The sequence below is a fragment of the Chenopodium album genome, chromosome 1 (assembly GCF_948465745.1).
Source record: "Chenopodium album chromosome 1, dcCheAlbu1.1, whole genome shotgun sequence".
Classification (NCBI taxonomy): domain Eukaryota; kingdom Viridiplantae; phylum Streptophyta; class Magnoliopsida; order Caryophyllales; family Amaranthaceae; genus Chenopodium; species Chenopodium album.
This window is the reverse complement of record NC_137834.1, coordinates 6,239,274-6,311,362: the sequence shown is the minus strand read 5'-3', so window position 1 is coordinate 6,311,362 and position 72,089 is coordinate 6,239,274. Positions and strand designations below refer to the sequence as shown.

At 40.4% G+C, this 72,089-nt stretch overlaps 1 protein-coding gene and 1 non-coding gene across 2 annotated transcripts; both read right to left on the bottom strand.

Moving 5' to 3' along the window:
* Positions 1-19,506: 19,506 nt before the first annotated feature.
* On the bottom strand, positions 19,507-19,613 carry LOC145565237 (small nucleolar RNA R71). The gene has a single exon (XR_014094995.1). It is a non-coding gene; the product is annotated as a small nucleolar RNA R71 (small nucleolar RNA).
* Positions 19,614-30,138: 10,525 nt separating this feature from the next.
* LOC145627414 (uncharacterized) lies at positions 30,139-30,450 on the bottom strand. The gene has a single exon (XM_081679811.1). It carries the CDS (start codon positions 30,448-30,450, stop codon positions 30,139-30,141), a length of 312 nt encoding a protein of 103 aa, XP_081535937.1.
* Positions 30,451-72,089: the final 41,639 nt, after the last annotated feature.

The following is a 72,089-nucleotide window of genomic DNA, read 5'->3' as shown; positions in this document are numbered from 1 at the left end:
CTTTGTGGCTTTATTTACCCTCATCTATTCATACCGAGTTAAGTATAACATAAGGGTCTAAATTTTTGTATCTTTTAACTTTGGAACCTCTAGGTTTTTTTCACCATTTGGTTCATGCGGTTAACAATCCGGTCAATTTACTAAATATTAACCCACCGAAGCAAGACTTAGGTCCTTCAATTAATGCAAAAAATTAAACATCACTCCAAGTTACTCCCTCCGTCCTCTTTTGATAGTCCCTTATGGTCAATTTTCTCGGGAATTAATAAACACAAATAAGAATAGATAAAGTACATTGAAAAAGTAAATTGATATTGGGTATGCAAAAAAGTAGAGAGAGAAAGTAATAAAAGTACATGAGAAAACAAAATTTACATGGGAAATTTAAATTTGCACAAGTATTGTTGCAAATTGGAGGGAATTTTGGTAAAAAAATTAATATTAATGGTAAATAGGGTAAACATTTTGGACTAAAATTTGTCCATAAAGGACTATCAAAAGGGGGACAGAGGGAGTATTATTTATTTATTTATTTATTGAAAGTACATAACTCCTTCAATTAATAACATGTTAATTCCCAAAAACATAGGTCCCAAATCTGATAAAGTCAATAAATGATATTCTTTTCTTTTTCATTTTTTAACTATCCTTTTATTAAGGATCTTGCTAACGAATGCCCTCTAGGTGTTAGATAATGCTATACATAGCCCTTAATTCCAATTTATTATTTATTTATTTATTTATTGAAAGTACATAGCTCCTTCAATTAATAACATGTTAATTCCCAAAAACATAGGTCCCAAATCTGATAAAGTCAATAAATGATATTCTTTTCCTTTTCATTTAAAGTTAGTAATCTTAGTATGTTGCAAATTACAACCATTTTTAAAAAAATTGTAAATTGCAACTCAAAAGCTCTTATAAATTGTAAATTGTAGCTCAATTCAAAATTTTCATCGGTCTACGAGTTGAAAAATATTCAGTTAAGGTTTTAAGGGTCATTTTAGTCCTAAAGGGTCCAAATTGAGCTCAGTATTAGCAAAAAAAATAACGTAAGTGCCTCGTTTTTACAGCAAAAAATAGTTGCCCACAAATTGATATATAATTTTTACGCAAAACGAGGCACTTACGTTATTTTTATGGCTAATTCCGAGCTCAATTGGGACTCTTAAGGGCTAAAATGGCCTCTAAAACACTAACCGAATATTTTTCGACACGTGAACCAATGAAAAAGTTGAATCGGCTGCAATTTTTACAATTTATAAAAACTTTTGGGCTGTAATTTGCAATTTTTTTTAAATGACTGCAATTTATAATATATTAACTTTAAATGGCTGTAATTGACAAATTTTTCATACTCTAAACACAATTTTTCATTGTTAAATTAATTGTTACTACTACATTAATTAGGACTATATAACAGTAATATTCCATGCGCCTTTGAATAAAGTAATGTACACCGTGATTGTTCTAAATTGGTGTAGCTCAGTTGGCTTATACACGTAACTTTATTTTTTGTTACTCATGAGTCATGATTCAATTTTAGAGGATAATTAAATGAGGGCAGTCAAGTAGGGTCCTGCAAGGCAATTCATTAATTAACACGCATGTTGAGTTATTAATGTTGAATCTCTCAAGTATTTTGAAATAACTACGGAGTATAACAATAACAATAACTAGCTTTGTGCTATACGACTATACGTATAGTAGGAGATAAGAACAAAGGGGCCGAGTGTGAACATATATTTAGCTGCTACTCTGCTAGGGAGATTGTTGGGCAAATTTTTGGCTGCGCTAGTCTGTATATTTAATCTAAAGATAATGAGCATTTTAAGATTGAACATTTTTTAAAAGGAACATTGAAACTAGAAATGAACATTTCATTAAATAACAACGAACATTTTTTAAATGAAAAAAAAAAAAAAAAAAAAGCCCTTAGAAGTAGAAGAAATAATTATTAAAAAGGTGAAATTAACATTACAATAAATGAAAATGATTTAAAAAACCCTAGCCTTCTTTTCTCTCTTCTCTCTCCTAAACCTAGTCTTCATTGTCAATTTTAAAGGGGCTTCTATCGGATTTCACCGGTGGAAAGCCCCAACCTTTATTTACTTTTAAGTCTTTGTTTTAGGTTACAATAATGTCTCCCTCGAAAGATTGGGTTTCTCTCGTTCGAAAGACAAGGTTTTTTCAATCTCCTTCAAAAGACAAGGTTTTTCGTACTCCTTCGAAAGATAAGGTTTATTTGTGCTTAATTGGGTCTCCGGTTGTGCGGGGCTACTATTGATTGTGGCTCGGATTCGGGTTACGAAATCAGCACAAAAATTTACTTTCTCACAAAATTGCAAAGCGACAACGGATCCACTCAAAAAGTTGTATGAGACAACAAATCGAGAATATGCCGAATTATTATATTTATGTATTTGGATTCTTAGCCCTTCCCCGATTAATTCTTGTTTGATTTTGTTAAATTCGTTTTCATTATCGTTCATTGTCAATTGTAGATGCCGTATAGCTTATATTAATGAAATTTAGTGTCCTTTAGGACTTTTTTCAAAAAAAAAAAAATTCTAACCTCTTAAAATAAATAAATTAAATAATCGAAGCTATGGAAGTCATAAATATTATGAGTATAGGTTAAACGAAATTTCATAATTGATGCAAAGCTTAATAAAACCAAAAAAGCTACACATATATTCAATGTATGTGGCTCCCACATACATTACATGGTAGCATTTTATTGGTTTTTTTAACGGGGCCCAAAATCCACTACTTTCAATTTTCATTCAAATTTGAATAAAAATTCAAAGGTTTGAATTTCAAATTAATTGTCATTTCCAATGTAAGTAATTTAATATTTTTTTTGCAAAAAAAAAAAATTAAAAATTAAAAATTAAAAAAAAATTAAAATTTTAAAAAAAAATTTAAAATCATTTCTGCCCGATCATACCTACTGTAACCCAGGGATGTCAATAGTTAGATTAAGATATGCTATTTTGTTAATACTGCAAGAATGCCAAGAACTAACATCAAACTATAAGAAAGAGAGAAATCAGAAGTTTAGCTAAAATTTCAATGTCATGATATCTCCTTATTGAGGTTTTGCGGTTTAATTGACTTATTCTTCCTCCATTAATCGTCTACAATTCGTAAAAGGGTATGCTTGCAGAATATACCCATTATCAATTGAAGTTGTAAAATGGGTCTTCTCTTCCTATCGATTTCAAATTGATTTAATTTGGATTTTTTGTTGAAATACTATAATTGTTAAAGGCACACAAGTAATTGAGGGCATATTGATTAATACGGAGTAAATAAGTAGGAGATTTGAAGGCCTACAGCAGCAGTGGTTGAAAATGGTCTTAGGTCGTCGACAATGGCGAGAAACCCCCAAATTATTCGAACAATGTTATTAGAAATTTTTTTAGTAACTCAGGAAACTAAATTGGTACGCACAAAATTGATAACCACACAACAATTCATACAATGAATTATAGTAACATAAGAACGTATATATATGGTAGGCACATATCGATTCCGAGTTACGTGATTATTTAAAAGCGATGTTTCTCCCTTTTATTTTATTTTTTTTGTTGTTACCTTTTACAATGATCTTGTGTAATTATATTTTAGGAATTTTAACTACCAAAGGTTACAAAAAAGGTATTTATAATTTTAAAGTGGCGTTGATCATGTATAATTGTACTTGTTTAAAATAAATTCATGTTTTTAGGAAAAATATACCGCCCTATCAAGTAAAGAATATGGATAATTTAGCAATGATGATTTTTTAGCAATTGAAATAATCATTTAGTGTGAAAATTGTCACACATAATCAAAATAATAAAGTAAATACTATAAATTTGTTGATGGATCACTTTCAAACAATTAAAAACTGCATACTTGTCAAAGGAACTTTCTATGTTACGGAGTATAAAATTGTAATAAATGTATTATTTTTTCTCAAATTCTTAATAGTGTAGCATCACGATTTGATAAGGTCCCCTAAAAAATTAATCATTGGCTTGTATTTCATTCTATATAATTTTTTTTAAAAGAGTCTTCATTTGTAAAAAGTCCTGATTAATATACAACATATCTTATATAAATACTAAAAGTCGATAAAGAGGTTATCAGTACTATAATCTCTTTCTCTTGGAAATACGCGAGGTATGACTTCAATAAAAAGTTGTACACCAATTTGGAACGAAAAATAAACATTTTAAATTGGATTTGAAAAATAAACGAATACATAGTATGAAACAATCTTTGTACAAAAATTATCTCCTGCGTTTTTATTTTATTCCATCATAAAATACAGAATAAATAAATTTTTGTATCAAAATGTTAAGTTTAATTGTTTTTATAGTAACAGTAAAGGTATATTTGGTAACCACGGTAAAATTGACTACAATACAAATAACAATTGGAACGACGTTTTTTATTTGTTTGGTAACATGTTTTGTTTAACTGGTATCCCAAAATAATTAATTATTAGTTGAACAATGTCTAAAGATAGAGTTTGAAACAAGTCCTCTAAATATTAGTCAATACTTAGTATTTTTAATTTAGTTGTTATAAGGAAATTATTAATGATATACAATTTCGTCCTAAATAGAATAATGTCCTAATTTAGACAAAATGTACATATGTGGTAGATAATACAAGTTCAAAACAAAAATTATATATAGTATTCGAAACTATATATTTTATTCTTATATGACACTTTTTTTAGTAACAACCTTTTTTTTAACAAACAAACACTACAAGAAAATAACCTTTTTGTAGCGATTATTTTAACCTTTAGTATCGATTGTAATTGCAACAAAAAGCTTTCCCAACGAATGGTCATTCGATACAATATCCCCCGTTGCCTTAGCCTTTAGTAGTGGTTTTCAATATCGCTGGGGTTGGCCTCAATAATCGATACGAAAAACTACATCCAATCGTGGTGATTATTGTAGCGATTACAATCGCTATAAATGTTTAACTCATTTTCTTCAAAAAAAAAAAAAAAAAAAAAAACATGTGTATGATCTTTACAAGATTCGAACATGCAACCTCATACTCTTATATTAAATGTTTTACCAATAAGCTATGACATATTTTATGTATTCTTTGTCAAACAATATTTATATATCTAGTGTTGAAAAGACTTTTCGTATCGATTTTTAGGATTTAGTGGCGATTGTAAAAGATACAATTTCTCAAAATTATATAAATGTGTAAAAATAGTGTGGATATGTATTATTATGCTTTCCGTATCGATTTTATATGGGAAAACCATGGCGATTGTAAAAATAATACGATATCCTTAATTATTTCACAAACATACTTGCATATTGTAGCGATTGAACAATCGCTACGAAATAATCGCTACGAAAAGTGATTTTTCTTGTAGTGAAAAAGTAATAAATTATTATTAAAAAAATATGTCGTAAACACATGAGCTGAACTGAACTGAACGAAACAGAACAAAATAGAGATGAAATGAATATTTTATGGGAGAAGAAAATTAAGAGATGAAGAACTGAATTGAATTGAACTTAACTTAATTGAAATTAAGCTGAAGTCATGAACATGCCCTTAAACTCTTAATTATTTTATTTAAATCTATAAAGTAAATCTACTATGCTTAGATTGTAACTCTCAAAGGCCTCAATGATGTTTCAATTTTGATGTTTACAAGCATATAATTCATTCTTTTTTAAAAAAAAGCATTTTTTTTTTAATAACACTTTGTATTTATTTTATTAAGACTTTGTATTTAACACTACTTGTTTTTATTAACACTTTGTATTTGCTAGATGAAGCCCATGCAAAGCATGGTTTGTTTGAATTTTTTAAAATATATATATATTTTTAATTTATGTGCTAAATTGAATATATATAGATAAAATTCCTAACATCAAAAGATAATATTTTATATTTAATTTAATTAATTTAATTTTAAAATTAATTCGCCAATTTTGCTTACGTGACATTTGAACTATTTAATTATAAAAGATTTTAATAATCTCTTATTTAATTGGCTACTATATATTTACTAACACTACTTTAAAAAATTTAACAAATATAGTAAGGTTAAAATTGTTTAACTTAATAACTTTTTTGAAATTATATCGATATGGATGTCTATAAAAAGATCTTTAAAAAATAATTTCATTGGTTCTTTTATTATAAATTTTTGATAGACAGTTTGCAAATATATTGTCAAATGAAGTATTATTCGATTTTTATAATAAACATCTCTCTTCATTAATGACATTGACTAGGATGTTATTTTATCAGTAACAAAGTTGTGTATTTTAGTAACCTAAAATATTTTTTTAGTAACAAGAAAAGTTATTTGGCGCCAATGAAATTTGTCCCGCCTTCTTATGGTAAATGGCGACAAAAACCCAAAAAATTTCCCTCTCAATTTTCCCTCTCATTTTTTTAGCTAATGATGAGTTGTCAATTTTTAATTGATAATGTATGTTGGGACCACGTACATTCAATGTATAAAATACTCTTAACTTTTGATTATGATGTCCATATATATAATCAATCACTTCAATGTAAACGAATTTAATGGATTAATAGATAACATGCTTTTTGGAAATGATCAAGATAGAAACAACAAGAGGGAGATTTATTAAGAACTAATTAGCGACCCGGGCGATGCCCCGGATTTTTAGTGTGTGACTATTTTATTTAATTCCACGCACTATGTTGTCTTGCTAGAATTTTGTACCTATAATTTGCAAGTTCTTCATTTTTAAATAACATATATATCGAAAATTAAATAGCAATAATAGAATCCCGTAAATGCATAAGTAATAGTTAGAGTAATTAATAATACCGTACTTGCCTTGTTTTTACATTTAGTAGGATATATTATTTATTAAGTAGATCATTTATCGACTCTATCTCTGTCTCATTTTTTTAATTTTGTGATGCATCTTGATTATTTGCGAGGAGTTGTTTTTCTTCTGCATCTTCTCCTTGCATAAGGTGCTTTCCAGAGTTGAGAAGCTTCGTTTGTTCAGTTTCCCTGTACAAATTCATATGATGATATCAGTGCTTTGGGTTATTTTTTGTTGGGAAAAAGAGGGTTTGGGGGTAGGGGTATCAATATATGCTTACTGTTTTGCATAATAAGAAGAAAGTACCTTAGGCTATTGGAATGAAGTGTCAAGTGTCGATCACTGAAATTAGCCTCAAACGACCCTGTAAATTCCAACATTAAAAAATGAAATCAATGAAAATAACAAAACAAAGTTTAACATGCAGTAATTTGACTACTTATCAAATCAATAATTTGACTATTATGCCCATTAAGTACAGCTCTAAAAATTCCTCATACAAAGTTTAACATGCAATAATTCTGAAACTACTTATCACATCAATAATTTGACTATTATGTAAGTCATCAAGAGTAATAACAATAGAGTAATATAGCTCTTATTAGACTTGTTGACTTCTTCAACAACCAGCTGCGGGTAGTCAATTTCTGGACACTTGAAAACACAATACTAACTTGACTAATCAAATGCCCTGAGAAAGGTCATGTGGCTATGAAAGATGGCGCTTCTCAGGTGCTAAATTCTATTAGGTGGTTTTTTAATCACTCCACGACAATAGATACTACCACAAATCAATAAAATGAGGATACTTTCAAAGCAAAACACCTTTGTTTGATCACTCGACCGCAATAAGTACAAACAAAATTCAATGAAATATGAGTATGTAAACCTTTAGAACATTGTGACAACTTTGCGACATAACATGGTTAGTTTTATACTTTTATAGTGAAAGGTTGGGTGGTAGTACTAATGTCACTCATTAATTCAGCCATTAATTCCACAAATTTAGCCAGAAAAAATTTAATTGTAAACTGTTATAGTATGAGGCAATTCAATAGTTTAGTCTAATTTTTTTTTTTTCGGCAATTCTAATTACTACTCTTTAAATGATTGAATACTTTTGTGAGTCAAAAATTGATAATATTGTACTCAATTATTCTATTTAATAAAATTGATTATACAATCAAGACAATTAAATCATTTTATTTCATAATCAAGACAATTAAAACCCAAATTTCACTTAGGATACTTCTTAAAATCATAGATCAGTTACCTCTTTTTGAGGGGTTGCAAACCGTCAATTGAAAACATTGACGGTGTCGGCAGCCGACGACCCATCCTCCACCATGGTGGACATGGCCTTCCCGTCCTTTAGTATGCCGACCACCATTGTCCGAAACCTTGGTTCCTGATATTTGTTGGAGCTTTTTTGAGTAGAGCCATGATGATTCCATATTGTTTTGATACCAAAATTAAAGATTTGGGACTTTATTTGGATTGTTTGTGTTTCATGGAAAACTATGAGTATTCACCATCACAAGAATGATAGAGGAAGAAGACAACATTGATTTTTATTTAATTTTTAATATTTTTTAAGAAAGAAATTGCTATCAACATTATTAACAACTGTGGCACGCTTACTCACTTAATACTCAGCTCGTATAGTATTATTATTCTAAAAGAATTGTTTGTTGTTTGTTGTTTTTTTTTATTTTTATTTATTTTTTTTTAAGAAAACAAAAAGAATTGTATTTGATCTCACAATATTATACTGTACTTCTAAAAGTTTGTTTTTTTTTTTTTTTTTTTTTTTTTGAGGAAACTAAAAGAATTGTATTTGATCTCACAATATTATACTGTAGTTCCTATGTGTCACATATTTGGGATTTATCAATTGCTACTCCGTATTTTAATAGGGTGAATTAATATAAATATTGCTATTTTAATAGTAAAGGGTGAATAAGGTGATAGGGTATGATGATGTGGTAATTTCGCTGACTTGGCTTAATTTGGGGAAAAAACTGACACGTGGCAGATTATAACTCCTTGCACTTGAGTTTTAATAATAATATTGATTATCGATTCACAAAAGTCATTGACTTTAAAGTCATAATTATATTATATGAAGCCTTTCATGTTTCGTCATTTAAGAAAGCTCTGTCATTGACTATAGGTTATATTATTGATATATTTATTGAAAGGGATGATTTACTCATTATTAATACTTCGTATATTGAACGGTTAGGATTGTATATATGTATGTAGTTTGTGGAAAATCTAGCTTCGATCTCATGGACAGACGATGTTAAGAGTTTGCTGAGTCATTTCACCGGCCAAGATTTCTTCTTGCTAAAACTATAAGGAAACTAACGTACTTCACAATAAATTATATTGCAGGGTTAGGTCATGTTCATTAGACCGGTCAAAATATAGAGAGTATATAGAACAATTTTTTTTTTAAAAAAAATCTCTCCATAAGATAGGGTTTAGTTTTGACTTTTGAAAGAAGATGCTCCTCTTAGGTTGTGTTATTATATTCACTTGATTTTAACTTAACCGAATTTATAAACTTATCTGAACTTAATTATCAGAACTTATTTTAGTTCATTATAATTTAAATTTTGGGGTATAATTTGATAGTGTTTCTGGAAACAGAATGCTCCTGGGAGTCTTAGGGTAGTAAGGGTAATCAAGATGTCCTAGAGCTATGTCCAATGAATGTCCGAATTTCCCTCAGCTATGCCTTGCTGTCCGAGAACTAGGCCTGCAAAAGAGAAAGAAGGTTAACTGCCCTGGGGGTGTGACCCGGGAAAGCCCCTCCGATGCTCAAGTCAGCGAACGTACTTTCTAGTGAGAGAAAGAGTACTTTAGAGAGAGAAAGTAGAGAGAGAAGATTAGAGAGTTAGGAAAAAGTTACCATCATCAATGATTGGAGAGCTATTTGTAGATGTACTTTCAGGTGGTAGAAGTTGTACTTAATTGGACAGATTAGGGGTAAATCCGTACTTTGCTCTGACTAATGATGGGCTGGTTCATGGAGGGGTATTTTCGTAATTCTAGGTCACTGGGCTTAGGACAATGGACTAGGCCCAAACATTTAGCCCCACGCGTGATGTGGGAACGAGATCGCATAAAGTTCGGATATCACGCGGAATAGAGATGAGAGAAGTTGTCACATATGCTGAAGTAAATCCCGAGGCGTACCTGAGGGCTAAAACAAGCCCCAAGGGTACCTGAGGGCTAAAAAGTCGCTTCCCCAAGCAATGCATAGAAGGTACTTTAATTCAGATGATTGAGCAGTTTTGAGAGCTAAGCCTGATGAAATTTCCATTTTCAGAATATTCTCTTTGGGCCGAGCCCCATGTATTTGCTGAAGGCATGTCTTTGCTCCAATTTTGACTAAGCTTGGGAATTCCAGAGATAATCTGATGATGAATCCTTGCTAATTAAGCTGGTAATTAAGCTTAATCCTTCAATGGTGTCTTTCTGGGCTCAAGCATCACTTAGGCCCATTTGAACCAGGGTTTTGAGGAGTTGCCATCTCCTTAGCTTGAACATATGAACTCCTACTGTACTTGCATTTGCTTCTCACTCTTCTCATTTGCCTTAGAGAAATTCTCAAAAAATTCTCCCAATTTTCTCCCAAGTTCTTGAGAGTTTGAGTGTTCAAGTCACATCATTTGAGTTCACATCACCAAGTTCATCCAAGTTCATCAAGATCTTCAAGAGGTAAGTGAAAATTTTCACTTTTTGATTTATTTTCATAGATCCGAAAGCATGTCTAGGTGTTTTTGTACTTGAATTTCGAATTTGTTGCATTGAATTTCAGCTAGGCCTAGGAGGGAATTTCGGGTGAGGGAGTGATGTGACTGAATCTTGAATTTTCGGATTTTGTTTGCCAATTTTTCCGAATCTTTGAAATTTGCGAATTTGCTCTTAGGGGTAGGCATAACTGAGCATCTATAATTGATTTGACCTGTATAGCCGAGGGTTTGAATGTGAATTTATGCGTTTGAATTTCAAATTTCTTGACTGAATTAGCATAGGATTTTTTTTTTTTTTTTTTTTTTTTTTTTTTTTTTTTTTTTATATTCGTCTATGTTGGCTGAGGGAGTATTGTGCTCAGGCCGAGAGGGGGTCATAGGTTTGCAACGCATAAGTTGAGGGGAGATGTGCGTGTAAGGGAGAGTGATAGATGGAGCCTCGGTCTGGCTGAGGGGGTGCCTGGCCGAGGGATGTGCCATGAGAGGGAGCTGAAAGGAGCGAAAGAAAAAGAAAAAAAAAAGCTGAGGGGTGTGAGGGACTACCCCGAGGTGAGGTAAGAGTTGTGAGTGAGATGACGGCCGAAGGGGTATGCCTAGGCCGAGGGGGTAGCTGGTCGGATTAGGCGCATAGGCAGAGAGAGAGATGCGTGATGCGAGAGAGGGAGTTGGGAAATGGTGACCGGGCCGAGGGACTCCTCGACCTTGCCGAGAGGGTGCTCGCGTGGCCGACGGGGTGAGGCGCAGGCCGAGGGAGGTGTCGGCGCTCTGAGGGCCTTTTCTTTGAGACAATCCGGGGTAAGAGAGGTATGAGAGATGAGATACGGGCCTAATGAGAGGCGCGAGTGGCCGAGGGATTTAACTTGGGAATTTTAGGCTTATAATTTTATTTTTGTGTGAGTAATCAAGGGAAAGCCGAAGGGGTTACCCCTCAGGCCGAGGGGGTTACACTCAGGCCGAGGGAGGGATAGGCGAGCCGAGGGCGTGATTTGAATCACCCCGAGCTGAGAGAGAGTCGAGGCGGAGCGGAGGGAGAGAGACGCGGGAGAGAGTTGGGATTTCGCACATACCCCGAGGGATTTGCCTTGCCGAGGGGTTTCACTTGGAGTAGAGCCGAAAGGGTGCTAGGCTGCGAGGAGACATGGGTACCCCTAGCTCTCGGCACTTTTGATTTTTTGATTTTTGAAAATTTTGGCTTTGGGTGTTTCGAATCTTTGTGCTAAGGGAGAAAATGGGAGATAAGGATCCTTGCCCTCGGACCTGAGTGTTCGACCCCCTCCCTTTTTTTTTGAAATAATTTCGGGCATGCTGGGGTCAGGAGAGATGAGAGGGCCGAGGGATTTGGAGCAGGCCGAGGGGGGTTCTTTCCCAGCCGAGGGAGGAGAGAAGGGCCGAGGGGGTAGCTGGCCCTGCCAAGAGGGTCATCTAGCGGGTAAGGTGTCTGAGAGCCTCTCCTCGCGTATCGAGGCCGAGAGGTGTGCTAGCTGAGAGTTTTTGGGACTTTGCGAGAAAGGGTCTATTACCCCTAGGCGAGGGTGAGCTATGCATAGCTGAATTTTATGTTTAAGGGAATAAGGCATTTACTTAGAAAAATTTTGAATCTCACCTAGGGGTGAGTTTTTTTTACTCTTTTAACCATTGCTCCTCAGCTAGGCTTGTTTTATGAATACTTTTCTAACACTTGAAATTTTTGTTGACATTGCAGGAGTATTTCTCCCCGGGGTGCACTTGATTTTGCTTTAAGGAATCCTTCTGGCCTCTCTGACTAGTAGGTGAGTCTCCAATACTTAGTTTTTATTCTCTAAGTATCATATCTCCATGCTTAGTAATTATTTGATACTTTTTCCTTGTATGCTTGCTTGTTCCTCGGCTGCGCTTTTGATGATGTTAGGCTTAGAGGTACGCTTGTTGTATTTTTGTATGTACATTGAGAATTCCTCGGGGTAGTCTTGAGTTGAGCTATGCATGTATCATGAACGACCAAGCGACTCAAGATTACCTTGACTCTCTCCCCGGCCCTTCATCTTATGATTTGTCTAAGGGAATCTGGGCGGGGGGAGTACTTGTAACAAATGTAATTGGTAGTAGTGTTGATACTTCTGTTCCTTTGGGTGTGCCTTTTCCATGTGTGCCGTCCCCGCCCCCCGAGCATGATTTAGGCTTTGATTATTTTTTGCCTCCTTCCCCTTGGGAAGTTTCTCTTGCACGTGAACCGACATCTAGAGGTTCTTTGAACAGATTGCTTGTTGATGGAGTGGTGACAATGTCAAGTGAGGATGATACTTCTACTTCTCTTGGGGCGTCGGTGACTTTTAAACCTCCAGTTAGGAGAGTTAGCCCTTCTATGTGTCACCCTTCCACTACTTGGCTCAGATCTTTATCTGAGGGTACTAGACATTTGCAGATTAAGTACCATATTAGGGAACCTTTTCTCATTTCCCCTCCTGGGGGTGATAGCACCGTAGATAACCCTCCCCCCGGGTGTATAGCTGTATATAGGCAATGCTTGGACAACGGGTTGAGATTTCCGCTACACCCTTTTGTTGAGGAGTTGTTGATCGAGTATAACCTTAGTATAACTCAGCTTGTTCCTAACTCTTGGTTGATAATAAATGCGTACATAGCCACTTGGAGCCCCTTGCACCATAACCGCCTTTAGGAACACACATAGGCTTCAGGAGGTCCCAGGTAATGTGGATAGCCATGGGTGGTATGCTTTTCATGATAGGGAGTTCTATCTTACTATAAACACTAAACCCACGAGTCAAAAGGGCTTTCGCCATACCTTTCTCTTCATTTACCATGCTGGGGGTTGGAGGGTTCCCCGAGATCATAGCGGTGTACCTAGGGTTGGCTTGAACTACAATGTTCCTGCCATGGAGGTTTATGAGGCCGTGACGGCTGTTTGGTTGCAATCCTATAAGGAAAGAGGGTCCAAAGAGAAGCTTCCAACCATGTGGATTTTGAAGGATAGACACTTTCAGAAAGAGAGGGTTTTTAGTGTGGTGGTCTTGAGCCACACCTATGATAGTGGTAGGATTTTTTTTGTTTACTTATGTTTTTCATTTCTATGCTTTCTCCTGAGCCCTGTTGTTCACTAACGAACTTGTGAAAATGATGATTTCAGGTGTTGCTTTCCAGCAGTTGACAAAGAGATTTCAGAAGACGATGTCGAAGGTGAACTTTCGAGCTGCAAAGGTCAAGGTCTCCATGAGGAAAGGGAACATGAGCATTCCTCCCCCTCCCCAGGTATGCCCACTTCTTTGAAGTTGGTTTTATGAAATGTCGCTTTTTTTACTAACTTCACTTGTGATTTGTTCTTTCAGAACCCGAAGAATTCAAAGTTGAGGAGGAAAACGGCTGAGAGGGGAGAAGGATCCTCCCAAGCCACCTCCAACATGGAGATAGATGATCTGGGGTCTCAGCTTGTCCCCCCGACCGGCTCCACTCACATCGAGCTCCTGGAGGCCGAGGGCTTTGGAGATCGAGGAAAGCAGCCTCGAGAAGGGGAGAGCGAGGAGGGAGGAGGGAGATTACGAGGACATGACCCCTTACTTTCCTGACTCTCTCCTCGGCATCACAAAGAGGGGTCGGAAAAAGACGGTAAGGCAAACCATGGTCCGATTCCCTTCGGCGAAGGATATCGAGGTGGTGAAGAAGGATCCCAACAAGGCTATCTCCTCAGCCTTTGATGGCGTCTTGAAGGTATATTTTGCTATATAACATCAAATTTCTCTATCTTTAGTTCGGTTGCATCTAACCATCATCTTCTTGTCTTTTTGAAAATGTAGGCCGACATGACTTTGAGTGTGCTCGCCGAGGAGTACCGGAGGGGAGCCATGCAGGATGTTGAGGGTCTCCGTGCCGAGCTTTCAAAGGCTAGGACCGAGATCCATGGCCTCAAGGAGGAGCTTAACTCGGCTCGAAAGACGGTGAAGACGGCCAAGAAGGAGCTTGCTGATGCCTAGGAGGCCGGGACATCCCGTATTCAAGCCCTTGAGACTCAGCTCAAGGAGGCTAAGGAAGGGAAGGAGCTAATTGCCAAGGAGCTGAAGGAGAGGAAGGACGAGCTGGCCCAGATGAATTGTGATCTTGCTGAGGCTCGGAGGAAGGTGGAGCAAAGCCAGGAGGAGGTAATTGCTGAATGGAAGAAGTCTCCGGCTTGTGCTGATTTTCAGTCTGAGATTGGATATGTGGCCTTTGAGGCGGGGATTGAGGATGCCCTGACTCATATGCAGGTTTCCTTTACCTCTTTCGGTCTCCAGGATTCGTACCCTAAGGTACGAGGCAAGAACAAGGACCTTGTTCGCGAGGCCGATGAGGAGGAGCAAAGGAAGGTGCTCGCTGAGGAGGGTATGACCGAGGAGTAGCTTCTCTAGACCTTGGTTTTGTCTTCACCTATTTCTTTAGGATGTCTTCTTTTTCATGAGACTTGTGATATTTGTGTTGGAACTTTGGATTTCTAACTTGGCTTGTATATTTGCACATTTAACTTTTACCTTGGCTTTTCTTATTGATGTAGATTTCATGTGCTCTTACTCCAGCTTTGCTTATTGTTTAACTTTTTTCTTTTTGCTTGCTCATCCACCCCTAGGGGCCAAAAAGAAGCCCCTAGGCTTTTCAAGTAACTTAGGCATAAACGAGGGCTAAACGAGCCTTATGTTATTTTTGTAAGGACGTGATTTGTGTGAACATCCGGGGGCTAAATGAGCCCCAAGTTATAATTTAACTAAGTAAATGGACTAGGGGCTAGACGAGCCCCAATTTACGAGTGATAGAAGAGCTAAGCTATCCCTGCTTGTTATAACAAAGTGAAAACGATTTTGGGGCTAACATAAGCCCCAAGTTATAAGAGTTATGTTTTTCCAACCTTTTAAATTAGGCTGGGGGCTAAACGAGCCCCAAGTTATGAGTGATCTTTCGGCCAGGACACTATCTCAAATGCTTGAGTATAGGCTAGCATCTTGCCCCAAACATTGGAACAAACTTTAGTGTTAGCGAACCAAAATGCCTTATGCCCGGCATGCGGTGCTATTAAATGAACGTTGGCTATGCTAATGAGCGATATAAAAGTTTCAAAAATAAACTAAGTAAATAACAAATGCAAAATAAATGGGGAAAACATCCCAACCGGGGGTTTTTCATTAACAAAAATATGAAAGTCATTACAATGATGCGCTATATTGAAGTTGATCTCCTAGCATCGGCTCTTATTGCCCCTAAGGCATCATTGTGATGAAGATGCTTTAAACATAAAACCTCCGGAGGTTGTCTGCATTCCATGGCCGAGGGAGGACCTTGCCATCAGGGGTTTGTAAGCGAAAGGTTCCCGGGCGGACTACCTCTGTAATCTTGTAAGGCCCTTCCCAATTAGGGCTTAGCTTGCCCAATGCCGGGGGCTTGCCCGCAGCCTCACACTTTCGGAGCACCCAATCACCTTCAACCAAGGGCCTTGCCTTGACTTTTTTGTTGAAATAACGAGTAATCCTTTGCTTGTATGCTATAGAGCGAATCAAAGCATCTCCCTTATCTCTGGGAGTAAGTCTAAGGCCAAGGGCTTTAGCTGATCATTTTGGTCGGGATCATAGAAAGTAACCCTGGGGGATGGGATCCCAACTTCCACGGAGAGTACTGCATCACTCCCATATACTAAGGCAAAAGGAGTTTGCCCCGTAGCTTCCTTGACTGTGGTACGAATGGACCATAAGATCCCAGGCAAGTCATCCACCCAAGACCCCTTCGTGCCTTCCAGCATTGTGTTCAACCCTTTCAATATTGTTTTATTTACCGCCTCTGCTTGGCCATTTGTTTGGGGTCGACACACAGCCGAAAACCTTGTTTTGATTCCAAAACGCCCATAATACTCTATGGTTGGCCCACTGTTGAATTGCCGACCATTGTCTGAGATTAAGATACGGGGTACCCCGAAGCGGGTGATGATATTCCTACAGATGAACTTCTGGACTTGCTTATTAGTTATAGTTGCCACCGACTCAGCCTCAACCCATTTGGTGAAATAATCCACCGCTACTATCAGAAATTTCCTTTGCCCTGAGGCTACGGGGAATGGCCCTAAGATGTCCATGCCCCAACGATCAAAGGGTAAGACTGATTGAATACTTATGAGGGCGTTGGCCAAAACATGGGGAATGTCGGCGAACCTTTGGCATTTTTCACACTTCTTGAAAATTCTGGCAGCATCATCCCTCAGGGTTGGCCAATAGAATCCGGCCCTTAGCGCCTTTCCAGCTATAGTCCTTCCACCCTGATGGCTACAGCATGCCCCCTCATGAATTTCTCTAAGTACATAATTTCCCTCCTCCGGGGTTATGCACTTCAGCAACGGATGAGTGAAAGATTTTTTGTAGAGGATCCCATCATGAAGCAGGAACCATTGACTCCGTTTTTTTATCATTTTGAAGTCGGGGGTGTCCTCGGGCGGCTCTCCCTTTAAGCATTAATTGATTTGATCCATCCAAGTTTCCCCTCTATCAATGTCCATGATAGTAGGCTTTTGGGTACTTGGCTTCTCTAACACTTCCCACATGATGTTTCGGGGGGTTATCCCCTCAGCTGAGCTTGCTAATCGGGCAAGAGCATCAGCTTGCTGGTTCTCTGAGCGGGGAATGTGCCTGATTTCAAAGTTGTCAAACGATCTTGCCAAGCTTTCAGCCTTTTCAAAATAGGCTTTCATGTTCTCCTCCTTCACCTCGAATTCCTTTGTCATTTGCCCCACTATGAGCTGTGAGTCTGAGCATACTTGAACGGATCTTATCTTCATGAATTGGCACAAGTTTAGCCCCAAGATAAGAGCCTCATACTGATATGTCCATTTTATATAGTGTTTTACCCCCGTCCCTTGGTCGTTATTAGTAGTGTTTTTGGCTCTTTCGGGCCACTTTTATTACTAATTTGTGTGTTCTAGTGTTTTCGTAGTTTTAGTTGTATTTTACAGGAAATTGCACTCTTGGAGCATTTTCCCGGGCTTTATGGATCAACTACGGAAGCTAGAAGGACGCGACCACTTTTGGAGCCCAAGATCGGTGAGAGCCGGTGATTAAGGGCTCGGTAATTGGGATCCCGAGGCATTTGGACCAAGTATTCAAGACCCGAGAGGAAATCCGGATTGGGCCGAGAAATCTAGCCCAATCGAAGTCCAAGCCTCAAGGGGAGCAAAGACCCGATCGGGCAACCTCTAGCCCGATCGGGCGCGGCAAACCATAGTGTTGTGCATGCTAAGGCGCGCCCGATCGTGCGAGCATCCAGCACGATCGGGCGATGTTGCTTGGGAAGAACGCGAAGAAAAAGGTGCGCCCGATCGGGCGCGCGTTTTTAGAAGACCTGATTAAGTTAGTTTTAATTCTTGTTTTAGAAAACGTTTAAATACGTTTTTGTACGGAATTTTTAGAGGACCTTCTTTCTTAGACTTTCTCTCTCTACTTAGGATCTTTTCTCTCTCTTAACTCTTCTCTCAACTCTTGTTCTGGATTATTTCCATTAATACAGATTAGTTTGGTAACGATTTCTCTTCTCTTAATCTTATTTTCCTTCATCATGACTTATTTTATTGCTTTGATTTGTTTAGTTTTTAATATGTGTGAGTAGTTTTATTTCTAGGGTTTATGGGGATCCATAAATAATATGAAGGGGTAATTTATTGTTGTTGATTATCAATGCTAGACTAATTTCCTATTGATTGATTTAATGCTCTGTGACTAGATTTGCGCAGATCTTTTATGCATGAGTTTAACAATATTGATTCGAGATTCGACAGATGAGAATTGATGTTTAGGTCTAGTTTCAATAGGCAGGTTAATTTATAAATGGTTAAGTCGAGATTCGAAAGATGAGATTTAATACCGGTAAATTAATTGTGTGATTATAATACGTAGCGAAAGCCCTTTATAATCTGATTGATGTAAGCATTGATGAATGATTATTATATTCTACCCTGGAATATTATTTATTGGTGAACCTATGCCCTAGATCCTTTTATATATTATTTTCTCCCTACTCTTAATCTTTGTAGTTTAGTTTCCTTTGATTACAATATATTGGTTACTTTATAATCTGGATTATATTAATTAATTAGAAATAGAAAGACTCGTTTATCTGTGGATTCGACCCTACTTCCCTATCTACGTTAGTTAGAGGATTTAGGTATTTACTTTTGATTAGGGGATACGACTTTACCTTGTCAAAATTTTGGCGCCGTTGCCGGGGAAACGGTTTTATTTTTATTTCTGATTATTTTTGTAGTCTAGATTATTTCCCTTTTGTCTCAGAGAGCGTTAGTTCTCTGAGACAAATCTCATATTTTCTTCTAGTTTTTGTTTATGCCCAGGTGTTCCAGATCAGGTTACATCCCATTCGATCCTGAGATCGAACGTTCCTTCCATAGACAAAAAAATCTCTACAAGCAAATCCTGGCGGATTCTGGTGATAATAACAATAATCACCGAAATCCTCCAACTGGTTCTAGCGATTCAGAGACATCATCAGACGTAGAATCAGAGATGACGGCTCCAAAGAAGCTTAGTGATTATTCACAACCAAAGCTTACGGATTTTCCACATCTCACCCCTACTCCGGCTCTTGATAGGGTTCAATTTGAAATTAAACCTCAATTTATAACGATGATAGAGAGGAAGCAATTCAGTGGAGCCAAGGGTGAAGACCCGAATCTTCACATTGCCGACTATTGTCAATATTGCAACACCATCAGGCAAGCCGGGGTCACTCAAGACCAAATCAGGGAGATTCTCTTTCCCTTCTCTTTAATTGGAAAAGCTAAATTGTGGTTTAATGGCTTAAATAGAACTAAACTTGGTATAACTGACTGGGAAACTCTTGTTTTGAATTTCTATAACAAGTATTATCCTACAGAGAGAACATCAGTACTACGGAGTGCGATCCAAAACTTTGCCCAAGAAGCCGATGAATCTTTATATGAGGCTTGGGAGAGGTTCAAGGACTTACAAAGAGAATTCCCTCACCATAATTTAGTGCAATGGCAGTTAATCCAAGCCTTTTATAACGGCATTGGAAATTCCTCTAGAATAATTTTAGACTCTGCAGCTAGTGGGAGATTTATGAATCTTAATGTTGATGATGTAGGTCAGGTTATTGAAGATATGGCGATACACAATTCCCAATATGGGAACCCTAGAGGATTTGCTAACAAGGGGAAGCATAGTGTCGACTCTGTATCCTTTTTGCAAGCTCAACTAACCTCTATTTGCCAAAAATTAGATAATCTGAGCACTGCTAATGTAGCTGATGTTTCTGCAATTAATAATAATTCTAATGAGGTTTTCTGTGAAAATTGTGGAGCAAGTTAACACCTTCCAAGCTTATAGGCAGAATAACCCATACTCCAACACTTACAATCCTGGGTATCGGAATCATCTGTACCTTTCCTACCGGAGCACTAATGTTCAAAATCCACCACCACAAGAACCACAGGCGCCACAGCAGCAGAAATATTATCATCCCAATGCTAGCCAGAAGAACCAACCACAACAAACCCCCTCATCCTCCGACCCTTCTCTGGCAGAAATTAGAGCAATGTTGGTTAATATGCAAAAGCACATGGAGAGTAGAGATGCGACAATTGATCAAATTCTAGCGCACAATAAAATTGTAGATAATCAAATTGCGCAACTCTCCGCTACTCTACAAGCCCGCCAACAGGGAGCTCTGTCGGCGCAGCCAACCCGACCTACGGATCAAGCATTTGCAATTACTCTAAGGAGTGGTTCAAACTATGAAGGGCCCTCTATGCCCAGAGTTGATGAACCTGATTTATTAAATAATGCTAATCTTAATTCCATTAAAACAAACAATGTAGTTGATAGCCCTGCAGGGCTAAAAGATAATACTAACATATCTAACTCTACATTGCAGGGTACAACTCTAGAGAAGGTGGCTACTCCAGAAAAGAATATTAATGCTCCAAAGCCAATTATCAAACTTCCTTTCCCCAATCGTCAATTGAAGACAAACTTGGATAAGCAGTTTGGTAAGTTCCTGGAGGTGGTAAAAGATTTGAAGGTAACAGTTCCCTTTACTTAATTGATCACACAAATCCCCTCGTATGCAAAATTTATGAAAGAAATATTGACGAGAAAAAGGTCTATTAGTGAGGTAGAGACAGTAGCTTTCACTGCAGAGTGTAGTGCTGTACTTCAAAATATGTCTCCACCTAAATTAAAAGATCCGGGTAGTTTTTCTATCCCTTGTCATATTGGCAATCTCTTGATTGATAATGCATTATGTGATTTGGGTGCTAGTGTTAGCGTCATGCCATTATCTGTGTGTTCTAAGTTGAATATGGGTAAATTAAAAGCTAGCAATATAACTCTACAAATGGCCGACCGTTCTTTCAAATACCCCTTAGGTGTTTTAGAGGATGTCCCCGTTAGAGTAGGTAAATTTTATCTACCTGTAGATTTTGTTGTTCTTGATATGGCTGAGGATATGCAAACCCCAATTATTTTGGGTAGACCATTCCTTAACAGTGCAGGAGCAGTCATAGATGTAAGAAGTGGTAAGTTAACACTATCAGTAGGGGATGATAAAGTTGTTTTTAATATGAAAAATGCCCCTAAAAGCTCCATGACTGAGGAGAAATGTTTCAGTGTTAATGTGGTTGAAAATTATTCTAACAAGCCCTAAGCTCTTGAAAAAGATCCCTTGGAGGCGGTATCTTGTATTGCGTCCTTTTCAGATGAGATAGACAAATGGCAGAAGGAAGTCGATGCAATAGAAAGAGCGTTTTACACCGTTGGTCTTGGTTTCGAGGATGAACAGGTGGAACCGATCGAGCAAGTTGTGCGAATCGAGCCCACGGTAAGTGTTCCGCCGGATCGAGTTGAAAGTGTTGAACGCAATGACAATTTGAAGCAACCTTCGATCGAAGAAGGATTTTTAGTGCGTAGCATTGAAGATCCCCCAATCCAAGTCAAGGAGGATCCACCGGATAAGATGATTTGGCGTCCTACAGGGTATGTCAGGAAGCCGCATCGCAACTTGAACACCGCTAGACCGGGCGAGAAACCACCCGATCAAGCGTTAGGCCAAGGGTCCTAGACATTGTACTTGGTAAGAGGGTCGTGCGGGACCTAGATAAACCAGCGCTTTGCGGGAGGAAACCCGTATTTCTTGCTTTCTAAACTAGTTTTCCTTTTTATTTATTTTTAATTTTTTTTTAGAGAGGCGAGGAGAGTGAAATTTTACCGTTTATAAGTGTTTTTGTACAGGTATAGGTTTAAGAGGTCGAAAGACTTAGAAGAAATTTGAAGACAAAGAAGAAAGAAATAGCTAAGGCATTCAGACCGGCCATGGGCCCGATCGGGCGCGCAAGCATGCTATATTTCCACCTAAAAATCGCCCGATCGGGCGTGGCTGCCCTATCGGGCGCGAAAGGAGAACTGGGAATCGAGAAAAAATTCGCCCGATCGGGCGAAGGTGCCCGATCGGGCGCGCAAGTGCCGTCAGAAACTCGAGCAAATTTCGCCCGATCAGGCGAGGTTGCCCGATCGGGCGCAAATCGAGTGAAGGAAAAGATATATCGGGCGAAGCTCGCTCGATCGGGCGAGTATGAGGGCGAAAAATCGTTCGTGTTCGCGCCCGATCGGGCGGAGCTCGCCCGATCGGGCGCGCAACTAAGTTCTGGGACTTCGGCATGATCCGCCCGATCGGGCGAGGCTCGCCCGATCGAGCGCGCCTATTTTTGGCCGTCCATATACTTTTCCTCCTCTTTCTTTCCTCACTTTCTTCTTATTTCATCTTCTTCTCCATTACTTTCTCTCTCTAAAACCTCCATTTTTACACCTTCAATCTCACTTCTTTTTCAAGATCTCCTCATATTCATCTATCAAAACCTCAAAATTCTTACATATTATTAATCCTCACATCTCCCTCTACATTTCCCACCTATTTTATCCCACTTTCTCTCATACTTCCTTCAAACATCTAGAGAGAGAAAGCTCCAAGCATCAAGTTTTTCCTAATATAATGGCCTCAAAACGTTCAAGGACACAAAGGGGTGAGAGTTCGAGGGCACCACAACCAACGGTCAACCCGGATCTTCAAATTCCGGGATGGGAGGAGGTTGTCATTACCTCGGAGGAGCAACGGGCTAGGATGCTAAACCTTATCGATCGCCAGGTAATATCTACCCGTTTTATTCATCATCCCACACTAGTTAGGTTAGTCCTAGATAACTATTTGGAAAAATTGTTCAAAGGTATAGACATGAATGGTTTCTTTCAAATGTGCCATGATACGTATGACTACTTAACATTAGAATTTATTTCAAGTTTTAATGTTATTAAAATGAATGCACTAATTACTCATGTACAATTCCGATTATTAAACAACGATGTGAGACTAACTCTTAAAGAATTCGGAAAGTTGTTTGATTTAAAATCGGATAAATCGATTGAACCCTCTCAAGACCACACCGACGTGGTCTATAAGAGGCTAACAGGGGAGGATTTAGTTAACCTCCAGCATGCCAAAGGGACGTGGATTCAACATCCCGTCCCAAAACTTTGGCAAAGATTTGTCGGCCTCACTATTTTTGGGAGGCATGAACCGGAAAATGTTAGGAGAGATGAATTGGAACTTTTGGCATCCTATGTAATTCCTACCGCCGAAAAATTGAACATACCCCATAGGATAGCTAATCACTTCCAAAGGGCGGCCAATGCGGCCGAGGCTAGTAGGTCTAGGACACCTATTTATTTTGGGGGGTTAGTGACCCACATTGCTAGGAAACACCTAGGTTGGAACCCGGATGGGCATAGGAAAGTTGTAGGATCAAACCTCATGGACCTACCCTATTTAGGGAGTTTGAACTGGGTGCAACCCGTGGGGAGTGATACTTGGTGGATAGTCCACCGACAATCGGGTAGGAGGGACCAAGCCTTTACCTTACCCAACCCCGCCTTGACCAAATTTGAGAAGGGGAAGCCTTCTTATACTTTCGAGATTAATGGTCAAGGTGAGGTTCTACCACCTCACCCTTCACCACAACCCCAACAATCCCCCCTAGACCATTCCCCCACTCACCATCCACCACACTACCAACCACCTCCACCCTTCACCTATGGCATGCCCACTTCCTCGGTCGACTACAACGTCGACCCCAATGCCCCTTATGACTTTTCGGCTTTTAGGAGCCAATTAGACCGCATCGAGACGGGTCAAGGGAGAGTTGAGGGTATGATGCAAAACCTAGATTCTAAGTTAAGCTCCTTAGATGGGCGGGTTGGTTACATAGAGAGGAACCTCAGGAGGGGACTATACCCCATGTATGACGATTATGCCCGTCGGGGGGCTATTCCTCCCGATTCACTTACTCCCGATTGGTTCCAATACCCCCAAGGAGGGTATTCTCACCCCAGTGCGTATGGTACTTATGTGGACTACTCTTCAGTCCACGGATATGGGGGTGATGCTCCTTTTGGGGGTATGGGTGGGAATGTGGACCCTAACTACTTTGCAGGTGGTTCGGGTTATGGTGGTGCTGGACCAAGCCAGAGTGGTGCCGGTTCGAGTCATGGAGGAGGATATGAGAGGATGGATGATGATGAGGACTAGCTATGCTGGGCTAGTTTCCGAGCCAATGAGGACATTGTCTGATTCTGGCTTGGGGGAGATTTTGGTTTGGTATATTTCTTTTTCTCTTTTCTTTTATTTTTGGTGTGTTTTCTTAGGTTAGATTTCTTGCTTTCTAGGTTAGTTTTATTGCTTTCTTATATATATATAAAAATACAAAAAAATTGAAAAATAAAAAAAAATTCAAAAATACGTTCCAATGAATTGTAAATTATGCTTCCCTGTGCCCCTTACTTGAGAAAATTGTTTTGCTTCTTGGTATTTGATGATAGGCATTGTGGATTAGTTGATCATGGTTTGATGTTTGATTGCCTTGAAACCTTTACATGCGTCAATTTTGTCCAACTGCTTGTGAATATAGTGCTTGACTAGTTGATTTGGTAAGGAATGTGTGATAGTTCCATAATTCCTGGTATGTCAATGAATTTGAGTATTGGTTTGCAACTATTAGTAATATTTATATGATTCATTATTATGCACATTGTGGAGGACGAAGGCATTTGTTCTTTTAGGTAGCCTCCAGACATTGTAGATACATTTGTTCCCTTCTTACTACCCATGTTGTTGCCTTGACCTTTTTGTTGTTTATTAGCCACATTACTAGCCTATTTTGCCCCATTGGTTACTAGTCCCAAGCTTGGCTTGGGGGAGCTATTAGTGAGTAAGGTGAGGAAGTTTGTAGTGTGCTTATTATTAGCACAATTTGGGTGGGGTTTGAGAAGTTGTTTTGTTTTTTATCATGTTTATTTTTGATGAGTTTGAGAGTTATATTTTCTTGAAAAAATAAAGCATGATGTTATGAAAAAAATAAAGAGAAGTTCAGAGAAAAAAAGTGGAAAAAATAAGTGAACTTCAAAAGAAAAAAAATGTTCAAATGTTCTAGTTGGAGGTTGATCAAAAGAAAAAAATAAGAGCCTCAATGAAAAAATTTCAAGTTTGGAAATAAAGTTTGTTTATTCACTCTATTTCTTCATTATTATATTTTTCTGAGTGAAATTATAAGAGTTGGGTTTATTTATTATGATCGGAGTTTATTTGGTTGATGTCAGAGTTGGTTATGTAGGAGATGTATGATCACTATTTATTTTGATCATGGGTTTTATTAGGATATGGCTCCTTTAAGCATAGCTTTTCTCTCACTTATTCCCAAATTTATCCTACCCTTTACCCTAGCCTTACGTTACAAGCTTTAAAGACCTTCCGACCTTTGTGCATAGAATTGTATGAATGTGAAAGTGTTGTTTATCAATGCAAGTTATGATTTGACATATTTCGAGTCGACTAGTAGGATTGAGCGTTCATTTTTTTATACAAACGAGAGTGTGAGTTGGGAGGGCATTGTTCACAAAAAGGGGTTGGATGGAGAGCGATCGAGTACATCTTTTACTCGCCACAAAAATGAGAGTTGAGTGCGTGAGAACTAGTCTTGAATTCTATATGCTCTTGTGGTTTTCTATGTTTGACAATTGTTAGGGAAGATTGGTAATTAGATGGATTTGATTAGTTGACTTTGAAGCATGTTTATTTGATTTACCCTGAATCGTTTGTGCTTGATTTTTATGGATTGGGGTGAAGCATATTTATTGATTCATTGATGAGATCTTTGCATAGGGACAAGCAAAGGTTTGGCTTGGGGGAGTTTGATATGTCCATTTTATATAGTGTTTTACCCCCGTCCCTTGGTCGTTATTAGTAGTGTTTTTGGCTCTTTCGGGCCACTTTTATTACTAATTTGTGTGTTATAGTGTTTTCGTAGTTTTAGTTGTATTTTACAGAAAATTGCACTCTTAGAGCATTTTCCCGGGCTTTATGGATCAACTACGGAAGCTAGAAGGATGCGACCACTTTTGGAGCCCAGGATCGGTGAGAGCCGGTGATTAAGGGCTCGGTAATTGGGATCCCGAGGCATTTGGACCAAGTATTCGAGACCCGAGAGGAAATCCGGAATGGGCCGAGAAATCTAGCCCAATCGAAGTCCAAGCCTCAAGGGGAGCAAAGACCCGATCGGGCAACCTCTAGCCCGATCGGGCGCGGCAAACCATAGTGCTGTGCATGCTAAGGCGCGCCCAATCGTGCGATCATCCAGCACGATCGGGCGTTGCTGCTTGGGAAGAACGCGAAGAAAAAGGCGCGCCCGATCGGGCGGCCCTTCGCCTGATCGGGCGCGCGTTTTTAGAAGACCTGATTAAGTTAGTTTTAATTCTTGTTTTAGAAAACGTTTAAATACGTTTTTGTACGGAATTTTTATAGGACCTTCTTTCTTAGACTTTCTTTCTCTACTTAGGATCTTTTCTCTCTCTTAACTCTTCTCTCAACTCTTGTTCTGGATTATTTCCATTAATACAGATTAGTTTGGTAACGATTTCTCTTCTCTTAATCTTATTTTCCTTCATCATGACTTATTTTATTGCTTTGATTTGTTTAGTTTTTAATATGTGTGAGTAGTTTTATTTCTAGGGTTTATGGGGATCCATAAATAATATGAAGAGGTAATTTATTGTTGTTGATTATCAATGCTAGATTAATTTCCTATTGATTGATTTAATGCTCTGTGACTAGATTTGCGCAGATCTTTTATGCATGAGTTTAACAATATTGATTCGAGATTCGACAGATGAGAATTGATGTTTAGGTCTAGTTTCAATAGGCAGGTTAATTTATAAATGGTTAAGTCGAGATTCGAAAGATGAGATTTAATACCGGTAAATTAATTGTGTGGTTATAATACGTAGCGAAAGCCCTTTATAAATTGATTGATGTATGCATTGATGAATGATTATTATATTCTACCCTGGAATATTATTTATTGGTGAACCTATGCCCTAGATCCTTTTATATATTATTTTCTCCCTACTCTTAATCTTCGTAGTTTAGTTTCCTTTGATTACAATATATTGTCTACTTTATAATCTGGATTATATTAATTAATTAGGAATAGAAAGACTCGTTTCTCTGTGGATTCGACCCTACTTCCCTATGTACGTTAGTTAGAGGATTTAGGTATTTACTTTTGATTAGGGGATACAACTCTACCCTGTCACATACTCAGCTTCATTATTTGATGCATGAAAGGCAAACTTGACCGCATATTCAAACTTCTCTCCCTCCGGGGAGATGATGACTAGCCCAGCTCCACTCCCGGCCTTACTAGACGACCCATCCACATAAAGAGCCCAAGGGGCGGAGGTGTCAATTGGAGTAGGCCTGTGAGCGCATTCAGCAATGAAGTCGGCTAAGGCTTGGGCCTTGATGGCCTTCCGGGGTTCAAACTCGATTCCGAAATCAGCTAACTGATCAGACCAATCTATCATTCGGGATGAGTGATTTTTGCTCTCTATCACTTTCTTGATTGGTTGGCTGGTGAGGACTTTGATCGGGTGTGCTTGAAAGTATGGCTTCAACTTCCTACTTACCATCACTAAAGCATACACCACCTTCTCTATGAGAGTATATCGGGTCTCAGCCCCTCTTAGGGAATGGCTAACAAAATAGACAGGTACTTGGCCTTCATCTCTTTCCGCAACAAGAACCGCACTCAAGGCATAATATGATATGGCCAAGTACACGAACAATGTCTCCCCGGGGAGGGGGCTAACAAGCTTCGGAGTGTTCATCAAATGTTCCTTCAACTGCTGGAAAGCTTTCTCAGCTTCTTCATCCCATAAGAACTTAGGCCTCTTGAGGGCCTTAAAGAAAGACAAACTTTTATCCGCTGATCGGGATAGGAACCTCCCCAATGCGGCTAGGCAGCCTGTAAGGCGTTGCACTTCCTTCACATTTCGAGGGGATTCCATGTCAAGAATAGCTTGAATCTTATCGGGGTTGGCATCAATACCCCGCTGATCAACCATGAAGCCCAGACATTTTCCACCTTGCACCCCGAAGACACACTTGCTGGGGTTAAGCTTCATTTTATATTTTCTAAGGGTTGTGAAGGTTTCCCTTAGATCAGCTATGTGGTCCGGGCTTTCCTTGCTTTTCACTATCATATCATCATCAACATAGGCCTCAACATTCCGACCTAGTTGCCCTTCAAAGATTTTGTTCATCAGACGCTGGTAGGTAGCCCCGGCGTTTTTCAGGCCGAAGGGCATCACATTATAGCAATACACCCCTTATCTAGTGACAAAGGCTGTGTGGGCTTGATCCTTCTCTGACATGGGGATCTAATGATACCCTGCATTGGCATCCATGAAGCTTAGGAGGGCGTGACCAGCGGTCGAATCCACCAACCTATCAATCTTAGGTAGAGGGTGATCATCCTTCTGGCATGCCTTGTTTAAATCTGTAAAATCTACACACATACGCCAAGAACCGTTGGGCTTCCTAACCAGCACTACATTGGATAACCACTCGGTGTATTGGCATTCTCGAATGAAACCTGCTTCAAGAAGCTTTTTAACCTCAGCGGCTGCAGCTTTGTTTCTCTCCGGCCCAGCATGTCGGAGTTTTTGCTTGACGGGCTTGTAGCCCTCCTTGATGTTTAGCTCATGAGTCATTACCCCGGGGTCTATGCCCGGCATTTCATCTGCTGTAAAATCGAAGATGTCTTTGTACTCTCTAAGTACTTGAATGATTTCTTCCCTGAGCTGGGGGTCCAAGTTCTTTCCCACCCTTACGGTCCGAGCGGGATCATCCCCTAAGGGTATGCTCTCATCTTCTTCAATAGGCCTAGGCCTACCGTATTGCTTTGGATTCTCAGCCATGTAAATGCTCATGACCAGGTGCTGAGGTTCATCTATTTCCATGGCCTTCCTCTTGGCCCCCTTGTCTTCCTGATTGACGGAGCTCTCAGGTGACTTCAAGCTATCTACATAGCATTTCCTTCCCTCAAACTGATCTCCAAATATCTTGCCCACCGATACGTCATCGGTCTCAAATTGGAGGAGTAAGTGATAGGTCGAGATGACAGCCTTAACCCTATTGAGAAGTGGTCGGCCGAGGATCATGTTGTATGGCAGAGGGGTATCCACAACTAAGAACGTGTGAACCAAGCTTCTCCCCTTGTTCTTTTCCCCCAAACGAATAGGAAGCTTGATCGTTCCTAAGGGGTACACATGATGCCCCCCAAATCCCACTAAGGGTTTCTCTAGGGGTGTAAGGTCATCTCTTCCAAAACGCATCTGCTCGATGCATTTCCATGTGATGGTATCCGTTGAACTTCCACTATCTACTAAGATCTTCTTCACCTTAGCATTAGCCACCTTCATATGAATCACTAAGGGATCATCATGAGGCCTTTCGATCTTCTTTCCTTTGTCATCCCCGAATACCATGAGGGGGTCCTTTGGGGCAGATGAGGGAGTGTCGATATCATAGATGGGCTCTTTGAGCGATCGCAAGTGACTTTTGCGTGCCCTGTTAGACAAACCCCCGGAGGCAAAACCTCCAGTTATGACATTGATGCTCAAGTTAGTGTCAGCTGAGCTATGGGCTTCTTGCACTTCTTTGGCGGCCTTGCTTTGCTTATCCTTCGGGGGGGACTTGAGATATCTGTTAAGCTTTCCCTCTTCAGCTAGCTTGTCAAGGGCTCTCTTAAGCTCTCTGCAGTTCCGGGTGGTATGACCACACTCCTTGTGGTATTCACACCAAAGCTTCTTGTTCCTCTGCTCTATCGGCGTGTTCATGGGGTTAGGATTAGGAAGAATAGCCTTGTGCTTTATGTCCAAATAGATCTCACGCCTATCAGCATTGTACTTGAGTCCTTCATCATCACTCTCAGCCCTCCTCGGTCTTCTATTCCTGTTGTCATGGTAATTATCTTCTTGCTTCCTCTTCCCTTTGTTGTTTGCTACGGGTGCCTTGCACACCTCACTAGCTTCAATGATCCTTTCAGCTCTCTCCATGGCTTCAGAGAAGGTGCTCACCTTGTCATGGACAAGTTCAAACTTCAGCTTGTTACACTAGAGCCCGAAGAGAAGGGCTGTGAAAGCAACATTGTCTTGGAGGTCGGGGATGAGCTGAGACTCGGTGTTAAAGCTCTTGATGTAGTCCTTAAGACTTTCATTCTCCCCTTGCTTCACCGTCATCAAATGAACGCTAGTCTTTGTTTGCCTACTCCTAGCGATGAAGTGCTTTTTGAACTGAGTGGCTAACATGTCAAACGTCCTTATGCTCCCGGGGGTAAGGTTGTTGAACCATGTCTGAGCTATGCCCTTGAGAGTAGTAGGGAAGAACCTACACCATGAGGCCTCACACCCGGTTTGGACTCCCATCTGTGCTTTGTAAGCGTTCAGATGGTCAGTCGGGTCTGTCTTTCCATCATAAGGGTCCAATGTAGGGATCTTGACCTTGGGAGGAATAAGGGTATTAATTATCTCCTGGCTGAAGGGGTGATGTTCTTGACAATCCCGAGCCTCCGTAGCTTGGGGGAGGAAGGATGCTCGGGGCTTTTGCTTACTGAACGAGTGGGCTGATTAGTTCTACTTCTTGGTCTGGAGGTAGCTGAGTGAATCATGCTATCTCGGTACCTTGTTGACCCATGCCGAGAGTGAACTCTAGTTCGACCTCTCTGGGGGGGTTGTTATCTTCCTTGGAGTTCTCCCTCTTGGAGTTGATTATCTCTCGGGCATCTAGAGTGCCATCCTTCAGCCTTCGGTCATTGATAATCTCTCTAGCATCTCTTGGCCTGCTTGGCTGCCTTGTCTCCCGCTGGGGGTCATGGGACTGATCGGGCTGAGAGCGGCAAGATGTCTGATGCTGAGGCCGAGAGGAGGCTTGATGGATATGGGACACGTGAGGCGGAGGATTAGGCTGCGGAGCACTCCCCTGCCTGCCTTGCCCCACCCCTTGGTTGATAAGTGCCCTGAGGCTGTCCTCCAAGTTTCTATTGATTTGGACTGCCAGCTGGTCCAAGTCTTGGCGAGTAACCACCTGGGGGTTGTTCACTTCTCTCTCAGGTTCACTACGAGCCCTAGGTACAATCTCCTCGACTACGTGAGGGTTCCTAGCGGAGAGAATTGGAGCTAGCCTAATAGCATCTTGATGAGTGTTGCGGGGACGCCTAGTGTTCACCGTGACTTTTTGTTAGTTATCCCCACAGACGGCGCCACTTGTTTCTGGAAACAGAATGCTCCTAGGAGTCTTAGGGTAGTAAGGGTAATCAAGATGTCCTAGAGCTATGTCCAATGAATGTCCGAATTTCCCTCAACTATGCCTTGCTGTCCGAGAGCTAGGCCTGCAAAAGAGAAAGAAGGTTAACTGCCCCGGGGGTGTGACCCGGGAAAGCCCCTCCGATGCTCAAGTCAGCGAACGTACTTTCTAGTGAGAGAAAGAGTACTTTAGAGAGAGAAAGTAGAAAGAGAAGATTAGAGAGTTAGGAAAAAGTTACCATCATCAATGATTGGAGAGCTATTTATAGATGTACTTTCAGGTGGCAGAAGTTGTACTTAATTGGACAGATTAGGGGTAAATCCTTACTTTGCTCTGACTAATGATGGGCTGGTTCATGGAGGGGTATTTTCGTAATTCCAGGTCACTGGGCTTAGGACAATGGACTAGGCCCAAACAGATAGATATAAAATATTTTAAGTTGCAACTAAAAAAAATTGAAGGTAATATAAAATAATGTAGGTTTTCTAGTTTAGCTTTTTTTTAAGGAATGAAGAGATTCGAATGTATTACAAATTGCTTTTTAGTTTACATTTTCGTGTTTGAACTTTTAGAGGTATTTGAGATTTTGAGAACAAAGTTTTTCTTTCAAGCGTTTGATTAGTGAACATGAATATATTCGTTAACTTACATTATAATTTGATGAAATTAATCTTCAGAATTTGGAGGTATTGTTGTGCCATATTGTAGACACCTAAAAATGTCTCCCCGAAACCAAACCCGATGATAAATAACCTTTCACCGCCACTGTTGGTCGGGTTTAGTATTTAATCCCGAGAGTGCTTAAAAAATCGTATTTTATTAAATTCATATTTTTGAAAGGTCTATGATCAGTCTTGGTGTTTGGTAAAAGCATAGTTTTAATTTTAGCCCAAACTTGTTAATTAATTTTAAGCCCAAACCTTTTTATTTTATTATTTTATTTATTATTTATTTTTGGCCCAAATATTTTATTTTATTTTATTATTTTAGTCCGAATAATAAAGTCAGAAAAATGCCCGAAATTATCAATCGGCACTTAAAAAGCCGAAAGAAATTAGGGTTAAAAATGAATTTAGACGGAAAAATGGACTGAAACTGACCGTGTCACGGTACAGCCTGATCGTGTCACGGGAACCCCTCCCGTCTGACGGTGGGACTTCCCGTGACACGGGAGGTCTGCCGTGACACGGAGAGTTCCGTGTCCTTTCCGCGTAAACCCTTAACGCGTTTTCCGTTCCGTTTTCTGAAAATTTCCCGCGTCACTTCAAAACTGACCGTGTCACAGGAACTTATACCGTCTGACGGTACAGTTTGTCCGTGTCACGGTACAGTTTGACCGTGTCACGGTACAGTCTGACCGTGTCACAGGATACTTTTTTAGGGTTTTTATCATTTTAGGGTTCCGTGTGCTCCCTCAGCACATTTCCCTATAAATACCCCCTCATTTCTGATGTACGAAAAAGGAGAATTCTATTATTCTTATTTTCTCTCTTCTATGCTCTTAACCTAAACGCTAGCCTACCCTTTTCACTTCAAAATTCCTTCTTCAAGCACTCAAAGGAGTCCATATTTTACTCGAGGTTCTGTCCTTAAACCAAGGCGTGAAAGGTAGAATTGTTTGAGGGTTTGGCCCCAAGATCAACCTTATTTTATTTAATTTAATTTAGTTATTGTTTTATTATTTCCTTGAAGTTACTAACTCGTTTATTATTTTGTAGTTGCAAACAAACAGATTCAAAGTAAGGATCATGCTCTTTTTATCATTGTTATTTTTTCTAACGATTTTTATGTTGTTAGAATTATAATTAAATTGGTTTTTATATTAATATTGATTCTATTATTTATTATGATCACCATATTGCATGTTTAAAGGGAATATGTAATTGAAAATCACGCCTAATAAGATAATTTGGACAACCGGTTTAGGATCCTTTTTAATCTTGTTATTTAATCAAGTGATCACAAATATTTTAGAATTATATGTTGCATTAATATTCAACCAATTTAGCCTAATAATAGTTTGGAGCAAATTGAATATTATATTGTATGCCTTTGAGATCGCAGGAATCACTTTTCACTATAAGAATCGAGAAGAGGCCAATACGGGCGAATGTGACTCCATGACTCACTTCGTACCATCATCCCCGATCCTCCTTTCGTGGTTCCGAACCATATGGAGTTAGTAATCTCATGGATTATGAATGGGGTGTAACCTTCACGGGTCAATCGTTATTGCCTTCGTTGTCCCTTATTCGTGGTTGCCTTTTATGATCCGTGAACGGTTTACAAGTTCCTAAAAAACTTGTTGGCGGCTCCCTACTTTATTTGTCCCTAATCGTTGTCCCTAATCGAATGTCAATTCCCACTTCCTATGAGTGCCAAGCATATTCACAACATGCTTTTAACGTAGGCGCACTTCGAACGACGCCTACAATTTGGCGACTCCACTGGGGAGGATTCTTGATTATTTATCGATTTGAGTGATCGGTATTTAATTAAGATGAGTGGATGAGACTTGAAAGATTCTTGAAAAAATATTCCTGTGATTAATTTGGCATTTTTGCATCTGCATAGACGTTTTAACGTCGCATTCAGGTCTGTCCCGTAGGAAAAATTGGATAACTTGGTTGCGCGCAAAAGCAAACAGGGCACCAGTCAGATTTTCTGACTGCCGTGTCACGGTACAGTGTACCGTCTGACGGCACACTGTACCGTGACACGGGAATTTCTGCCGTGTCACGGCAGTCCTAAAATCAGTCCGGTGACCTATTTTCTTTTCTCACAGTCGACTTCCTTCGATTTTTCTGAAAAAACGTATGTGTTCTACATGCGTCTTAGCCCCGGGGGATTTAAGCTCTATCAACCCAAAAACGCTCATGGCAATAAGGGTTCATCCGAGTTATTAAATCCACCCAAACCATGGAGTCGAGTTCGATTTCATCACGAACTCGCAGAACCGCCCGTTGGCATACACCCTCAAGGGAGGCAGCCTTGCTAACGCGTCCAAACTCTTAACCATGGTACCCTTTTTGACACCCAAAACTTGACCAATAGTTGAACATAGATCTTGACTTTAGGTTGCGAACTTTTTTTTTACATCATCGTGCCTAAATGCTATGTGTTTGTTCGGTGCTAACCCTAATGTGTTTGCTCTTTTTGTTTGACCCATGACCGAGGGTTTTTATTCTCACATAGTTGTAGGGAATAGTTTCAAGCCTTTAAAATCCCACTAGCTTGAACCCCACTGTGATCATACACTAAAGTACGGTGGCGTCCAAAAGGGAAGAATATAGAGCAAAAGAGTCGCCAACAAGATTTTTAGGAACTTGTAAACCGTTCACGAGGTGAAGGTTACACCCCTTAACGATCCAAGAGATCGTCAACTCCATAAGGTCATGAACCAAATAAGGGTCCGGGGATGATGGTACAAATCCAACCTAAAAGAGATTGAACCTGCCCTAATAATAGGCCTCTACTTTATTCTGCTCGTATTCATGTGCGCTTTCTGATTAACATGCAATCAATAGGTTTAACCCTAAACCTGTTTAATCTATGTTGGTTGAACATTAATGCACAAATAAACTATTATTGGCGATCACTTGAATTATAATCACATTAACCCTAAACAAAATTATTAATTATCTTATTAAGCGTGATTGCAAATACCAATTCCCTTTAACCTGCAATAAAAGGTGAACAAGCAATAACAATATAAAATAATATGCATATCAAGCAACACAATAAATAATCATAAATATTAGAAAGAACATAGGAAGCATCATACTTTTAAATCATACTTGATATTAAAAACACCCTAGACATGATACTAGGAACCATAAATAACAATCTAAGCGTGATATCTACATCATAAATCAATTAAACCAATAAAATACTTACTTGGATGCCTCGTACCTCTTTCTAATTACAAAATACACGCGTTAGTAACTTCAAGGAAAAATAATAATCAAAACAACTAAATTAAATAATTGAAATAGAGATTTGGGACCAAACCCTCAGAAATTAAACCTTTCACGTCTAGGGCGAAGGCAACTTCGAATATGGCTAGGTGTATCAAGATCTTGTGAATGGGTAATTTTGTATTAAAGAGCAAAGTTTAGAAATAATGCTGAAAGATCAATGATTCATAAAGTAATTGTTGACGATTAATGATTGTAGATGATGAATGAAAACGGAGTTTATTAAAACATCAGAATAAAAGAAGAATTGGTGAATAATAGATGTAGATGATTGAATGGTGAATGAATATTGATAATCCGTCCATCAAAACGGATTTTTTGATACGATATTTATAGAGAAAAACATCCAAAAAAGATAATTTATCAAAACAGAGTCTGAAGATCGAAAAACCAACTTGGCGCCAGCCCTGGCTCATTGGCGCCAGGACCAGTGGCTAGCGCCAGGCGCCAATGGCTGGCGTCTGGCGCCAATCCTGGTTCCAGGCGCCAAGGCCTGGGGTTGGACGCCAAACCGGATTTTAACGCGTTTTCGAAAATCTGATAATTTTATTGTACTGGAAGATAAAATAATATAATTTCAGTCGAAAATGCTATTTGATCTAATTAAAACTCTGAAGAGTCCTAATTGAATTAGAAATGATAAAACCTTCTAGAATGTTCTAGAAGACCAAAACCATTCCTAATTGCATTAGGAATGATAAATCATATTAGGCCCTCCCCTAGATCATTGGGCCGTACTTAAAACTCAAACCGGGCCCAGTTTAGTAAATCGGCCATAAATTCCTCAATATTCATCGGAATTGGGCTTATAATATATCATTGGAAAGGTCTTTGCAAGCCCCATCTAACTACACCACTATTGGACCCATATCATGGACCAACCAAACTGGATTGGCTGTTTTCTTAAAATAAAGTTTTCAAAAACAGAGAGAAGAGAAAAGAAAAGAAAAGAAATAAAACTTTCCGCAACACTAGACCTTTCCACACTTTCGTTTCATTCGATTATGATTCGACGTGAAAGGTACTCATCACTGGGTTTGGTTTTGGGGAGACACAAATGGGTGTCTACAGAAGCCCCCACTTTGACTGAGTTTGGAGAAACGCAAGTTTCGAAAACGAAAGTCAAAGTAACGATAGGGACGGAGAATGATTCAGAACGTTCTGCGATCCTAAATCAATCTTATAACGCCGATACCTGCAAAACTAGCATTAGTTAAACAGATAGAAGAGTTAAGAAACGCGTATCTTGCACCGTCGAGCACACGTCTCTGAAAGTAACTGATATGTTGATGTACTGTTGTTTTGACGACCTTCTGCAAGCTAGAGAATGCCATCCCGCTTGAAAACCGCTACGCCTCGTAACTGCTTCCAAATTAGAAGATTGCTTTGCCTGAAACTACCTTCTCCGCAATAATAATATTCCACGTCCAAGGGAATATCATCGAAAATTATTTCTCTTGAAATAATTCTCATCCGCATTATGATCATCTTCCATGCCTCAGGAACTATGATCGAAGACAATTTCGCCCGAAATTACCTTCAGTTGTTTATGACAACTTTCCGCAAGCTAGGGAATGATGTCGAAGACATCTTCTCTTGAAGTCGTCCTCAGTTGATGCGATAATCTCCCAAAGGAAAATACCGAAGATCCACGCCCGTCGATCTCTAAAAGTTTGCCTGAACTTGCCTTTTGCTATGCCTGTACGTCGGCGCTCTTTGCTCTTGAACCTATATGTCGGTGCCTTTTGCTAATGAACCTGTATGTCGGTGCTTTTTGCTAATGAGCCAATGCTTAGGCGCTTTAAGCTTAGTGAGACGATCTTTTCATCAGGTCGATCACTTCATGTAATCAAGCCGATTACCTAATCATGTCAAATTGCTTAGAAGGGCTAACTGGCGTACCAAGGAACCCAAAATATATTGCAGAAGGCTAGCACTACCCCAAAAGGTGGCCGGCTGCTTTGGCGTCGCTGAAAATCGATCAGCGCTAGACTTATGGCATTAGCGCCATGCGCTGAAATTAGCGTCTAGCGCCAAGCACAGAATGTGACGCCAATGCCTAGGGACTGGCGCCAGCACGGGAATCACTTTAAATTCCCGTTTTCAGTTCATTTCGTGCTCTGGTTTGTTGCGAATGCTGCTCGAAAGAAGTCGAAACTTCAATTGATCGTTGCTCATTCGTTTCTCAACCGAATTCGCTCAAATTTGTTGCAAATCAAAGCTCTTTTCATCCATATTCCCGATCTATGTAAGTTTTCCTCCAAATCACATCGGTTTTTATGAATTATTGGCATGTTCATTCACGAATTTCATGAGAATTCAAAACTTATAATGCTCAATTTGCTTTGTTTATCAAGTTTTATGCCATGAAATTGCTTGTTCATGTTTGTATATTGCCTTGGGAGTAATTTGAGACTTGTTTGACTCAATTTGGTGAAGAAATGAGCAATCCACCATTGTTGGACCTCCTAAGGTCGTGAAAAACAATGTGACTCGTTCTTGATGTTTTTACTAGCAATTCTTGTTCAATTTGTCACAATAATCATTATGGTGTTGCAAGAAATTGTTTGATTGCTTGAAAAAATGCTGTCATGCTCAATTTGAATTTGTGCTCTGTTTTAGTACTACGTACTCTGTTTTTGCGAACATAGTGTCATGTGGCTAGGCAAACCTTTAGATACTATAGAACCTTGATTTATGATGATTCTGCACAATGTAGCATGGCTAGACAACGAGGCTCAGGTTCACGGTCCCGAAACACTAGACGGGAGCATGAGCCCGTGGAGGACGAAACCACACCGTCCACTTCGCTTGGTTAGTTCCCAGAGTGGGATGAGCAGACCTTGTTCTTTGCCCCTGTCCACCACATTTCTGAGAGGGTGAGACGGGGAACTGAGCCTGGGAGGACACGACATCACGGCTCTGGCTGTGATGGCCTAGGCGATTTGTATAGGATGCATATCGCCAGAGATCGAGAGACGAGACTCCTATGGGAGTCTTACGGATTGGTTGCCCGTTTTGAGACCTCCGAGGCTATGGTTGCCTCAAGCGAGGGTCACCACGTAGTACGCGCTCTGGTGGAGTTCTTTTGGGACACCACCAACACCTTTCATTTTCCATGGGGTGAGATGATGGTCACTCCTACAGACTTCAGTCTCATCACAGGACTGGAGTTCTCTTCTGTGTCGCTGCCATTTGACGGCGGTATCGACGTCTTTTCTCCAGAGGTCGAGGAACTACTGGGGCCGATTGCTGTTCGGGCCCGAGCTGAGGTCGAGACGACTCAGTTTAGTGCTAGAGGGATCCGTCGCTCGACGCTGGCAGCGGCTCTTGATGACGATGCGACCACCCGAGAGCAGCGGGTGCGCATTTTTGTGCTGATGTTGTTGTCAGGGACATTCTCCCCTGACAGGGGTAGTAGGGCATTGCTTTACTATCTCCCTGCTTTTCGCGATCTTCGGCGGATCAGGACTTATGACTGGGCCAGCTTGGCCTATACTGACTTCGTTCGCGCACTGAGGGACTCGTGTCGCCACCGGTCCTTTAGGACGAATGTTGCTTTGTCTGCTTTCTGGAAAGTCGTAGAGGTAAACGTTATTCCCTATAAAGTTTAGCTCTATATGTTTAGCTAGCATTCACTCATGCTTTAGCTTTTTTGTAGATCTGGTTTTATGAATACTTTCCTTCCATTGCGCCGGCGAGACCATCGCCGAGAGGGTATCCGGTGAGCGCCTCTTGGGGCGGCCACCATGTGGACCTGTCTACTGCACGCGTCCGGAGTCGGATCATCTCGGTACGATTTTTGGTGCTTATCTTGCTCTTCTGTGACGTTTTAGACATGTTCTTACCCGATTGGTATTTTTATAGGGACCTGAGGTAGTATACCGGCCATGGGGCGGTTGGACAGTCCCTGGATTAGCTGCACAGTACTCTGCTAAGCGCCGTTACTTTCTGGGGACCTACGGAGCGGTTGCATACTTAAGAGAGAGAGTTGCTAGACAGCACTCTTCCGATGCCTTTGTCGTTCCTGCTCCTCCACCACGCCACATGTTCGACTAGAGAGAGTTGTCGAGCATGGCTGAGGAGCCTAGTTCTCTTTGGCGGTCCCGTGTGATCCTTGGGCGGAGTTATGCTGAGGAGCTGCTTCCTTTGTTAGCTCCAGCCCCCGTGCCGGCCGAGGATGTGAGGGTAAGATTCTTAACTTTTTGTTTTTCGCTGAGTAGCCCCCAAATAATACTTTACTGATTTCTTTCTGTTCCATCAGGATGGTCCCACTGAGTTTGTGCCACCCCGTATGTCCATCCACTGCCAGGGGATGTACGGGCCGATCGAGGAGATGATTTCTCCGGCTCCTGAGGGCGAGCGCTTCGTGGAGCGGTCGATTCCTCGTCACCAGACCAGAGTAAGTCTAGCTCTAATTCAGAATCTTGTATTCAGTTATCGTGCATTTTTACTGACTTAACCTTCCTTGACAGTTCTCACGCGAGGTGGTTTCAACTATGGCACGATGCATAGATGCCTTCCAGAGCCAACTCGTCCGGATGAGGAACGCGGCTATCTGTCGTCGAGACGACGCTGTCCGAGAGGTAACTTTTCTTTACTTATTGTTTCTGCACTATGCTTCAGTTTTCACCTTGTTTCTGATTTAATTCTTTTTGCAGGGTCAGCCGATTGCTTCTCACACCCGTACGAGGCCTGAGGGGCGGAGAGAGCCGGCGAGGTCTAGCTCGAGACGTCGTCGCACTTCATCAGGAGGTAGAGGTGGTCGTTCCGAGGCTGCTCGAGCCGACGTTGCTGAAGGCTCAGGGTCTTCTTCTGAGGATGCTCCTGCTGCACCGTTAGGAGAGGCTACCTCGGCTTTCAGAGGTGGTGGGATGTACGAGGTTGGCTCGTCATCGCAGCAGCCTCCGCGGTCTCAGCCTCAGGTTGACCTTGGCTGGAGCGGTCCTGTTTTGAGTTTCCCTCCTCCTACGGAGACTAGAGCTGGTACTGAGGCCGGAGCTGGTGGAGAGGTGACTCCTCGGACGGCGCAGTTTTATGGCATGATGGGCCTACGTCCTCCGGCGCCGTAGTTTATTTCTGTATATGTATTTTATTTTGACTTTTTATAGAACTTTGCCTTTGACTTGTTATTTAGACACTTTGTTCTGTATTATCTATTATTATGTTAGTGTATGTTAGTGTGTGCAGATGTGATAACAATTTTGCGCAAAAATTCCGTCATTTTTATTATTAATGGAGGGTATTATCCGACTCTCTCCCCCAAAAAGAAAAAAATAAAAAAGGAAAAATAAAACGGAGAGAAAGGCTGATTTTTTAATATAAAATCGAGAGAAAATAAAAAATTAATTAAAAAAATTTGATATATTTAATTAATTAATAAAAGGATAGAAAAATATTTAGAAGAAATTAAAACGGGGCCACAAAGTCATTAACCGACTCTAAATTAAAATCAGAACGCAAACTGAGCACGCGCGGCTGTCCTGCTGACTTGGCGCCAGCTGGCGCCAGCCTGTGGCGCGTGGCGCCAGGCACTGTTGCTAGCGTGTGGCGCCAATAGCAGATGTGTGACGCCAACATCAGGGTTTTGACGCCAATGGACGCTGACTCCATATTTCATGTAGATTGAAATTCCCCGTAATTTGTGCATAAATAGCCCCCTGCTCAGCCGATTCTTCACATAATTCCAGCGAAAAAATTATTCTTCTCTTTAGAAAAAAAAATAATATCATGTCTTTAGCCACTAAAACCTTCACCCAATATTCTCATGAATGGTGTCGATCTCTCAATGCTAGAGAAAGAAAAGAATTGGATTTATTTCACTTGGGGGGAATATATGGCATTAAAGGGGTAGATCTAGACATAGACTTCATACATACCGCTTTAGAATATTGGAACATTGATACACATTGTTTTAGAATAGGGTATGATGAAATTAGCCCTTTGCCAGAGGAATTTGGTGCTATTTTAGGCTTCCCTGCAATAGACTTGGTAGTAATCCCTAGAGTAGATGTATATTACTATAAGGATTTTGAGCGCTTCTTTAACTTGAAGGAAAGGGATTTATCAAAAATAGTAGATGGCAACGTGGTGAACTTAAAAGAATTCGCACGCTATTATTTTGATAAACCGCTTTCTGAATCTTTTCACATATATAGAAGAAGGGCGTTCTTATTCTGCATGCTTAATCAATATTGTCTTAGTAGTGGTAAAATTAATGAGGGTCAATCAATTATAACCACTGTACTTGAACAAATTGAATCAGGGATAAATCCAATGCCTTTAATAGTTGGAGAGACTATGATTAGTCTAGATGAGTTGAAAAGGGACCCAAAAGCACCTCTTCGCGGTTCTCCAATTTTATTACAGGTAGAAAAATAATATTTTTAATTACATAAATCAAAAATATATTTTTGTATAGTAATATTAATTTATTTGCATTCCTAACTTTTTTTTTTTATTATTTTTTTAGATGTGGCTAATGGAAAGGCTAGGATTAATTAGCCCTCCGGACGACATTGAAAGTTATACGCCCACTTGCTTTGTGAGAAGAAAGAAGCGCATCCCTAAAATTGGGCGCCATGGGTGGAAGAAAGTCTTTGAATCACGTGATTTCACTATCAAGTGGGTCATTCCATGGTGGAAAATAAAAAGGATGGTTGGTGTTAACAAGCAACCTTTTTGCCGTCTTCCAAGCTTGTCTCGCATGACATATTATTACCCCTGCAGAGTAAAGAGACAATATGGCTTGCTTCAAAATATTCCTTCAGGGGATCTTCGTCCTCCCTATGAGTATCCCATATCTCAAGAAGTAGATAAATTCGACACTTACTGGAGCGCTAGACCTTTATGGGAAGTGATTACCCAAAAGGTTCCCCCTTCTTTGCCTAATGATGTAAAGAAGTGGTTGCTGAAGAAGTCTTCAATTGATCAGGGTAGAACTGATGTGAAGAATCGTCTAGGTGACAGGGTGACACCGGCCAAGGAACGCTTAGGTGCAAGAATTGAGTTCAAGACACCTATAATGCCTAAGAAGAAGAATACTACTAAAGACAAGGGGAAAAGGAAGGTTATAGATAAGAAGGCTTGGGTGGAAAAGAAGCATGGGGTGCTAGCTAAAGGAGAAACAATCTATTCTAAGATTGAATGTAGGTCCTCTAAAGGATGCCTACTAGCTAAAGTAATGGATGAAGAGGAGGAAGCAGAAAAGAATTGGAAAAGAGCAAAGAAGGAGAAGGAAGACTAGACCATTGCTTAGCTTTAGATTTATTAGATTCTTAATTTAAAGTTAATTAATTTCAGCCTTATTTGAATTCCATTAACGATGCAATTTTATTTTATTAATGAAATTTCAGCTTTCAATTAAATTGTTACTTTAAACTTATTTTATTAAAGCAATGAAAAACCGAAAAAAATGATTTTCCAGAAATTCTTCGAGTACGGAAGTCAAAAATTTTCCGAAAAACACCGAAATTCGCCCAGACTTTATTACTTAATTGGCGTCAATAATTGCGAATTGGCGCCAGCTATTGAGGTCTGGCGCCAGGTGCCAATACCGTCGTCTGGCGCTAATGGCTTTTTGTTGGCGCCAGGCTTTGTTCTGTGACGCCAGTTGCTTTTCCGACTTTTGTTGACTTTTTGTTGATTCTGGAACGCGGAGATGTCGAAAAATAAAGTGGCCGCACCCGTAATGGGTTGCCTACGTATCCTTTCTTAAGGAATCAGGCCGAACGTAGCTCTCTTGAGTGTCCTACTCAAGTAATTATGGGTAGTATTTTTTAAGTTGGTCAAGATTGGTCATGTTTGCGAATTCATTGCCATCCATGTCAGTTAATTTTGCTGCACCACCTGACAGGATTGTTTTGACAATGTAGGGGCCAGACCAATTAGGTCTAAACTTTCCCCTTGGATCTAAAACATTTTTTCTTAGCGCTTTTAATACCAAATCTCCTACTTTGATATTTCTTGTCTTGACCTTCTTATTAAAATGTCTAGCCATACGAGTTTGATAGCACTGAGTGTGATGTAGGGCTTCTAGTCGTTTTTCATCGAGTAGGATCAATTCTTCATATCGTGCCCTAGTCCATTCGGTTTCATCGAGTTTACTCTCTAGCGCAATACGTAGAGATGGTATTTCTAGTTCGACGGGTTGTACGGCATCCATTCCATATACCAAAGAAAATGGTGTATTTCCTGTTGACGTACGAATTGACGTGCGATAACCCCACAATGCAAAGTGAAGCTTGTCCGGCCAATCCTTATAATTTTCTGTCATTTTCTCGATGATAGTCTTTAAATTTTTATTAGTTGCCTCGACTGCTCCGTTTGCTTGAGGTCTATAAGGGGACGAATGATGATGTTGGATACCATATTTATGTAGCAATTCTTCACATTCGGCTTGAAAGTGAGTTCCATTGTCACTTATCATTTCATGTGGGACTCCATATCGACAAATGATATTTCTCTCGATAAAGAGTGCTACATGTTTTGCGGTGAGTTTAGCATATGATTGTGCTTCAACCCACTTCGTAAAGTAATCAATTGCTACTAGAATAAATTCATGGCCTCCTGTCCCTGGAGGAGCGATCTTGCCAATTATGTCAATTCCCCATGTAGAGAATGGCCATGGTGATGTGTAGGTGTAGAGCAAAGATGGAGGAACGTGCTATAAATTGGCATAAATTTGACACTTAGGGCATCTTTTTACATATTGATGGCAGTCCCTATTCATGGTAGTCCAATAATACCCTTCTCGCATTATTTTCTGGACTAACATTTTGCCATTTATATGAGTTCCACAGATTCCTTCGTGGACCATTCTCATTATTCTTTGTGCATCCACCTTCCCTACGCATAGGAGGGCTCGACCTTTAGGTACCCTTTTATGTAGCTCGTTGTCTATGAGTACATATTGATAAGCCAAAAGTCTCAAGGATCGCTTAGCTCTTTTGTCAGCATGAGGAGGGTATTCTCTATTGGTGACATAGTTGAGAACGTCTGTGTACCATGGTTCTTCTTCTTGTTCTTCATCTTCGTCTTGGACTGGGTCGTCATCTTCTATAGCCTGTATATATGCTGGTTTGTGCCTTTTTTCGATAGTTAGAGGCATTTGCTCGATATCCGTGGGAATCCTAACCATTGAGGCTAATCTTGCCAAGGCATCAGCAAATTGATTTTCTTCTCTAGGTAAGTATGTGTATTCTACCTTCTCTAACTGATCGGTAAGAGTTTCCAGATAAGTTTGGTAAGGGGCTAGGCTTTCGCTCCTAACTTTCCACCTTTTAGATATTTGATTGATGATTAGAGAGGAATCTCCAAATATCCTTAACTTTTTTACTCCCAACGCCAAGGCTGTTTCAAGGCCTACCACACATGCTTCATATTCAGCAGCATTGTTGGTAACGTCGAAATCAAGCTTTATTGAGATTGGGACGTGTTCTTCTTTAGGTGATACTAGTAGCACTCCGACACCACATCCCTTTTGGTTTGAGGCTCCGTCAAAATACAAGGTCCAAGTATCATCTTCGGTGACCATCAAATCTTCATCTGGAAATTCATTGTCCTGTATTGGTGTCGAGTCTTCTATTGGGAAATCTGCCAGAAAGTCTGACACCACAGATCCTTTAATAGCTTTTTGTGGCATAAACCGCACATCGAACTGGGCTAAGTTGACTATCCATCTTGAAATACGTCCATTGAGCGTTGATTTCTCGAACAAGTACTTGAGCGGATCCAATCAAGATACCACGAAAACGGTATGCACCAACATGTAATGTCTCAACTTAGTTGTGGCCCACACCAAAGCGAGGCACAATTTCTCGAGTGGTGTATAGCGTGTTTCGTATTCGAGCATCTTCTTACTTAAGTAATAGATTGCATTCTCTTTGTTTTCTACCTCTTGTGCTAGCATGGCTCCCATTGTCTCTTTGGTAACCGTCAGATATAACCTAAGAGGTATTCCAGGAAGTGCTGGTGCTAATACGGGAGGATTTGCGAGATAGGCTTTGATCCGGTCAAAGGCCTTTTGACACTCGTCATCCCATATTACTGGTACATTCTTCTTGAGATTTTTGAAGATTGGTTCACATATCGTTGTTAGTTTTGATATGAACCTACTTATGTATTGCAACCGGCCAATGAATCCTCGAATCTGTTTCTCGGTCTTGGGCGGTGGCATTAACATGATTGCTTTAATCTTGGTTGGATCTATCTCTATTCCTCTAGAGCTTATGACGTATCACAAGAGCTTGCCTGATGTGACTCCAAAAGCGCATTTTGAGGGATTTAACCTCATATTGTATTTTCTTAGCCTTTCGAAAAATTTCCTTAAGGCTACTTGATGGCCTGGACGGTCTTTTGATTTCACAATCATGTCGTCTACATATACCTCGACTTCTTTGTGCATCATGTCATGGAGCAAGGCAGTTGCTGCACGTTGGTAAATAGCACCTGCGTTTTTCAACCCAAATGGCATTACCGTGTAACAGTAAGTGCCCCATGGTGTGATAAAAGTTGTCTTCTCCATGTCTTCTTCTGCCATGAGAATCTGATTGTACCCTGCGTATCCGTCCATGAATGAGAGAAGCGCGTGATTTGCTGTGTTGTCTACCAGAATATCGATGTGTGGCAAAGGGAAGTCGTCCTTTGGACTTGCCTTATTTAGATCTCGATAGTCGACACACATCCTTACCCTTCCGTCTTTCTTAGGAACTGGGACAACGTTAGCGACCCATTTGGGGTATTTGGATACCTTGATGAAACCTGCAGTTATTTGTTTTTGAACTTCTTCTTTTATCTTAAGTGCTACGTCGGGTTTCATTCGATGTAACTTTTGTTTTACAGGTTTCATTCCTGGAATTAATGGTATAGTGTGTTGAGCTATTTCTCTGTTAATGCCTGGCATATTTTCATATGACCAAGCAAATACATCGATAAATTCTTTAAGCAAATTAATTAAATCAGTTCTTTCTTGTTTATTCAATGTTAGTCCGATTTTAACTTCTCTTTTATGAGTTGAATCATTTGAGATGTCAACTGTTTCAGTCTCTTCAATTACTGGTGTTTTCTTTTCAAGTGTTTCCATTGCTTTAATAAATTCTTTATCTTTTTCATCGCTTGCTAAGCAATATTCGTCATCTTGGGTTAGGGAAGAACACGAGAAGTAAGGAGAATGAGCGATATTATTATACTCTGAGATCATTACATCAAAGTGTGATATGTCCTCAGGGACTGGATCACTAATTATCCTAGGAGAAGAAATAGGAAGGGAAGGCATTATAGCTAAAGACTTAGAAGATTCTAAAGGGAAAGGCTCTGACTCAGACTCTGACCCTGATTCTGACGATTCTTCAAACATCGGCCCTTGTCTTGTCGTGATTGATATCTTCCTTCCACTCGGAGTAGTCACCTTGATAGTCTTGCGCCACCCTTGCAATAATCCTTCAGCTGGAATAATTAGCTTTGAGGGGTCGAAGTTTTCGCTTTGTAGGACCGTTTGAATGAGTGAGGAGTTGTCTTCCTCATAAACTGCCTCATTCTTTTCTTGCCCAAACAGTAATCCCATGACGTTAAAGTCAAAGCATGGAGGCGCTTTCTCCTTATGGACGGGAGTTGGGATTTCATCAGTGAAGTAGCAATCCAAGAAAATCTCGAATCCTGGTTGTCGTATACCATTTAGAACGAATGGTTCGGGAAATTCATGGCATGGATAGTCCTCTCCTTCTTTTATAAACTGACCATTAAGCGTAAGAGGGTACTGATCCATTGGAATTGCTTTCTTTTGAATGCGAGCGTCCCTACGTGCTTTTAATTTGTCCTGGGCTCGCTTGAGATCTTTCCGAGTCGGTTCGAAACCAAGTCCGAAAGTATCTAGTTTAGGGAGGCCAGGTGACTCCATCGATTTTGCTATCCCCTTCTTCTTTCCTAAGGTCATCCCAGGGAAGTGTCCTTGTTTCTTTAGCATAGTGTTGATAATCATGTTGGAATGGGGGTCGTGGCAAAGAGATGTCCTTTCATCCTCTTGGATTAAGGAGACTTCTTCGTTAAAGCCCCATAGGTCTTCATCATCTTCGTCGTGCTCCACGTTGATGATTGGATTCTCTATTGACTTGATCCTCATTGGCGAAGCATCAATAGTGATGGGGATTCCTCCAACTATAGCTTTCTCTTGTTGGTGGAGAGATGAAGGGACGACCTTAAGATCATGGAGCCAAGGGCGTCCTAACAACAGATTGAATGAGGCTTTGATGTCTACCACTTGAAAAGTAGTAGCATGTTCTATTGCTCCTGCCGTCACATTTAGGGTTATTTTGCCAAGAGCTTGACGTCGAGTATTATCGTAAGCTCTTATTCCTTGTGTGGACGGAGTTAAATCCTCATACTTTATGCCGAGCATCCTCGCAGTCCTAAGTGGACAGACGTTAATAGCCGATCCATTGTCTACAAGAGTCATGGGAACATTCATTCTTTTGCAGACTACTGTGAGGTTTAACGCTTTGTAGTGCTTGTCACCTTCCGGGGGTAAATCTTTATCAGAGAAGGTGATTAAATTAATTGGACTAGGGAGATCACTCGTGAGGAAGTTAGCTAGTCCCTCAGGAGTGGTGTCAGAATCTATCCCGATTTTATCCAAGGCATTCATCACAGCCAACCTATGTTCTCGAGATGTTGCTAGAAGCTTCCATACATTCATCTCAACTTTTGTCTTCTTGAATTGTTTAACGATGTCATTGTCTTCGATGATAGGCATGGGAACTTGTTGTACGGTAGGCATGGGTTGTGTTGAAACAGGAGGTTGTATTCTCCCGGATCTTGTGAGGACGTCTATTGATGAATCTTCTTCAGCCCAAATGTCGTCCGTGGTGTATGATATGGAAGGTGAAGGTTCTAATATGTCTTTTAGATAGACATCTTCTTCATCACTGTCCCATACTCCATTAACATTTATATCCTCTTCTTGTTGAACTTGGACTAATTCTTTTCTATCAATCATTTTCTACACCAAATCCTTGAATTTGAAGCAGTTTTCTATGGTATGTCCTCCTGACTGATGGTATTGAAAGTAATATCTATCTGTTCTTTTTAATGATTCAAATGGTCTCGGTTCGAGAGGTTTGACTTTGTCACCCTCGGAGAGCATTTTAAACATTTGTGCATACGGGATCCCAATTGGAGTATAAACTTTATTGTTCTTCTTGGGTCTTTCGGTGACTTGTAAGGGAAAGTGTTTTGCCTCATAAGTCGTTTTTACTGGTGTGAATTCTCTCTTAGGTTCTTGATCATATTCCTTGCGAAGTTCATTCAGAATTTTGAGAGTTTCATGTAACAGTTGCGATGTCTCCTTCAGATATAGTGTGAGTATTCGTATTTCTACCTCATTTGCTGGTTTTGGAAGATTATCTTCGACATCAAAAAAGGTCTCTTCTTCTTCTTCTTCTTCGACGTTGGTTACTTTGACAGGCTTAATGAGAGATGAGGGGTCAACTTCGCCTTCTTCATCAGAGATAGCCAATGTGTGAGCTAGAGGTGCATTGTCAATACTCGGTTTCTTACTGGCAGGAGGCAACGACAGCTTATTACTGTCAATCAGGTCTTGTATAGCTTCCTTAAGCTTCCAACAGCTTTCAGTGGAATGGCCCCTACCTTGATGATATTTGCAATGTGCATTGGGGTTCCAATTAGGCGACCTCTTCTCGACTGGTGGATCTCCAAATGGTCCAATGGGGGTTATAAGACCTTTTGCGTTTAGCCGATCAAACGCGGTGTCATAACTCATGCCAATAGGAGTGAAGTTTCTCCTAAACAGTTTCTTTTGTCCTTGGTTGTTCATGGCGAGGACTTCTCCCAGATTAAAGGTGCTAACATTATTTGAGTGGGCGGTTTTGGAAGAAGAAGGATTGTCGTTCTTCTTTCCTTTCCAGCCACTGTTGGAGTTATTGTTGGCAGCTTTAGATTTAGCTAAGTCATCTTCAATATTAATCCCAATATCATAAACAGCCTTAAAGGTATGAAGGTTATTTTGATATTTAAGATGTTTTGAATATTTTTCTTGGAGATTTTTAATGAAAAATCTCACAGACTCTTTTTCACTTGGTACCTCAATCATTTTAGCTGAGGTTTCTCTCCACTTGTTAAAGAAAGATGTGAAGCCTTCATTCTCCTTCTGCTTGAGAATTTCAAGTTCTCTATGGTCAGTTTCGACTTGAACATTGCATTTGTACCTATCGACGAAAGCGTTTGCTATGGATTCCCAAGTAGAGGTCTTTTCTTTTTCAAGAGAAAAGAACCATTGTTGGCAAACGGTCTCGAGAGATAGCGAAAACAAAGAAGGGAAAATTTTCTTATCGATACCCTTGATACTCATTATTGTTTCAAATGCCCTTATATGGAAGTAGGGGTTGTCGATTGCCCTAAACTTTGGGATGTCGTTGGCACTGAACTTCTGCGGAAGAAGATCTTTATCCACCGAGACCCCTTGGGATGTGAGTTCCTGAAATTTGTAGTCGCTGGACAACTTACTTAGGCTTTCTTGCATGAGGTCCATTTGTTGTTGCTTTGCGGGATCCTCGATCTTAAGTGCGAGAAGCTTTAGTGTCTCAGTTACAGTAGCCAGTTGGTTCTTGAGATCATTAACTTCTTCCTGAGTTGCCATTATAACTCTTGCTTTCCTCTTGCGAGCTATAGGTTTGTCAAAAAGTTGGACTTGTACGAAGAGGTTATCTTTGATTAATCGTCCTTCCTTTCTTGACCACGCGCTGTAAATTAAGCCAGTTTGCGTTTTAATTACTTAACTCGAATCAGTTTGACTTTATGGCTTTTATTAAAAAAAAGTATGCATATTTTTAGGGAGCAATAATGTACATGTGTTTAGGGAACTTAAGTACTATTATTTATTGGAGGATTAATATCCGACTTACCCCCCTAAAAAAAATGACGAAAAAATAACGCGCGCACCAAGACTCCCTTAATCATGGTCAAGACATGTGTATTAGTGTGTGTATTGAGTGTAAGTGACATGCTAGGATTCTTGTGTAAGACCATGGGACTTAGTGCCTAAACTCGAATATTGATTCAATTAAGCATTATTGCCAGCAAAATTAACCGAATTAAACAGGAAACTGATTAATTAGACATTAGGTGATAACTCGACAAATAATCCGAACTGTCGGCCAAGCGACAGGACTGGCGTCACAATATGGTGGTTGGCGCCAGACTTTTTAGTAAATGTCTGGCGCTACACACCATACAGTGGCGCTACAGCCCAGATTTTGGCACCAATATTGGAGCCTCGGTCTGGGACTGTTTTCGATATTATTAGTCAACTAGGGTATACCTAAAGTCGTACTACGTCAATTCCGATTAAAAGAAGAAAAAGCTTTATTGACTCGAATTAATTAATTGATTAATTAATTAGGCAAAGTTCTTTAAGTCATTAATTATAATCTCAACACAAATCAACAAACGGTTAGGAGGAGCATAGAATATATATGCACAACAAATAATGCACAATTAGGCAAGTAAGCACAATATGATGCAATGAGTTCGCAACCTAACCATGGCTCTAGTTCTCTAAAGTTCGGGATATAGTTTAGTCAAACAGGGTCCATGGTTAATTGTTCAGATGCACCGCGTAGAAGCCTAACCGTGAAGGGTTAACGCGTGTGGATAGAACACCGCGAGTTTTTTAGAAAAAACTCACTTCCATGGTTTGGTGAATTCAACCTCTCAGATGTACCCTTTGTTGCCAGGAGCGTTCAATCGGATAGATAGAGCATGAATTCCCAGAGGGTTATGTCCATATGTAGAACACATATGGGTTTCAGAAAAGTGAGAAAAAATTCAATCAGGAAGTAGGATCGAGCAAACAATACGAAAAACCAATCGAAATTAGAACGCATATTTCTGGCTCGGTATTGGGGGAAATTGGCGCCAGCAAACAGAGACTGGCGCCAACTTTTAACTGTAGCGCCTGGCGCCAATACTGGCGTCTGGCGTTACGGCAAAAAGTGTGGCGCCAAGCTCTGGCCCCTGACGCTACTTCCCACATGCCTCAGCAGCTTTCTGTGCTCAATAAAATCATCCAGTTTCGGGCGGTGTTATTTCAGTCCTAGTTGTGAAAGACGTTTCTCAAATTTCCTACTTGTAAAATCCTATGTTTTTTTACTCATTACGAATGGTCTTTTCAATGAGAACCTTTTTATGCATATGACAATAATGTTAATCAAAATTACGCACATGAAATACTTAGAACTTTTCGAGTCTCATCCACTCATTCTAAATCATTGCCGAAACAAATTCAGGAATTAAAATAGAAATCCTCCCCAGTGGAGTCGCCAAAAACTGTAGGGAATAGTTTCAAGCCTTTAAAATCGCACTAGCTTGAACCCCACTGTGATCATACACTAAAGTACGGTGGCGTCCAAAAGGGAAGAATATAGAGCAAAAGAGTCGCCAACATGTTTTTTAGGAACTTGTAAACCGTTCACGAGGTGAAGGTTACACCCCTTAACGATCCAAGAGATCGTCAACTCCATAAGGTCATGAACCAAATAAGGGTCTGGGGATGATGGTACAAATCCAACCTAAAAGAGATTGAACCTGCCCTAATAATAGGCCTCTACTTTATTCTGCTCGTATTCATGTGCGCTTTCTGATTAACATGCAATCAATAGGTTTAACCCTAAACCTGTTTAATCTATGTTGGTTGAACATTAATGCACAAATAAACTATTATTGGCGATCACTTGAATTATAATCACATTAACCCTAAACAAAATTATTAATTATCTTATTAAGCGTGATTGCAAATACCAATTCCCTTTAACCTGCAATAAAAGGTGATCAAGCAATAACAATATAAAATAATATGCATATCAAGCAACATCATAAATAATCATAAACATTAGAAAGAACATAGGAAACATCATACTTTTAAATCATACTTGATATTAAAAACACCCTAGACATGATACTAGGAACGATAAATAACAATCTAAGCGTGATATCTACATCATAAATCAATTAAACCAATAAAATACTTACTTGGATGCCTCGTACCTCTTTCTAATTACAAAATACACGCGTTAGTAACTTCAAGGAAAAATAATAATCAAAACAATTAAATTAAATAATTGAAAAAGAGATTTGGGGCCAAACCCTCAGAAATTAAACCTTTCACGTCTAGGGCGAAGGCAACTTCGAATATGGCTAGGTGTATCAAGATCTTGTGAATGCGGAATTTTGTATTAAAGAGAAAAGTTTAGAAAGAATGCTAAAAGATCAATGATTCATAAAGTAATTGTTGACGATTAATGATTGTAGATGATGAATGAAAACGGAGTTTATTAAAACTTCAGGATAAAAGAAGAATTGGTGAATAATAGATGTAGATGATTGAATGGTGAATGAATATTGATAATCCATCCATCAAAACGGAGTTTTTGATACGATATTTATAGAGAAAAACATCCAAAAAAGATAATTTATCCAAACAGAGTCTGAAGATCGAAAAACCAACTTGGCGCCAGCCCTGGCTCATTGGCGCCAGGACCACTGGCTAGCGCCAGGCGCCAATGGCTGGCGTCTGGCGCCAATCCTGGTTCCAGGCGCCAAGGCCTGGGGTTGGACGCCAAACCGGATTTTAACGCGTTTTCGAAAATCTGATAATTTTATTGTACTGGAAGATAAAATAATATAATTTCAGTCGAAAATGCTATTTGATCTAATTAAAACTCTGAAGAGTCCTAATTGAATTAAGAATGATAAAACCTTCTAGAATGTTCTAGAAGACCAAAACCATTCCTAATTTCATTAGGAATGATAAATCATATTAGGCCCTCCCCTAGATCATTGGGCCGTACTTAAAACTCAAACCGGGCCCAGTTTAGTAAATCGACCATAAATTCCTCAATATTCATTGGAATTGGGCTTATAATATATCATTGGAAAGGTCTTTGCAAGCCCCATCCAACTACACCACTATTGGACCCATATCATGGACCAACCAAACTGGATTGGATGTTTTCTTAAAATAAAGTTTTCAAAAACAGAGAGAAGAGAAAAGAAAAGAAAAGAAATAAAACTTTCCGCAACACTAGACCTTTCCACACTTTCGTTTCATTCGATTATGATTCGACGTGAAAGGTACTCATCACTGGGTTTGGTTTTGGGGAGACACAAATGGGTGTCTACAATAGTAATTAGTATGGACTTAAAATCGATTAAAATCTGAAAAAAAATCACAAAAACTGACCTGGAACTGCGCACCGTGTCACGGCATTGTCTGCCGTATCACGATGAACAGTGCCGTGACACGGGAGAGTCTACCGTCTGACGGTAGGCTTAATCGTGTCACGCCAGTCTGCACCGTGACACGGTGCCCAGGAAAGTGTTCCGTCAGTCTTTTTTCTCGATTTTTGTGTCCAGTATTGAGTCGTGTCTAGTTATACGGTCAAAACACGCGTCTATAACCTCACCTAATCACACACATGTTATGTCCACACACTTTTTTTTTAGTCGTGCACCATTTTTTACCGTATTTTAGGGAAGTTTCGTTTTTGTGTCGTTTTTTTTTCGGAGTAAGTCGGATAGTATCCTCCCATGTTTTTTTCTAAAAAAAATAATAAATAAGTAGAGCTTCAAATTTCTTTTTCTTTTTTTTAATCCGGATAGGTTAAGGTTAAGTGTGTTCATTAAAGGTGTGTTTGTTTCGGTGTCACAGCGCTTGGGCAAGAAGCAAGGGTAGATTGTTACGGTTCGATTCCATACCTCAACAACCTCTTGTACCAAAGAGGCGTACAAGGAAACCACCTCAGTCATCTCCACAAGATCCGTCTCCAGCCTACTTTCAACCAATGGCCACTAAGGAAGACATCGAGAACCTCAACAGGACAATCGAAAGGTTGTCTGACATGATGCAAACACTCACTACTAGAGTCAGCACTGTAGAGCAAGACAAGCAAACCAGTGTCACTGCTGCTGCGATGGACAAGATCAAGGAACAGATGAGCAAGATTTCAGAAGAGTTCACTTATGTGGAACAGCCTGTCACTTCCTCGTCCATAAGAGAGAAGCTTCCTGAGAAGTTTTCCACTGCCGATATTCCCAAGTTCAAGCCTACTGATAACCCGCTTTTCCATTTGAAGGCTTTTTCTGCAACTATGGCTCTTAAGGGAGTAGATGTGACACTCTTCCCTACGGTGTTTCCTCTTTCCTTAGAGCATGCCTGTCAACAGTGGTTCTATTCTCTGGAATCCAAGCATGTCGCGACCTGGGAAGATGTTGCTGAAAGCTTTATGAACCGATACAAGTGCAACATCCAGGCCAAGACTTCTGAACGTGAACTCTCCATTCTCAAACAGAAAGAGAATGAAGGCTTCACCACTTACCTAAGCAGGTGGAGAGAAACAGCTGCGCTCCTGGTAGATCCTCCCAAGGAGAAGGAAATGGTTCGCTTGTTCATTGCCAATCTGACGCATAAATACAAGCAACACTTGAAGTTTCTGCCTTTAAGTACCTTTGAAGCTGTATACGATATTGGAATCAATATCAAAGATGAAATGATGAAGTCTGTTGGTAGCAACAATAACAACAGCACTTGGAAAAACAAGAAGAACGACACTCCTTCTTCTTCGTCTTCTAAGCCCAATAATGCTACCAACAATATCAACATCAATGATGTGCCGGCCCTTAATGCTCCTACTCAAATATTCCAAAGGCAAAGGAGGATTTATACGCCTTTGGGAATGACTTATGATGCGGCTTATGACCGTCTACATGGTCAGGGACTGATTATGCCAATCGGACCATTTCCAGAACCTTGACCTGAGAATAGGACCGCCAACTATGACCCTAATGCTTATTGCAAGTATCATCAAGGAAAGGGTCATAACACTGAGAAGTGTTGGAGGCTGAAAGACGCAATCCAAGACCTGATAGATGCTAACCAATTTCCTGTCCCTCCAGAGGGCAAGAAGCCTAACATTCAAACAGGTCCTCTTTCTGATGCTTTGGCTATCATGGGAGATGAACTCTCCTTTGATCCGTCAATACTCATTCAACCTGTGAATGAACCTCTGCCGGAAGTTGTATTTATCTCAAGCACTGCAGAAGTGAATGGGATTTGGGATAGTGATGATGAAGATGTCTATCTCAAAGATATAGCCTGTTCATCTCTCGGCACCAGTAAAGATGTTTGGGGGGACCTTGAGGTCAAGGTTCTCACTAGAAGTGGACGGTTGCAACAACCTAACCCACCTCCACCTCCACCACAATCAAATCCGATAGTTGATCCCATCAACCCTGTGAATAGCGATGTGGTCAAACAGCTACAAAAGACCAAGGTGGAGATGAATGTATGGAAGCTTTTGGCCACTTCCCACGAGCATCGAAAGGCTGTAATGAATGCTCTGGTGAAGATAGGAGTCGATGACGACATGACTCCCCAAGGACTGGTCAACTTTCTCACTACTGAGCTGCCGAGTACCAGCAATCTGATTTCCTTTTCTGATAAGGATCTACCCCCGGAAGGAGACCAACATAATAAGGCCTTACACCTCACTGTGGTGTGTAGGCAGATGAATGTTCCTATGAGCCTGGTTGATAATGGCTCTACAATCAATGTGTGCCCACTCCGTACTGCAAAGAAGTTGGGTATAAAGAATGAAGAGTTGACTCCCTCCACTCAAGGGATTCGAGCTTACGATAATACTCGCCGTCAAGCCGTGGGTACTATCATACTGAATATAACTACTAGGGCCGTTTAGCGTCGCACCAAATTTCAGGTGGTGGACATTAAGGCCTCTTTCAATCTGTTGTTAGGACGCCCTTGGCTTCATGAGCTAAAGGCGATTCCGTCGTCGCTTCATCAGAAGGTGAAAGCCATAGTTGGAGGGGTTCCGATTACCATCGATGCTTCTCCTATGTGCATTCAAGTTATTGATACTCCCATCGTCCATGTTGAACACGACGAGGAAGATGAAGATCTTTGGGGGTTTTCATTAGATGATGTTCTTATGATCGAAGAAGAGGAAAAGTGTCATCTCGACTTCGATCCTTATTCAAACACCAGTATCAACGCCATTCTGAAAAAGAAAGGTCACTTTCCTAGAATGACCCTTGGGTTCAAGAAGGAAATGACTAAATCTTGGGGCCATCCTGGTGCAGTCAAGAAGGACGCTTTCGGCTTAGGATTCGAGCCGACAAAGGAAGATCTGAAACAGGTTACGTTGAAAATGAAGGCTCGCAACAGTGCTCGAATCACGAAGACAGAAATGGTCATGGATCCATATCCGTTCACTCTCAACGGCCAGTACATCAAAGAAGGGGAAGACTTCCCATGTTATGAATTCCCCGAACCATTTGTCCATGATGGGGTTCGTGAGCCGGGATTCGAGGTGTTCCTCGATTGTGACTTCATCGATGAAGAGCTCTCCACAGTCGAGAAGTCAGCTAGCCAGAACTCTGATGATCTAGGAATTAACCTTCTTTTCGAAATGGAGAATAATGAATCCAAGCCGGTCTGCAATGACAACTCTGAGCTCGTTCAAGCGGTCATAGCAAACAAGGAATTTGATCCCTCCGAGTTAATCGTCCAAGCTGACAACATTTCAAGGGGATGGCGCAAGACATTGAGGATCACTACGCCAAGTGGAGAGAAGTTAGAAATAACCGCTGGCGAGGGTCCTATGTTTGATGAGTCTGAATTATCTGGGTCCGAGTCTGAGTCTGAGTCTAAGTCTGTAGATGAGTCCTTAGAGTCTGAGGCTGACCCTCTTTCTGCTATAGAGTTCAACCCTGAGTCTCTTGTTGAGCCCTATCCTTCTAGTCCTAATAATTCTGGTGAGGTCGCAGCTGACCTTGCCTCTCTTGATGTATTAGCCAGTGATTTCAATAAAATGAGTACCTTTGCTTACGATGTGTGCCATTCCCCTAGCCCTGATCAATATTGCTTTGCTAATGATAAAAATGACAAAGAAATAATAAAAGCAATGGAAGAACATGAAAATAAAACAGCAGTTATTGAAGATACATAAACAGTTAACATTTCCAATGATACGACTGTTAAAGAAGTAAAAATTGGATTAACACTAAGTCAAGATGAACGCAAAGAGCTAATTAACTTGCTTAGTGAATTTATTGATGTATTTTCTTGGTCATACCAAGATATGCCAGGAATTGACAGGGATATAGCTCAGCATACGATACCACTCATTCCAGGTATGAAGCCTGTCAAACAAAAGCTGCGCCGAATGAAACCAGATGTGGCTCTCTAAATCAAAGAAGAAATCAGGAAGCAATTGGCCGCAGGTTTCATCAGAGTATCCAAGTATCCGGAATGGATAGCAAATGTGGTCCCAGTTCCAAAGAAGGATGGAAGGTTCAGAATGTGTGTTGATTACAGGGATCTCAATAAAGCAAGCCCAAAATATGGGTTCCCTCTACCTCACATTGACATTCTGGTCGATAATACAGCAAATCATGCACTCTTGTCATTCATGGATGGTTACGCCGGATATAATCAGGTATTGATGGCCGAAGAAGACATGGAGAAAACCACATTCATCACACAGTGGGGTACATATTGCTATACGGTAATGCCATTCGGGTTGAAAAACGCGGGTGCCACCTACCAAAGAGCAGCTACAGCACTTTTACATGACATGATGCACAAAGAGGTGGAGGTCTATGTCGATGATATGATTGTCAAGTCTAAAGATCGCCCGGGCCATATTTTTGCACTTCGCAAATTTTTTGCAAGACTCCGTAAGTACAACATGAGATTAAATCCAGCAAAATGTGCATTCGGAGTCATGTCAGGCAAATTACTTGGATATGTGATCAGTTCTCGAGGGATTGAAATAGATCCTTCAAAAGTAAAAGCGATTATGGCCATGCCACTACCCAAAAATGAGAAGGAGATTCGAGGCTTCATTGGAAGGTTGCAGTACATAAGTAGGTTCATATCAAAGCTCACAGCGATATGTGAACCTATATTCAAGAAGCTTAAGAAGAATGTCCCAGTCACATGGGATGATGACTGCCAAAAGGCTTTCGACAAAATCAAAGAGTATTTGGCAAACCCACCCGTGCTAGCGCCAGCAATACCTGACTTTCCTCTTCGACTCTACCTTACGGTCACAAGAGAAACGATGGGGGCAATGCTAGCACAAGAGATCGAAAGCAAGGAGAATGCAATCTATTACCTGAGCAAGAAACTCCAAGGATATGAGACGCGATACACGCCACTCGAGAAATTGTGTCTCGCACTTGTATGGGCCGCACAGAAACTGAGACATTACATGCTCACTCATACAGTGCATGTCGTGTCTAAGATGGATCCTCTCAAATACCTGTTCAAGAAAGCAACACTCAACGGCAGATTATCAAGGTGGATAGTCAATCTAGCTCAATTTGACTTGAGATTTGTGCCACAGAAGGCCATCAAAGGTTCTGCAGTTTCTGACTTCTTAGCAGACTTTCCGCTAGAAGAAGCTGAAAAAGAAGAAGATGAGTACGATTTCCCTTACGAAGATTTACTCATGACCGAAGACGATAGTTGGACGCTCTATTTCGATGGAGCTTCAAACCAAAAAGGATGTGGTGTGGGAGTCTTTCTCGTATCGCCCAATGAAGAACACATCCCAATTTCCATGAAGCTCGACTTTGATGTCACCAATAATGCCGCAGAATATGAAGCATGCATTTTGGGATTAGAAACAGCTGTCGCCTTGGGAATCAAGAAACTCAGAATCTACGGTGACTCTTCACTAATCATTAACCAAATCTCTAAGAGATGGAAAGTGAGGAGTGAAAGTCTCGCTACGTATCAAGCTCATCTGGAAACTCTCACGGAGCAACTAGATGAAGTGGAATATACGTATCTGCCAAGAGAAGAAAACCAGTTCGCTGACGCACTAGCTAAGTTAGCATCAATGGTGCGAATTCCAGCTGACACGATCAGAATGCCACTGACCATAGAGAGAAGATATGAACCAGCTTATGTTCATACACTTGATGAACAAGAAACACAGGAAGAAGATGAAGAACCATGGTATATAGACATCCTTAATTATGTGACAAGAGCAGAGTATCCTCCTAATACTGATAAAAGGGCACGCCGTGCTTTGAGGCTCCTGGCCTCACAGTATGTGCTCATCAGGGGAGAACTCCACAAGAGAACCGCAACGGGAAGGAATCTCTTATGTATAACCAAGAAAGAAGCACTTAAAACCATGGAAAATCTTCATGCTGGTATATGTGGAACTCACAAGAATGCAAAGATGTTAGTCCAAAAAATTCAACGACAAGGTTACTATTGGACTACTATGGAGCGAGATTGTCACGAGTACGTCAAAAAATGTATGAAGTGTCAAATCTATGCAAACTTATAGCATGTTCCACCTTCACTTCTCTACACGTATACTTCTCCATGGCCTTTCTCCACTTGGGGCATTGACATCATTGGAAAAATCACACCACCAGGACAAGGGGGGCATGAATTCATTCTCGTAGCAATCGACTACTTCACCAAATGGGTCGAGGCAGCCTCATATGCCAAGCTGACGGCAAAACACGTAGCTCAATTCATTGAGAAAAATATTATATGCCGCTATGGGGTACCACATGAGATGATCAGTGACAATGGAATACATTTCCAAGCCGAATGCGCGGAATTGTTGCAGAAATATCATATCAAACATCATCGATCATCACCTTACAGACCACAAACGAACGGAGCAGTCGAATAGGCCAACAAAAATGTGAAGACCATCATCGAAAAGATGACGGAAAATTATAAAGATTGGCCAAGTAAGCTACATTTCGCCCTTTGGGGTTATCGAACCTCTGTTCGTACATCGACAGGGGCTACCCCTTTCTCTTTAGTCTATGGTGTCGAAGTTGTACAACCAATCGAGCTCGAGATACCTTCTCTCCGAATCGCATTGGAAAGCCAACTAGATGAAGTCGACTGGATTAGAGCAAGATACGACGAACTGGTCTTGCTTGATGAAAAACGCTTGGCAGCTTTGCATCATGTCCAAACCTACCAACAGCGTATGGCACGACATTTTAATAAAAAATTCAAGACCAGGAACATCAAAGAGGGTGACCTAGTGCTTAAGGCACTTCGCAAAAACGTGTTAGATCCAAGAGGAAAATTCAGACCGAACTGGTCAGGCCCGTACATTGTTAAAGCCATCCTATCTGGCGGAGCGGCACAATTGGTAGACATGGACGGCAACGGCTTCCATAATTTAACCAACTTGGATCAACTCAAAAAATTCTACGCCTAGTCGCATGGGTTCATGACCCAATAGAGCTACGTCTGGCCTGATTCCTTTTTAGGATACGTAGGCAACCCCTCAAGGGGGCCCGGCCACTTTAAAATAAAAAAAAATCCTCCCTCTATTGATTTAATATGTGCCCGGTTAAACATTGCGTCACGGCAAAAAAAAAAAAAAAAAAAAAAAGGTGGTAATATTTCGCGACACGGGAAATATTCCCGTCTGACGGTAGAAAATCCCATGTCAAGGCAAACCCTGAGCGGCAAAAAAAAGGACAGAGTGCCTCCCGTGACACGGGATTTGTTCCCGTCTGACGGGAAAACTGTTCCGTGCCACGTCACCCTGTCTGTCAAAAGAAAAAAAAAACTTGCCGTGACACGGGAATTTAAACCGTGTCACGGGACCCTTTGACCGTGACACGGCAGATTTTCAGTTTCCCGTTTTATTTATTGGCGCATTCGTTGCGAATTTCCTGTTCGAGTTTTTGTTTTCGTTCTTCCATTGCGTCCGACTCCTTGACTCGGATAATAAATAAAAATCATTGTAATTTTTATTTTAAAAAATAAATGCGCTATTATTATTAAAATAAATGCGACTACAATATTGGCATCATACGCCTTATTTTAAATAAAAATTATAAATAATAAAATGCAAGGCACTATTGATCTAATCTCTCTTCTCTTTAGGAACATCCTTCTCTTGTTCAATTAGGTCGGCCTTCACCTTTAGTGTGTCTTTTGTAGCCCGAACCGTCACACCCCTAGTCGAACTTTCGCCCCTTTCACCTTTCTTGAACTTTTTCGGTTGTTTCTCCCTATAAACCATCTTTTCTTTACCCTTTCCTTTCACATAGGTCTTCTTTCTTGGCATCTTAGGAGTCTTAAACTCAATTCCTTGTGTTCTCGGACCTAGGCGATCTTTAAGAGGAGCTTTCTTCTCTCCAAGACGACTCTTTACATCAGACTTGCGCGATCCGAATCGTTCCCTCCTACTTCTAGGATTCAACCACGCCTTGTATGCACTAGATAATGGAGGAGGAGCTTGGTCACTTGCAGAAACGGTCCACAAAGGTCTTCCAATCCAATAAGCCTCGTACTTGTGAACGTTACTTTCATGCAACGAGACTTCACGAGGACTATCGTTATAGCGTGGAATTACTTGTTCCAGTCCATACTGTCGCATTAGTCGAGAGGGACAGTAAAAAGTTAGTTTGGAGATACTAGAAACACGGCAATATGGAGTTTCATTCGTGCCAACCATCCTAGTAAGCCTCCACCAAGGCACCACCCAACGAATGGAAAATTCTCTCTTTGCAAAGAAATTTTTCCAATCTTCATACGACATGTTCGCAGAATAATTCTTCTTCCTACGGACTAAGTCGTTAGGGCCATATTTTTCAATATCGTCGGGGGCTTCAAATAATTCCAAACGCTCCATCAACCAAATCTGCAAAACAAAAAAAAAAGAATATTAATCGGAAAAAAAAAAACTGCAGATTCCCGTGACACGGCAGTTCTAACCGTGTCACGGCAGACCCCAACCGTGACACGGTGCATGTTTTGTGTCACGGGGGCTATTCGGAGCGTATTGTTACCTGTAATAGTACCAGAGAGCCCTTCCTGATGGCTTTCCGGTCAGCTTTTGCCTCGTCAAGACCACGAAATGTTTCTCCAAGGCACGTCGGCATAGGAGATCTTCCGGATTCAACATGCTCAAGCACAGACGCTAGACAAGCATGTCCTACCCTACCGTTTGCAAATAGTAGCTTGCTAAACATGCAAAAAATATATGCCCTTCTACGATACACATGATAAGACTCAGAGATAGGGCGATTAAAATATAAGTTAGCAAGTTTTTCTAAGTCTACTTCATTACCACAAACAATTTTATTTAAATCTGGATCTGTTAGATTCAGATGGCGTTCAAAGTCTTGGTAATAATATTCACGTAAGGTAGGCATGGCTATAAGATTCCTAGCAGGAAATCCAAAGATTGCACCAAATTCCTCCGGCAGAGGACAGATTTCATCATAATCAAATTTGAAACAGTGTGTTTCTGGACTCCAATAATCTAATGCTGCTCTAAGAAAATCATGTTCAATAGCTACATGTCGCAGGGCTAGCAAACCCCTGACATGAAATAATTCTAACTCTCTTTTTTCAGCATTGGTCAAAGAATAAGACCAGTCGCGCAATGCATTATCAAAATTCTGAGACATGATTATTGAAATATGAAATTCTAAATTATTTTGTATTTCGTAATTATGCACATCATGAATAATCTGGTCTTATTTTATAGCAAAAGCGCTCGAAACTGCCCAGAATTTATCTTTTCGCACGCATGAAACAAACCGCTGAATAATACGCTTCCCGTGACACGGGAAATTCCACCGTTTCACGGGAACCTTTGCCGTGACACGGCAGGTTTTGCCGTGACACGGTGAACAGTGCCGTGTCACGGCACTTTACGCGCCTGATTTTTTCATCTTTTCCGTATTTATCCGGATTTTTTATATTTCCTTATCTTTAACGTTCCTTTTTTTAGTCTTTTCCGAGAGTTTTATTTCTAATAAAATTCTCACCTTTTTTATCTTTATTTTAAAATTTTATTTTCGAGAGTTTTATTTCTAATAAAATTCTCACCTTTTTATTTTTATTTTATTTCTTTATATTTGTTTTGTTTTTTACGAAAATATTTTTTATATGTATTTACTCATCATTTTATTTTATTTCTTTTCTTTTACTTTGGGAAATTTTATTTTAATTATTTATTTCTTTTCTTTTGGGGAAGGTCGGTACCCTCCATTACTCCACTTATATTCTTCGTCGCGTCATTAATAAGTACACAATCACACACAAAGAGTCTCAAACACACACTAACACACGTAATAATAGATGTATAAACTGTAAATAATGTACAAAGAGTCGTAATATATAAATATGTCAAGTGTCATCATAGTATGTACAAAGAGTCATAATACAAAACCTCGGTCAGAAATCTCTAGAATCAGAATCAGTCGCGTCTCCACCCTGTGCATGTGGTTCGCCCTGGGTATATGGGAACGGCGAACCAAAGAGTCCCTCGACCATCCGAATACGGGGAGTAGCGTCCCTACTAGTCCCCGTAGGCCCAGTAGTAGTCAAGCTCAAAGCAGGACCCGTCCAGCCGGAGAACGGAGTAGACTGGCCCAAAGATACTAGAATCGTCGGCGAAGGCATCGTCCCATACAGCGGAACCGAGAACAAGCCCGACAGTGGTGGAGGAATCCCGGATAATGGGGCCGAGAATGAACCAAGATCCAAAGGAGACCCAAACTCAGGAACTGGAGGCTGTGAAAATGACGGACGCTGAGAAGACTGACCCTGCTGCCACTGAGCCTCCTGGAACGGCTGAGTAGTCTGTGGCTCTCGCTGAGAACGCCGGTGAGCCTCAGGAGATCGTCTACCACGACCTAGCTCCTCCTCGTCCGAGCCTCTGGGCCTCGAGCGCGAGCGGGACCTCCGTCGCTCCTGAAAAACACAAAATCAAAAGGTGTCAATGATGCAAAATAAAACAAATGGTAGAAATGAAAAATAATAAGTGATACCTCAAGGACGTCACTAGAGCTCCGACAACTCACACCACGCCGAAGCTTGATGATGCAATACTTCAGCGCGTCCACCAGCTTCATGATTCCCATCACCTCCGGGCGGTTAGGCTGAAGATAAAACAAAGAAAAATCAGTAATAAGCAGCATTAAAAGAGTGGATAATGTGTCGAAGAAAACTCACCGGCTCAAAAACCTCGGGCACTGACTCCTGCGCCTGTCTGTAACCCTCCGGCGCGTCAGCAATATGGTCCTCCGTGATACCGATCGGCCCAGGGTAGCGGACAGACTGAGGAGGAATCTGAATCCTCCCCACAGGGTGAATGGTCGTCTGAAAATATGATCGAATAATCAAGTTATTCGACTATTTAAAACAGAGATTAGCAAAGAAGATTCTCGAAAGAAATCATACCTCGGGATGACGGGGTGGAGGAGCCAGAGAGGGAAGAAAATCCCGCGCGTAGTCACTCTCCATGTGAACGAGCTCCTGCCACGGAATAGTGTAGCGCTCTCCCCTGTTGATCAACCCTCTGATCAAGCGGGAGTCCAGCATCGACTCTGGCGGGGAAGAAGACACCACAAAGCGATCGCCGCTATGCTGACGGACGACTCGCTCCCCTAAATACCAGAAGAAGCGCCCGGTACCAACCAAGATGGTACGGTACACTGAAAGACGTAGGGCCTCGGGTAGGTCAGTCATCCCGGCCCAAGGACGGTACTGGACATCGATGGGGACCTGGAAATCAGAAAAAGTTAGGCGTGAACAACGGAAACAACATCAGAAGGAAAGGACACGACAAAACTAATCCTTACGCCAACAGAAGAGGTGCCACGACGTAGTAGCCCACGAAGCGCCGGAACAGACTCCACCCGCGACTCTCCTCGGTCGCGCCAGCTGGCCCCGACAGGAAAGTCGTGGACCGCTCCCCGACGCCGGCGAGGAGCCATGCCTGGGAAGTACTCGTAGAACCATATCTGCAACAAAGTGATACTTAGTACACGAGTCGAACAAGTTAAAATGAAACAAAAAGGGAAAAGATCATCACCTCTACGACTCTCCATAGGCTGTAAACGGTGACCGGGGACTCGTCATTCAGCCGACGACAGCCATGACGCAGAGATAGAAGAAGATCCGCGTACCCAAGACTGGCCCAGCTGTAGGATCCTATCTCGGGAATCCTGGCCAAAGAGGGGAGGTAGCAGAGGAGCACGCGTGAACTCCTGTCGGGAGAGAGGGTCATAGAGATCAGGATCAAGATGAAGATCCGCACCCGCTGCTCGGCCGTCGTATCCTCCATATCGAAGCCGCGAGCAAGAACTGAAGCCGACTCTGATCGTCCACTCCTAGGACAACCTCGAGACACCGGTCGGGTCCTGATGTGCTGAACGACCGGACCCAACAAATCAGCTACCTCGGCCGATGTCCAAGATAGATCACCATCTAGCCTACTGCCCGGTCAGTAAAGCGGAGCCCGCTGATCATGCTGAAGTCCAGGGGGGTCACCGTCATCTCCCCCCAAGCAAATGGAAACGTGTTGGTAGTATCCTAGAAATACTCCAACAATGCGCGAACGACCGTCGCGCCGCAACCCCGGGGGCTGCGGAACCCTACAACCGCCACAGGATCCCCCGTAATGACCTGGTAAAGTCGAGGGATCAAATCACCGGCCCCGGAACCATGCTGGCGGAGTGTGCCATCGACTATGTCGGAGAGTGCGCGGTGAGAGACGTGGTTTTCACGGCAGAAAACCAACTGGTCTGGGGTCCATGAAGGTGGAACCCACCTACCCCTACTCGTAGATGTCCGAGGCTCGGACTCCAAGACGTCGTCGTCCATGCCCTCAGGGACCGTGGGAGTGTCCTCCCGAAAAGCCCGACGCCGGCCGCGGGTGGAAAGGTCGCAGTCTCGTCGTCTAGGCATGCTATTGTCAAAATCTAAATGTTTAGCATCATTTCCTAAACATTTAATTCAAGTTGCATATTTATAATAAAATCTAAATACTTAGCATCATTTCCTAAGTTATTTAGTTGTTTATTGAATTATAAATGTTTAGCATCATTTCCTAAACATTTTAAATTGCAAAATAATAATCTAAATACTTAACATCATTTCCTGAGTTATTTAGTTGTTTATTGAATTATATGCTAAATTTTTACCTCAAGGCTAAAAATTGGCAAAAAATTATGGTACTTAGTTTCTCCATGACAAACTAATACTACAGTTCTCCTAGCCGCATGATACTATGTTCTCCATGACAATGTAGTATATATACAAAATATGAATCAACACATCATTTCACAAAATTCACCATTTCGAAACATGAACATTATTTCACAAAGTAGCACCCAAAAATGGTGATTTGCTCAATTCTCCACCAAATCATGCAATTTTTGTCTCAAATTTCCCACAAACACACATGTACACATATACAAATAAAATCATGGCAAGAATTTCAACATAAAGCTTCAAAATAAAAAACCCCCAAATTGATTTTTTAGGGTTTGTCATGAAATTGTTAATGTGAAGCAAATTCAAAGCAAAAATCAAAGGGAGCTTACATGGATGTTTGTAAAGGGTTGAAAATGAGGAGAAGATCGAGAAATTACAACAAAATTGGTGAAATTCGAACTCCAAAACTTGAAAATGTGTTCCGGCTACCAGAGCAACTGCCGCGACACGGGCGAGACTAACCGTGTCATGGTCAAGAGTAACCGTGTCACGGCAACCTTCAAGCTTGACGGAGCTCCGGTGAATTGGGCGGCAGTACCGGAACGGAAACAGAAGCAGCAACGAAACAGCAGCAGCGCACTACAGTAGCCAAACAACCGCAGCAAAGCAAAAAGGAGAAGAAAAAAAAAAAAAGAGAGAGAGAGAGAGAGACTAACCGTGTCACGGTCGCCGTTACCGTGTCACGGCGAGTTTCGAATGGTCGACGGTGACCCCAGGCGTGGCGCGGCAGCTTTTAGGAAGAGAGAAGCTAAAATGGTGAAAGCAAGTGTGAAAGCAAGAAGAAATGTGAAATGTGAAATGGTGAAATGGTGCACACGGATTTAAAGGCAGAAAAGGACAAAAAAAGAGCAAAAGTAACCGTTGTTGACTGATTCAAACAGAAAAAAGAAAAAAAAAAAAAAAAAGAAAAATATGTGTCCCATGACACGGGATACTAGTCCCGTCAGACGGGAATCCCTGACCGTGTCACGGGAACCTGTTGACGTGGCGCGGCAAATCTGAGCCTGGTCAGGGAATATTCTTAGCTTTTTTACCAGTTTGGCTGACTTTCCGAGTTTATTGGGCGATTATTTTTTGCTACAGTTACGCAGAAAATCCCAACTGATATTTAAGGGGGGCTAAAATTACCATTTTACCCCTGGCAAGTGTCAAAGCCTATTTTTCGGCATTTTAAACATTTAATATGGTCGGATAATCAGCTTAAGAATTGTGAATTATCTGCGGCCCACATTCGGGGATAATCGAACCACTATACACTTATCAATTTTCAGCAATCGTCGACTTTCCTCAGGCTTGGAAAGCGTTATCGGTGGATTTTTCTTCAAGTATAGAAAACCGCCAAGTCGGCTTTCCTCAGGCTTGGAAAGCGTTATCGGTGGATTTTTCTTCAAGTATAGAAAACCGCCAAGTCGGCTTTCCTCAGGCATGGAAAGCATCATCCGTGGATTTTTCTTCAAGTATAAAAAACCACAAAATTCCTTTGTCGGCTTTCCTCAAGTATGGAAGGCATTATCGGTGGAATTCTTCAAGCATAGAATGACACCAAATTCGTTCGTCGACTTTCCTTAGGCATGGAAAGTATTATCCGGTAGCTTTCTTCAGGCTTAGAAAGGTACCAAACTCTTCAGTCGGCTTTCCTCAAGCATGGAAAGCGTTTCAACCAATGTCACTCGGTAGATTCCTTCAAGCATAGGAAAATACCAAACTCGTTTGTCACCGACACACTGGTGCCAGATATGTATTCTATCCTTTTACTCTTTTATCTGTGGAATTAACGTTTTTCTGCAGGTATCGGCGTATACAGAGTGATTTAGGATCGCAGAACGTCTTAAATCATTCTCCGTCCCTATCGACTACTTTGACTATAGTTTTCGAAACTGACGTTTCTACAAACTCAGTCAAAGTGGGGGCTTCTGTAGACACCTAAAAATGTCTCCCCGAAACCAAACCCGATGATAAATAACCTTTCACCGCCACTGTTGGTCGGATTTAGTATTTAATCCCGAGAGTGCTTAAAAAATTGTATTTTATTAAATTCATATTTTTGAAAGGTCTATGATCAGTCTTGGTGTTTGGTAAAAGCATAGTTTTAATTTTAGCCCAAACTTGTTAATTAATTTTAAGCCCAAACCTTTTTATTTTATTATTTTATTTATTATTTATTTTTGGCCCAAATATTTTATTTTATTTTATTATTTTAGTCCGAATAATAAAGTCAGAAAAAAGCCCGAAATTATCAATCGGCACTTAAAAAGCCGAAAGAAATTAGGGTTAAAAATGAATTTAGACGGAAAAATGGACTGAAACTGACCGTGTCACGGTACAGCCTGACCGTGTCACGGGAACCCCTCCCGTCTGACGGTGGGACTTCCCGTGACACGGGAGGTCTGCCATGACACGGAGAGTTCCGTGTCCTTTCCGCGTAAACCCTTAACGCGTTTTCCGTTCCGTTTTCTGAAAATTTCCCGCGTCACTTCAAAACTGACCGTGTCACGGGAACTTGTACCGTCTGACGGTACAGTTTGACCGTGTCACGGTACAGTCTGGCCGTGTCACGGGATACTTTTTTAGGGTTTTTATCATTTTAGGGTTCCGTGTGCTCCCTCAGCACATTTCCCTATAAATACCCCCTCATTTCTGATGTACGAAAAAGGAGAATTCTATTATTCTTATTTTCTCTCTTCTATGCTCTTAACCTAAACGCTAGCCTACCCTTTTCACTTCAAAATTCCTTCTTCAAGCACTCAAAGGAGTCCATATTTTACTCGAGGTTCTGTCCTTAAACCAAGGCGTGAAAGGTAGAATCGTTTGAGGGTTTGGCCCCAAGATCAACCTTATTTTATTTAATTTAATTTAGTTATTGTTTTATTATTTTCTTGAAGTTACTAACTCGTTTATTATTTTGTAGTTGCAAACAAACAGATTCAAAGTAAGGATCATGCTCTTTTTATCATTGTTATTTTTTCTAATGATTTTTATGTTGTTGGAATTATGATTAAATTGGTTTTTATATTAATATTGATTCTATTATTTATTATGATCACCATATTGCATGTTTAAAGGGAATATGTAATTGAAAATCACGCCTAATAAGATAATTTGGACAACCGGTTTAGGATCCTTTTTAATCTTGTTATTTAATCAAGTGATCACAAATATTTTAGAATTATATGTTGCATTAATATTCAACCAATTTAGCCTAATAATAGTTTGGAGCAAATTGAATATTTTATTGTATGCCTTTGAGATCGCAGGAATCACTTTTCACTATAAGAATCGAGTAGAGGCCAATACGGGTGAATGTGACTCCATGACTCACTTCGTACCATCATCCCCGATCCTCCTTTCGTGGTTCCGAACCATATGGAGTTAGTAATCTCATGGATTATGAATGGGGTGTAACCTTCACGGGTCAATCGTTGTTGCCTTCGTTGTCCCTTATTCGTGGTTGCCTTTTATGATCCGTGAACGGTTTACAAGTTCCTAAAAAACTTGTTGGCGGCTCCCTACTTTATTTGTCCCTAATCGTTGTCCCTAATCGAATGTCAATTCCCACTTCCTATGAGTGCCAAGCATATTCACAACATGCTTTTAACGTAGGCGCACTTCGAACGACGCCTACACATATATATATAGATATTAAATAATCTACTTCTACAATTAATTCACCAAAAACTTTTGCATGCCCTCGGTTTACAATAATTTTATTGTACGTCGAACAATTTGCGGAAAGTGACCCTTTTTTTCTTATAAGAGTGACCCTTTTTTCTTACAAAAGTGACCTTTTTTTCACAAACGTGACCCCTTTTTTCACAAAAGTGATTTTTTTTTCGCAAAAATGACCCTTTTTCGCAAGAGTGGTCCTTTTTTTCACAAAAGTGACCCTTTTTTATCACAAAAGTGACCCCTTTTTTCCACAAAAGTGACCCATATTTTACAAAAACACACTACTGTCCGCCGACCTTAAAAAAAAAAAATTAGGTCACAAAATTCAGAAAATATACCTTCAATTTTTTCGTTTGAACTAGTAGTAGGAGGAGCAATTGTCTCCTTCTTTGAAAGCTTAACATTCGACATTATATTCGAAAACTAAAATCAAAATAGAATTAACATGAACATACCTTAAAATAACCAAAAAATACAAAAAAAAATATGAACATACATACCTCAAAATTGGATGTAAAAGAAGAATTAACAAAAGAAACTACAAAATTAAGTTGAAAACCAAGATTAAATAGAAAAACGAGAGTGAAATTGAAGAACAAATGAGATAGAAACTAGACAGAGGGGCAAAGAAGATGAGAGAGAAAAAGAAGAGCAAAGGAAAGAGAAGAAACAGAAATAAAAGAAAATAAAGCAGGAGAGAGAAAACATGAGAGTGGTAACAAATTTTAAATTTCAGAAGTGTAGATTGGGCCATAACCACTGCCATTCAATAACTTATTATAAACCCGTTTTTTTAAACTTATGTGTTAATTCACACACCACATGCAATCGTGTATATAGGACTAGTACAAATATGAGATCAGAGAAATCATGATAAGATCACATGATGACTTAAAGGTGATCTTAAAATGGTAAGCTAGTCTTAAATCACACACATATTTAATTATTCGAAATAAAATGAGTGAAGGTTTTTAATTGCCATTTTATGTTTAGCAAAAAAACTATGCGAGAAGAAGACGTCAATATTTTTTTTTGAAGAAAAAAAAAAGGTAAATAAAAAATTATATTTGTACTCAGTATTTTTTTAATACGTTATAGTCATTGCAACTATCATAAATTAACACCATTAGAGTTCCTTATCGATTAACGAGTATATAAACATGTATGTATATATAGCTTAGCTAGGCATGAACAAGTATATATAAATCCCGATAAATAAACTACTCGTACATAATTAATAAGTATCCTCTTAATCAACTATAGTAACTCAAACCAAAATTTAGAAGATTATACTGTAATAATTATGGAGGGTGCCCCAGTTTCTCATGGTGAGAAACAAATTTGGTTTCTCACATGGCATTTTCGTAAATAAATCAACAACTTTATTCAACTTTATTCAACTGTGGGGTCCACAATAATGAAAAAGTTGTTGATTTATTCCCGAAAATGCCCCAATGAGAAACAAATTTCGTTTCTCACCATGAGAAACAGGGATTTTCCCATAATTATGTCCATTAGAGAGACAATACTAGCTGAAAGGATGTGCAAACGACGTGAACTTCCCGCAGGTTTGAGCGAAGATCTCTCTGACGACGCGCTTAAGTCGATTTTTTCTGACTACGGGTGGGTGTTTCTGTGCAAACTCACCAACAATACTAGTCGTAATGTAAAATTTTACAACCCTTATTATGACAAAACCGGGGAGATCGAAGCAGGCCAATCGAATTCCTCGGGCTGCACGGGGTATTTACCCCTATGGAGCCACTCTAGGAGGTACGAAGTCACGTACTACTCGGATACTTTCGAGGATTGGAAGATGATGAAAGTCAAGGATCTTGATAACAACTGGTTGATATCGTTTGAGCATGATGGTATTGATGAAGATATTCGTGCATTTTATCCGGCTATTGCTATCAGGACTTTGATCAACCTTGTTATCAAGGATAATGGGTATAAAGTTTATTGTGCAGAAGAAAACTGTCTTATTGCTAACTTTGTATTTCAACACAGATACTAATTC

What these genes read in the sequence shown, in the direction of transcription:
- LOC145627414 (XM_081679811.1), bottom strand. Translation starts at nt 30,450, where the DNA reads ATGGGAGTCCAAACCGGGTGTGAGGCCTCATGGTGTAGGTTCTTCCCT.